Below are 72,089 nucleotides of genomic sequence, written 5' to 3'. Positions count from 1 at the left end.
TTTATTAAGTACTTCTGTTTATCTACCTTAGCTGTGACTCTTGTTGGACATGTAGAAATTACAAACTCCTCATGATCACTCCTGGCATTTAATTTGTATGTCTCAAACGTCTCCACACACACAGAGATTAATTCCAAAGCGGCTTCCTTGCAGAAACTGTTTTACAAGTTAAACATGATTGACAGCTGCTGCGCTGTGATGTCCGCTTCTTTGGCAAGATCAAAGATACCAGCATCGTTAACTTTAATAAGCAAGTGCTGCAGTGACTGTGAGGTTCAAAGAGCGTGTGAGGCCGTGCGCAGAGCAGAAAGCAGGGCGTTGTGGATTACAAAAAAAACAAAAAACTATGGCACGTCCTTGCGATGGGACTATCGCGCACGCACACATCGCGATGGCGATGTTTAAACGATATATGGTTCAGGCTTAATCTCTAGTCAATTTTTCTTTTCAGTCCACATTGAGGGAGGTTAGCCACAGTGCCATGGGCTTTACACTTATTGATGACACTGCGCACGGTAGACACAGGAACATTCAGTTCTTTGGAGATGGACTTGTAGCCTTGAGTTTGCCCATGCTTCCCAAGTCCTCAGACAGTTCTTTGGTCTTCTTTCTTTTCTCCATGCTCAATGTGGTACACACAAGGACACAGGACAGAGGCTGAGTCAACTTAAATCCAGTTTAAATGGCTGCAAGTGTGATTTAGTTATTGCCACCACGAGTTATGTGCCACAGGTAAGTAACAGGTGCTGTTAATTACACAAATTAGAGAAACATCACATGATTTTTCAAAGGGTGCCAATACTTTAGTCTGGCACATTTTTGGAGTTTTGTGTAAAGTTATCATGATTTTATTTTTTCCCCATTCTCTTTTGTGTTTTTTCATTGCAAGAAAAGTACATGAAGATATTACTACCAAAGCATTTGTAATTGCAATCATCTGGGAGAAATTAAGCATTATCTGACAGAATTGCAGGGCTGCCAATACGTTTGGCCAGCAGTGTATGTGTGTCACTGCAGAATTGTACAGATGGGTGACCCTGGGAGCAGGTGCAGGTGATCTTCAGCAGCTTCCCTAAATCGGTCCTTGGCCTCAAATCATCGCCAGATAACAACTCAACTACACAAGTTGGTGAGGCCAGCTTTCAGCTAACGAAGAATCTTGTAATCCTTATACTGAGCTTTTTTGTCCCCACCCCCCAGATCCTGTACTGCTTGCCTGTCCGTTCACCTGTTCTATCACTAGATTGCCCACCGGATTCTTCAGACGCTATCTGCCACTCCCTCTCATCGTCAATCAACTCTTGTTATCACTGCCAGTTTGCCTCAGTTTGACTCGTTACTTCTGAACCTTAAAGTGGAAGTACAGAATTTTTGACAGTAGACTTAATCTTCGAGTAAGTGGGGGTTTAATTAATTGGTGGAGTTGATTTCAACAAATCACGTGCAGTTTGTAAGTTATTTGTTAGTTTCAGGGCTCCGGAGTGGCTAAGCTAGCGCGAGTCAATGGTCCCTTCCTAGCATGCCAATAAAAAAAAGATACAGATCTACGAACAGGTTCACCATAGTGAAATAAATTCAAAATGCTTGAAAATTGTTCCAAAACAGCCATGCGGCCAAATCAATTATCACACCAAACTGCCGTAATTCATTTCATTCTTCAGGACTTTTTTTTTTTTTAATGCTCTTTCACTCCTAGCCATTTTGACCAGAGCAAGGCCCTTCGCTCCCGGCCGTTTTTTCTGGATTTTGACTGATTTTGCAAGGCCCACAGAAAATTATGTTCTATTGCTATATAAACTTGGAACCCACCAAAAGAAAGATTAGACTCTCTTCTTTCAGCACAAAAAAAGTAAGTTCGTATCTTTTTCCATTCTTTAGAAATCAGCATTAGAAAATAGCTTAGTTTGAGCAATTTTCCAATTTCTGATGAAAAAAACAGAGAAAATTAGCTTTTTGTAAACGCATACATTTCAAACATAACTTTGACTTTAACAAAGCTATTTTTTGCATTAGTTACATTTCAAACATCTGAATAATGTTTTCCTTTTACAAAATACCATGAACAACCAGACAAATAGAGCTTTAGATAGCAAAGTAACAATTTATTCACACACGACTACTGAGAGATTACGGTTTGTCGCCGAGATGACACCGTTGTCACCACGTCAGCTGTGTAAACTTTTTCCCTCGTCGTTGTCTGTCTCACAAAGATGGATTATTTTTGCATTTCTGCGGGGTCTGCTTGGCGAGCCGCTCCACGGGGGGGTTTCTCTCGTTTTGCACGGTCATCCAGCGCCTGGCGTCCCAGGCGTCCTCACGTTGTTTTGTCCGGTCGGAGCGCCGCCTGGGATCATGCCGCCAGCGCTCTGACAATGCTGCCCGGCTTCCACTGCTGTTGAATTGGGTTGCGTGGTATTTCAAAATGCGCAACTGCCCTCCAGTGGCCAGTTTTATTGCTTTAAAATAGGTCTGGAGCGTTGTTCTTTGTTTGTCAGATACAGCGGAAGCTATATATGCTTCTTATTTTAAAAAAATGCAAAAGACGTATAAATACGTTTGTGGGACAGTTGAGCATTTAAAAATAGAACGTATTTATACGTTTCCGGGAGCAAATGAGTTAATACGACCACAATAAAACTGAAAATATAAGTGAAAAAAAACGATGTGATATCACTCCGCTCTGCTCCTCTGCAGAGCTGCTGGTTTAAATATGTTGCTGTTCACACTGCAATTATTGACATATAAAGGTAAGTTTTAATAACTTTATCCGGAAAACATAGCCAACACTATTGATTGAATGGGTCATCGATGATTTTCAAGTGTGCATATGTTGTTTTTTAATAGCTTGCTAAGTTAGCCCAATTGAATCACACTAGCTTAGCCATTCCAGAACACTGAAACTAACAAATAACTAACAAACTACACGGAATTGGTTGAAATAAACTCCACTGACTAATTAAACCCTAGCTAACTCCAAGATTAAGCCTGATGTCACAAATTCTGAACTTCCCCTTCAACAAATACAATCTGTTGTTTACGGTCTAAAAATGGGTCATCTTTAATGTGGAGTTGCTCATTCCAATTTGTAAAAACAATGTTGTAATGTTATGGTACATTAATATGTTAGCATTACTAAATAGCATGAAAAAGAAGTGTTGTCATTATTCCTTTTAATAGACAATGTTAATTTGCCATATAAATACATTACAGTATGATACATTGAACAAAATGGACCTCACATTTAATATTGAAAACGGTTTTGATACAAATCTGGCCCTGTGCTGGTCCAGATTGGGTAACATTTGTGACACATCCGGGCCATGCATTAACATTGAGTGCAGTTGAGTGGAAAAAGAGATGCCAGGATGATGGGCTCTGCAGGGACTGCCAGCGCTGGAGGGTCTGGACTGCAAGTCCATGTATGAAGCTAAAAATTTGGAAGAAATCTGAAGAACCCTTCGCCTCTCGGTACATTTTCAACACAGGTTAAACAAAACTCGCATTGATGTGCACTAAGAGCTCGGAGGTTAATTTTTATTGTCTTTCTTGACTCCATTATGACTTGTGCTGCTCCACTTCACCATGCAATGGCGTTTAGCAGAAATCCCCAAACTTTCGAACATAGTAACCTTTTTTGGGGGGAAAATGTAACGGTAATGTGATTCAATATTTTTATTTTATAATTTTGCAATATCTTTAAATAAAAATTTCAATGCATATTTTATGAATAAGTACATATTTACATTCATTAAATATTAAAACAAACAAAATTCGCTAGAAAATGCAATCCCAGCGAAATTGGAGAGATGCTCTGCTGGCAAATAAACTTCAAGTTGATTTGGGGGCATTAGCAGGTCATTTTTTGTTGGTTTTAGTTCACTTCCTAATAAATTTGTGGCATTTACAGGTCACATCCTGTTTATTCACTTCCTTTTAAATTTGGTGCCTTTACGGTCCACTTCCTGTTGATTTTGTGCATTTCTGACACGCTTCCTGCTGAGTTTTGGGCTGTCCTGCTATATTGATGGTGAAGCTAGAGTAGTACCATAAACCGGCCACAAGATGTCCATATCTTCACTCAATAGTTAAACAGTTGACACCCCTGCCAACCAAACATGCATTCAAGGCAAATGAAAATAGCAACACATAATCCACAACAAAGACAACCCTATGCATTCCGATATGAATCATAATTTATTATTAATGATATTATGAAGCGGCATGGTGGCGGATTGGTTAACACATCCGCCTCACAGTTCTGAGATCTGGCCGGGCCTTCCTGTGTGGAGTTTGCATGTTCTCCCTTTGCCCGGTTACTGCGGTTTCCTCCAACATCCCAAAAACATGCAAGGCAGCATGAACACTCTAAATTGTTCTTAGGTATGAGTGTGTGCGTGAATGGTAATCCGTCTCCTTGGCTGGCAACCAATTCAGGTTGTATCCCATCTACTACCTATAGTGAGCTCAGATAGGCTCTCGCACTTCATGAGGATTAGTGGCAAGATAAATGACTGAACGAATGATACCATCTTAACTTATTATGAAGCAGTCTTAGAAGTCAAATCCACTTGTCAAAAGTACAGTTGACCCTCATGATGATAGCACCTCACCTTACGAGCGTTTCACAATACGAGCGTGATCACGAGAGAAAATGAATCTAATTATGCAAGCAGATTTTCACGATAGCGACGGGCGAAATCCAGAAAAGCCCATATCTCGCCTTGCATGTCCGAGTGCCTTGGCATCACACTGGGTGGCGTACGAGCATCTCACAACAGAACCCCCCCATCCGCCTACCTGCCACTCATCCTCATTGTCTCCGGTGATAGAATTTGTGCATTCAATTTGTTCTTACAAGTGAACATGAACTAGTTTACGTACACGCAAAATGGGGCAGCACCCCATCCCTCCTCCTGCGGCCCAGCAAAGGAGCCATTGTCCTCCTGTATATGTTTTCGGCAGCTAACCAGTGTTGTTAATCTTACTTTTAAAAAGTCATTAGTTACAGTTCCAAATTACTTCTCCCAAAAAATAATTGAGTTAGTAACTCAGTTACCTGAATGTAAGAGTAATTACTCAGTAATAGTTATTCAGTAAAGCACACGTCTTTACCTTTGTTGCTTTGTGGTCAAAATTTATATCTCAGCTCTACAATAACGCTGCTACTTAGCTGGTGCCTGCCAGTTATGCTGAAATCAATTGTGAAGGTCTTAGTAGTGTTAAGTGTGCACTCTTGTTACCACTATCTCTGGGGTGACTTCCTTCTGGAGCATCAGCTGTGTTTCTCACTTTACGCAGATGAGAAGAAGAGCTGAGCTCATTCACATTACTGGTGTTCCCACCCTTGGATGACACTTTGCAAATATTGCAAGTAGCTCTTTCATTTTCACCTTCTTTCCTGTGAAGTGTAGCCAAACTTTGGAGCCAGTGGTTCTTTAGAGCAAGTGGGTCTTGGCGCTATGCTAGTTTGATGTGTCGGGACAACAAGACACGTCACGTCACGTGACACGTTCCTAAAGACGCGTTTTAATGACGCAATATGCGTCTTTAGGAATCGTTTAAGGCAGTACTTCTCAAATAGTGGGGCGCGCCCCCCCAGGGGGGCGCAGAGCGATGCCAGGGGTGGCGCATGTGACCTCGGGGAACATGCTTTTTTTTTTTCTTTTTTTGCCATACTAGAATAAAGTGTACTTGCGCATCCACTCAGTGGGTGGCAGTGGCGCTCTCATTTTCAAAGTGGGCGCAGTATTTTTGAAGTAAGCAAGAGCACACAGACGAGAGATATGAAGAGCTGTGCGCAGTTTTTGAAAGCCGTTTTCCGGCCGGACTCACGCAGCGACCCACTGTCTTCTCCGGTTCTCACGTGTCCGCCCGAGACGTGCCATTTTCGGCTTGGGATCGTCACGACGACCGCCGTCACCTACGGTTCTCCATCGGCCGCCGAGAATGCGCTTTTTTCGGGCCGTTTGCCTTTCGGCTTTGACATTTAATACAGTGGTAGGTGAGGAAAGACCACTGTTTACTGTGTCTAAAAATGATTATAGCGGACAGCCGGAAGCCAAATCAATTAAGACGCCACTTTAAGACATTAGACCCCAATCTCATTGATAAGCCGCTTGGTTGTTTTTCAGCGAAAATGTGCCGAATATTGCCAATAATCATCCCGCTTTGTCAGTGCTATATAAGTAAACCAGTGAGCACTGTTAGCATGCTCAGTGGAAAATACTATTGCAAACTGGACGTGATACTGTGAGCACCGAAAATAAAAACTGCCCCCCACCCCTTCTATTCAGTTTTGTTTTTTCGGTTAAATTTTTTTGGCATATTGTCCTCATGAGTTAATGTTTCTAATAAATTTGAATTTGTTATTATTTACTGATTTTATTTTTCAGTAACAAATGTTAAAAATGTACCTTGAGTGTATTTTTACAGTTTGGATGTGACTTTTTTTTTTTTTTTTAATTCAGGCAAATTGATGCGCGTTAAGTCTTTTCAGTTACAAACAAAACAATGTTGATAAAGTTATACTTTATAAGTTGATCTCTGTTATTTTCTGTAATAGAAAAAAATGACAATGTGAGGCAGAGGCGTACTTATAATAGCAATATTATAGACGAATGATACTATTTACAGTGGCGGAAGAGTTTGGGGGGGGCGCGAAACATTTACGTCTTCCTTGGCGGGGCGTAACAGAAAATAATTGAGAAGCACTGGTTTAAGGGATCATTAAGGGTTTTTCATTGTGATGTCGAGGCCTCAAAACACTCGGAACCGGTTCGGAATTGGAATCGGATTTTGATTCCCATCCCTACCTCTGTGTCTAGTTAAGTTTAGGGTTAAGAATTGGGCTACGACCAATTGACCCAAAAACCCTTTAAACTTGGGTTTGACACATCCGGTAAGCTAGACATTTCTGGTATTTTTGACACATCCGGTAAGCTAGACATTTCTGGTATAATTACACTGCTAGCATCATCACAATCAACAGACAGTTCTGGAGTAGTGTCTGGTGTTCCCAACAATTGATCCACATGGCGACGCCAAACACCATTAGCTGTCTGAACTGTGTAGGAAACAGGCCCAGTTTGAGCAATGATGGTGGCAGTGGCCCACTTTTCCTTACTCTGGTAACTCCGGGCCACAACAGAGTCACCAGGTGCAAAAACTCGGTTCTTGGAATGCAGGTCTCTGTACTTGAGTTGCTTCCGTTGATCCATTTGAACAATCTCGCTCAGAGTTGGTGGTTTCAGAAGATCCATGCCAGTTCGTATCTCTCGAGAAAACATGAGGCTCGCTGGCGATACTTTGGTAGTTGCGTGCACAGATGTTCGGTATTTGAGGAGAAATTCGTGTAGTCTCTGATGGAGTGTACTTTGCCCTTGTGATGCTTTGAGAGCATGTTTGAGGGTCTGCACAAACCTCTCTGCCAAGCCGTTGGTTGCCAGTTGATAGGGAGCCGACTTAATGTGTTGAACCCCATTGGCTTGCAGGAATTCAACCATTTCTTTTGACACAAATTGGGGCCCATTGTCTGAGACGAGTTGTACAGGGGCTCCGAAACGACTAAACATCTCCCCTAACTTCTCAATTGCCTTTTCCGATGTGGTTGATTTCATGATAGCTACCTCTGGCCACTTACTATGGGCATCAATAGCAACCAGAAACATTCTCTTTTGTTATGTACTTCCTTAATCTAAGTACATGTAAGGCCGAGACTTGAATGGAACAACACTTCTTTATTCAGTGTGCTTCTCAGCATAAATGTCACAGAGACATATTACAGAGATTCCCTTTTATACTGTAATACCACACCCACAGGAAGTGCACACTACGGCAACAGCAGTGTGACATAAATATGTCACAAGTGTGACTTATGTTTTGAAAATTATCACCAGTTACTTTGCCAAGTAACCAGTGGCGGTCCTGGCTACTTTCGCGCCCTGTGCGAACCATCCCATCAGCCCGCCCCCTCTCCCTCCCCCTCCTTGCTCTCTCTCTGAGAGAGATTGAGACTCGTCCTGCTCACTCATTCTGCAGTTGCGAGCAGCTGATCCCCCTCCCGTCTTCCCCTGCCTTTTCCTCTGACCCACACGGCTCTCAGCAGCAGTTGACATGATAATAAAGTGCGCCCTAGCGCCTACTCTACTAACTTGACGTGGATATGAGCGGTATTACTCTAGAAAACTAGCTTTTTTTTTTTCTTTTTCTCGAGGGCACTTGTGCGCCCCCAAATAGATTGCGCCCTGGGCGGTCGCCCACATTGCCCATAGCAAAAACCGCCTGTGCAAGTAACTAATAATGGGGCCAGATTAGTCTCATAAGGAACTAACACACATGCGCGATGCACACATTCATTTAACATGAAACAAACACGTATTGTGGGATTTGTAAACACATAGGACACGAAACACACACATATTGTGGGATTCGTCAACACATACAGTAGGACACGAAACACACACATTGTGGGATTCGTAAACACATAACACGCAAAACACACACATTCGTCAAAAGTGTGTGTGAATTGTTTTACACGCATTTATAACATGCTTCCAATTTCAAATTCCCACTTACGAGTGTGTTGATCGTTTTGACACTCCGTTCCCGCAGCCGGGAAGAACACATGCATTTTTTCTAAATAGAGCCTTTCTGCAGCCAATCAGACATCTCCTTCTAAAACAGCCAATCACACGGGCTGACGCAGTCATCCTGTCAATCACACCCTCGTCCTGTGGAATGTGGGAAGATGGCTGACCTGTCAATCACACCCTCATCCTGTGGCTGACTCCATCTCGTTGGTACGAGTAGGGGTGCTTGGTGCGGGCAACCCCAGACTTGCCTTAGCGGTAGATCATCATCACAGAACTTTTAACTTGTCCTCTTTGATCACAACCACGACATCGATGCAGGGTAGTTTTATTCCCACAGTTCAAAATTGTTTAAATTTGTTGGTAACCCCTTATGCTTCTTCTGCAGACTTTATGCCTTTTCGAATATGGCAATCTTTTCCACAAAATCTAGTTCCCCACCGAGTGGGTCAGGCAATTCCAGGACAAAGACCTAAAGGGACATTTTGTGGCTGGTTTATGGTACTACTCTAGCTTTACCATCAATGTAGGAGGTCAGCCCAAAACTCAACAGGAGGCATGTCAGAAATGCACAAAATCAACAGGAAGTGGACCGTGAAGGCGCCAAAATTAAAAGGAAGTGAATAAATAGGATGTGACCTGTAAATGCCACAAATTTAATAGGAAGTGACCTAAAACCAACAAAAAATGACCTGCTCATGCCCCAAAATCAACTTGTAGTGACCCGGAAGTGTATTTGCCAGCAGAGCATCTCTCCAATTTCCCTGGGATTGCATTTTCTAGCTAATTTTGTTTGTTTTAATATTTCATGAATGTAAATATGTACTTATTCATAAAATATGTATTGAAAATGTTATTTAAAGATATTGCAAAATTAGACAATAAAAATATTGAATCACATCATAGTTACATTTTTCCCCAAAAAGGGTCATTATGTTCAAAAGTTTGGGGATTTCTTTTAAATGCAATTGCATGGTGAAGTGGAGCAGTCATAATGTCATAATGGAGTCAAGAAAGATAATAAGAATTAACCTCCAAGCTCTTAGTGCACATCAATGCGAGTTTTGTTTAACCTGTGTTGAAAATGTACCGAGAGGCGAAGGGTTCTTGAGATTTCTTCCAAATTTTTGGCTTCATTCACATACAGTGATACCTCAGCTCACGAACGCTTAAGCTCACGAACTTTTCGCCTCAAGAACATTAAATTCGCGAGCATATAGTCTCTGCTGACGAACTAGTTTTCGGCGGACGAACCAATTCACGCGGTCGAAAAGCGCCACGAGAAGCTGACGCACGCTCACGGCGTCCCAGTTCGTCCCCTCACTTTCGTTGAGTGCGGACGTGGTTTGTGTTTGATAGACATTTTGGACCATATTGAGTGTACTTTTGCTATTATGGGACCGAAAAAGAGTTACCTACAGTCCTTATGGAAGGTGACTCGTGTTACCAATTCGCCCTCGACTGGTAATTGGCGGTGCTTTCAGCTTCCCACCGTAGTGAGAAGTGGACCGGCGAGTCACGTTGGCTCGTTGTCGTCGGTTGTCTTCGGTTCGCCCGATTTCCTCTCCAGAAAGGTGGCGGCGTGCATACAAACACCCAGAGGCGTCGGATGGCTTTTTGTGGGCACTTTTATTAACAACCAAAAGCATGTGGGGGGCACAGCAGTGGAGTCTACGCTAACTGCGCACTTTGCCGGTAACACTCTCCTTCCAAACAGTAACTCCCTCCCTCCCTCCTCCTCCCACTCCATTCCATCAAGCCATCAACTACCATCACAAAGGTAAATAAAACGACTTTATTATACAGTACAGTTTATTTCTTTAATTATAATACAATAGCACATTTATTATACATAAAATAAGGTATATTTTTGCGTAGTTTTAAGGCTTATTTAGTAGAAAATTATGTTTTATGGGGACCTGGGAACGGATTATTCTCATTTTAACACTAGAAGTCCCGGAGAATTCTGCTACTCCTAACAGTCCCAAGCAATGGCCAATTCGGCCTCTCCTCCGAAAAAACCCAGAGGTGGCCTAAATGACCCAAGTGCTTTTGAATTAGCAAGTCGTTGTCCGACAGACAACAGCCGTTCATATGGAAATGCAACCACTTGTGTTGGTATGCGGCCCAAATGGAGGGGAACACACAACAGTAGTACCATTCATGTAATATTATGTGTCAGTTCAAGTCAAGCTACATTTATGGGGTTTTGCACATTTTAATAATGTGTTGTGGTGACCCTTTGTTGGACATAATTCACCCACCGTACTTGTCTGTTTGGCCGAGCGCGTTACCGGCTGCGTCACAGTCACGTGACGGACCTTATAAAGAGCCGCGCGCGTTCCGGCTCATTAGAGAGAGAGAGTGTACGAGAGTTCAGAGCGAGCAATAAAGACTCTTAACAAGCAACCCGCTTCAGTGTATTGTTTTACGATTTTACTGTGAAAAATGATCCCTAACAGTGTATTTGTGGGGCCTTTATATGCTAGCAATATTTGTTATAACAGTATATTTGTGATACCTGCAGAAAATAGAACATTGAATCAGTATCAAATGTAAAACTGAAATAAGAGTCTGACGAAGTTAATTTTTGTCTTTTCTTCCTGGTATTTATTGATGCACAGGATTCAAACGAGTAATCACAGCAGATCAAAACTATCAAGTCAAAACGATGAAATACTATAGAAAACACACATAAATGTACCTCTAATACACCCTCTATCCTCTATACTGGACTTTTTGAAAGGTTATCAAGAATTTTTTGTTTTCCTGGGACTACTTGGTATACAATGAGGAGCAATTATTTGCACTCCTTGTGATTTTGCAAGTTCACCCACTTTGAAAAGAGGTGGAGGTCTGAAATTTCCATCATAGATGCATTTCCACTCACAGAGACAATCTAAAAAAATCCAGAAATCACATTGTATGATTTTAAAAATGTATTTGCAATATATTTTTATGTACTGGGGTTCAGTTCAAGTATTTGTGCACCTGAGAATCAGCAATAATTATGACACTCAAAGAGTTGTCATTCTACCTTAAAAAAAAGTCCTTTACCCCACCTGTTTGAGCTCATCATTGTCACCTGTGCACCCCACAGTCAGTTATAATCCACCCGCTACCATGGGCAATACCAGAGAGATTTCGAATGGCACCAGATAAAAAAAATTGATTAGCTCCCCAAAGCTGGAAAAGGCTACGGGACAATTGGAAAGCAGCTTGTTGAGAATATACGTAACCAAAAGCAACGACAAAGTGCACTGAAAAACAAAACAAACCTTACAAATGAAGAAACACAATGAACAATGAACTAACATTACAATTAGTGGTGTCGATTTTTTATGTATTATACCCCTAATTAGTGCAATTTTATCGTGATTAATCTTTTTTTAACTATTACTTTTCTGACTGAAGAAAACTCATTGAGAGTAGATGATACTGGTCATCAGCTGTTAGAATATTGTTTGGATGTATCAACCTTGTTTCATTTAATTTAAGCAAAGCAAACAAAACAAACCCTTGTAACTAACGGAAGGGGCCACAACACATGCACATAGATGTGGAGCACTAAATTAGTTTAATTTAATTTGGTTTCAAATTCAATGTAATATTTACACCATTGTATGAAACCTGAATGATAGCTTGTTTCTGAACCATGAGTGGTATTTACTAATCTTGCATATTTTTTTCCCAGCAACTTCATGTGTTGTGCTCTTCGTTTCACCACTGTGTCTTGGTGTCCTTAGTTGTACGTAGTATTTCTAAATATCTATGCATATAAATGTACAGTATATCCACAGCAAATTGTTCATTGATCTTTTTAAAAATGTTTTTTTTTAACATGTAGAGGGTATTCAAACAAATACATCCGAATGAATTAGAATTATTAAAATACTGTTATTAAAATATTCTCAGAAGTTTAGCAGTTTAGTGTCAAGTAAGAAATATGTGTCTGAAAGTAGCCTGACAAGTAGTCAGGGTACTTTAGCTGAGGAGCGGGTTGGGCGAAAAAGGCTCAAGTCAGGCTACTTTAGCTGAGGAGGGGGTTGGGCGAAACCTTGCTGAGTGAGGCTGCTTTCTCTTTCGCCCAACCCCCTCCTCAGCTAAAGTACCCTGACTACTTGTCAGGCTACTTTCAGACACATATTTCTTACTTGCCTACTGCAGGTTGATAAATTTGTAGGTAGATTTGTGTATGTCTTAGTCAATCAAAAAAAAGATTCCTTCAATCAAAGTATATCTTTTCAATCGAAAACAAAAGTCACTTGAATGAAAGCAAAATGTGTTTGAATGCAAAAATTGCCTCCAAAAAAAGACAGACAAAATTTTATGAGAATCAATCACAGTTTTAAGAGCCTACTGTAGGTTGATAGATTTGTAGCTAGATTTGTTTTGTTTCTTGGTCAAGCCAAAAAAAGTTATTTCAATAAAAATGTTTTCAATCGAGAAAAAAAAGTCACTTGAATGAAAGCAAAATGTGTTTGAATGCAAACGTAAACAAGTCAGGCTGCTGTTTCTTTACTTGCAACCAGCCATTAGCTGTGGAAGGGGGTTGGGCGTCAGGCTACTTTCAGACACTTTTTACTTGACAATAAACTGCTAAACTTTTGAGGATATTTTGACAGTATTTTAATAATTCAGATTTATTCGGATGTATTTGTTTGAATACCCTCTACATGTTAAAACATTTTTGAAAAGATCAGTTAACAATTTGCTGTCGATATAGATTGATATACATAGATATTCAAAAACACTGCAACTAAGCACACCAAGCAACAGTGGTAACAAGAAAAGCACCTCACATGAAATGGCTGGAAAAAAAATATGCAAAACTAGTAAATACCACTCTTGGTTCAGATACAAGCGATCATTCAGGCAACCTTTGCATTCTAACACATGCTTTCATTCAAGTGACTTTTGTTTTCGATTGAAAATATATACTTTGATTGAAGGAACCTTTTTTTGGATTGACTAAGACATACACAAATCTACCTACAAATTTATCAACCTACAGTAGGCAAGTAAGAAATAAGTATCTGAAGTTGAATTATCAGTCCTACTTATGAAGATGGTATGTCCTGTATCGGAATTTAAACAAATACATATAAAAACAAATTTCCCATTTATTTTCAATGGCAAGTAATCAAGGTCCCTGTGATTTTATTCTTATTTATTTTATTTCATATTAGATAGAAAAATCGCATTAAATCACAAATAGAATTAAAAAAAAAAAAAAAGATAGTTGAATTCAGAAATTGAAATAAAGCAGAAAAGGAATAGTATGCAAATAGCTTGAAATTTGAAATATATAGGGCGGAAAACACTCAGGTGACTTGAAGTTCCACTCTGAGACCCCCAATTTGGACAAATTTCAAAATTGTCCAATATGCATGTGTGATACATCATTGGAAAGCTTAAAATCTCAATTTTCTGGGGGAAGAAAAATTTTGGACAGGAGGGAATTTCTTGAAAAAAAAAAAAAAGTTTTTTCAACCGCAAAACCCTATCTGGCGGTGAGAGCACGAGAGAGCAGAATTCAAGACACCATGACTTTAACGAGATATTATCGCGTACTTACCTTGTTTCGATCCAAAAACTCCATGTCGCATGTATCACTGAGTGTCAAGACACAGTTCTGAATGGCCACACCTGGATTTTGGGGGGATTTTTTAGGTGAAACATGGTAATATAACAAGGGTCGCGATCTAGAATTCGCAGACATCAAGGAGTGGTCGATATGTTCTTTTTCATATATTTACCCTTTTAACACTAGAAGTCCCGGAGAATTCTGCCACTCCTAATGGTCCCAAGCAATGGCCAATTTGGCCTCTCCTCCGAAAAAACCCAGAGGTGGCCTAAATGACCCAAGTGCTTTTGAATTAGCAAGTCGTTGTCCGACAGACAACAGCCGTTCATATGGAAATGCAACCACTTGTGTTGGTATGCGGCCCAAATGGAGGGGAACACACAACAGTAGTACTATTCATGTCATATTATGTGTCAGTTCAAGTCAAGCTACATTTATGGGGTTTTGCACATTTTAATAATGTGTATTGTTTTACGATTTTACTGTCAGAAAAAAATATCCCTGACAGTGTATTTGTGGGGCCTTCAGAAAATAGAACATTGAATCAGTATCAAATGTAAAACTGAAATAAGAGTCTGACGAAGTTAATTTTTGTCTTTTCTTCCTGGTATTTATTGATGCACAGGATTCAAACAAGAGTAATCACAGCACATCAAAACTATCAAGTCAAAACGTTGAAATACTATAGAAAACACACATAAATGTACCTCTAATACACTCTCTATCCTCTATACTGGACTTGTTGAAAGGTTATCAAGAATTTTTTGTTTTCCTGGGACTACTTGGTATACAATGAGGAGCAATTATTTGCACTCCTTGTGATTTTGCAAGTCCACCCACTTTGAAAAGAGGTGGAGGTCTGAAATTTCAATCATAGATGCATTTCCACTCATAGAGACAATCTAAAAAAATCCAGAAATCACATTTTATGATTTTTAAAAATTATTTGTTATATATTTTTATCTACTGGGATTCAGTTCAAGTATTTGTGCACCTGAGAATCAGCAATAATTATGTCACTCAAAGAGTGAGGCTGCTTTCTCTTTCGCCCAACCCCCTCCTCAGCTAAAGTAGCCTGACTTGAGCCTTTTTCGCCCAATCCCCTCCTCAGCTAACACTTATTTATTACTTGCCTACTGCAGGTTGATAAATTTGTAGGTAGATTTGTGTATGTCTTAGTCAGTCCCATAAAAAAAAGGTTCCTTCAATCAAAGTATATCTTTTCAATCAAAAACAAAAGTCACTTGAATGAAAGCAAAATGTGTTTGAATGCAAAAATTTCCTCCAAATAAAGACAGACAAAATTTAATGAGAATCAATCACAGCTTTGAGAGCCTAATGTAGGTTGATAGATTTGTAGCTAGATTTGTTTATTTCTTGGTCAAGCCAAAAAAAGTTCTTTCAATAAAAATATATATTTTCAATCGAGAAAAAAAAGTCACTTGAATGAAAGCAAAATGTGTTTGAATGCAAACGTAAACAAGTCAGGCTGCTGTTTCTTTACTTGCAACCAGCCATTAGCTGTGGAAGGGGGTTGGGCGTCAGGCTACTTTCAGACACTTTTTACTTGACAATAAACTGCTAAACTTTTGAGGATATTTTGACAGTATTTTAATAATTCAGATTTATTCGGATGTATTTGTTTGAATACCCTCTACATGTTAAAACATTTTTGAAAAGATCAGTTAACAATTTGCTGTCGATATAGATTGATATACATAGATATTCAAAAACACTGCAACTAAGCACACCAAGCAACAGTGGTAACAAGAAAAGCACCTCACATGAAATGGCTGGAAAAAAAATATGCAAAACTAGTAAATACCACTCTTGGTTCAGATACAAGCGATCATTCAGGCAACCTTTGCATTCTAACACATGCTTTCATTCAAGTGACTTTTGTTTTCGATTGAAAATATATACTTTGATTGAAGGAACCTTTTTTTGGATTGACTAAGACATACACAAATCTACCTACAAATTTATCAACCTACAGTAGGCAAGTAAGAAATAAGTATCTGAAGTTGAATTATCAGTCCTACTTATGAAGATGGTATGTCCTGTATCGGAATTTAAACAAATACATATAAAAACAAATTTCCCATTTATTTTCAATGGCAAGTAATCAAGGTCCCTGTGATTTTTTTTTACCATTTATCATGACAGCCCAATGAGATTGTATACCGCTAACTCTCATTTAGATGAATTTAAAAAAAAAATGTAAAAAATCTGACCTACGTTTTTGGGGGGAGGAATGAAAAAATCAATTCAATCAGTTATCATAAACATGTGATGTGAAATGTGAAATGTTTTATATTGTATATTTGTAATAACGTGTAGAACATGAAAAGTAACATGAGTTACTTTGCTGAGTAACAAATTACTATTACAATGAGGTAACTGAGTTACTTCTCCCAAAAAGTAATTTAGTTAGTAACTTGTAACTAATTACTTTTTGAAGTAAGATTGACAACACTGTGCATTACATATTCCCTTCATAATAATTAGGACTATTAGGACATTCAATCATTGTTTCAGTGTGTTCAAAGAAATCATTCAGGGCCGCTCCCTTCCACCTTCTCTTGACACAAATTCTGTTTCTGTTTTTCTCAAAGGTTTTCACACATTTTCTCGTACTAACGTCAGACAAAATGGCCACAATTCATGCTCCATTAGATCCAGTCATTCTAAACTATATACATGATCTTGCTTTAAACTCAAATTGCAGGCATAAAACTTTTTTTTTGTTTTTTTTTGCAAAAACAATGTACACATTTGGGCCATTTTTTTCTGTTTTTCTGTGTGGAGTATTGGAGAAGTAAGTTAAAAGTTTGTAAAAAGCATAAAACTCCATAAATTAATGTAAATTAATAAATGTAGCTTGACTTGAACTGACTAAAACTATCACATGAAGTGTGCAACCGTGGTGTGTTCCTCTCCGTTTGGGCCGCATTCTAACACAATGTATGTCTAGTGGTTGCATTTACATATGAATGGTTGCTGTCTGTCGGACAATGACTTGCTAATTCAAAAGCACTTGGGTCATTTGGGCCACCTCTGGGTTTTTTAGGAAGAGAGGCCAAATCGGCCATTGCTTGGGAATATTAGGAATATTTGTCTTGGGGAAGGGCCGAGTCGGCCTCTGCTGGGTTTTCTAGTGTTAATGGTTTCTTATGGGAAATAAATGTTCGGAAGACGAACTTTTCGCCTTACACACACTTTCTGGGAACCAATTATGTTCGTGAGCTGAGGTATCACTGTACTTGCAGTCCAGACCCTCCAGCGCTGGCAGTCCCTGACGACCCCATCATCCTGGCATCTCTTCTTCCACTCAACTGCAGTCATTGTTCGGCAAAAAGTGAATGCAGTATTTCGTCGAGGAAGTTCTTTGAGACTTTTTTGCCATTTTAGTGCACACCCACAGGCGGTTTTTGCTATGGGCAATGTGGGCGACCGCCCAGGGCGCAATCTATTTGGGGGCGCATAAGCGCCCTCGAGAAAAAGAAAAAAAAAAGCTAGTTTTCTAGAGTAATACCGCTCATTTCCACGTCAAGTTAGTAGAGTAGGCGCTAGGGCGCACTTTATTATCAGAATAGTGTCAGCAATATAACCCCATAGTGAAAAGTTGTACATTGACAAGCTGTACACGGGGGCCCAGCCCGCCCCCTCGCCCTCCCCCTCCTTGCTCTCTCTCTGAGAGTGTTTGAGACTCGTCCTGCTCACTCATTCTGCAGTTGCGAGCAGCTGATCCCCCTCCCGTCTTCCCCTGCCTTTTCCTCTGACCCACACGGCTCTCAGCAGCAGTTGACATGATAATAAAGTGCGCCCTAGCACCTACTCTACTAACTTGACGTGGAAATGAGCGGTATTACTCTAGAAAACTAGCTTTTTTTTTTCTTTTTCTCGAGGGCGCTTATGCGCCCCCAAATAGATTGCGCCCTGGGCGGTCGCCCACATTGCCCATAGCAAAAACCGCCTGTGGGTGTGCACTAAAATGGCAAAAAAGTCTCAAAGAACTATGGGGTTATATTGCTGACACTATTCTGAGCGAGCAATAATGGATATTGAGCACATTAAACTAGATTTCGAGCACAAAAAAATATTTTGCGCGAGCAGTTAAAGATTTTAAGCGAGCAATCGTAGATTTTGAGCACAGAAAATAATATTGGGCAAAAAAAAATCTACTCTGTGCCGCTCAATTCCCCCGTCCTGCTCTCGCTCCGTATTTCGACTGAGTCCAGTGCTCGTCGGTTTGTTTTTTCTGCGCGCTCGCCGCGCTGAGTTGAGCACACGAGTTACTAACATGTCACGAAGCCAACCAATCAGAGAGCTGGCGGAAGTACACTGGCCCTACAATTAGATCACTTGTTACATTCGCCCGGAAAAAGCAAAGGTGACTTCAACGGGAGAACGGCGACTTCGTTGAAACAACGTACGGCACTATTTGTTATCATTACTGTCTCGTGTGCTTTAGTGATGTAATATTAGGCCTGCCTTATCAGGGTTTCCTCATATTTTATGACAGTAGCATCCTGCTGTGACTGACGAAGACTTAATCCTTTCTGTTCTGGGCAACGTTAAGGGAAATAATGTCAGGCGAACAACAACGACAACAACAACCGCCACATCAACAATCGCCACATGTAAGTAACGTTACTTTGTGCTGCCTTTTTTTTTTAACCAAACAGTGTGTTATAAATATTTGTAAAGTTCAGTTTTTACGTTAGTTTTTAACCATTGTTGCAAACTAGCCGTTAGCTACCTCTCTAGTTAAAGTAATGTCAAGTAGTAACGAATAATTCTTGCCTAGATAGTTTGACATCTTAATTAGGCAAGTATTCATTCTATTTCCACAAATAACGGTTGAGGAGGGTACTTTCGTGTTGTCGGACATTTCCCTCCGCCAGTAAACAAATAAACAAAATTAAGGAAAACAGTCTTGATTATCTTCATGTAAGATTTAAATATTCTAGTGTTGCAGTCAAATATGATTAGTAGGTATGCATCTCTTAAGTCATAATCATCTCTGAATAGTTTGGCATTTATTGAACTCTAAGAAAAAGGTTTTCAAGCACTTGCTGCAAGACATCAATGATGCTAGAAGGGGTAAATGTAACGTTACAAGCTTCCATTTGCCATGTCTGATGTTACAGAGGTGGACAAAGTAAATAGTAATAAAAATGTGGCAAAGTAGTCCTGTCATGCTTTGATACACTTGTGAACTGAAAACAAATGATTTCAGTGATTACCTTACCACACTTTGCTGATGAGTGCAGATTACATTTTTACTGTTTCCACCAGCATATCTACATGACTGCATAATCATGTTCCTTCATTACCTGAGTTCTTTCTGTTCAACAGAACTTGTTGAGACAGCAGTTGATGGAAGGACTTCTTACCAAACTGCAATCTGCCATCCACCAGCAACCACTTAACTTGGATTATTTAGAGTTCTTGACTCACCATCACCTCATTCTTTTTGAATCATTCTCTGAACAGACAGGCGGTTTATCAGACATTACAGAAGTTCTACAGAACCTCCATCATGCTGTTCAGTGGGAAACGAATGTCAGCTCTGCACCCGTTGTGGAACAGCAACTGCAAGTTGGTCCAGGTCCTGGTCACCCAAAAATTGTAATAGAGAGAGAAAAACTAAAAAGTCTGCTGGACACACATCTACCTGTCTCCTGCATTGCAAAATGCCTTGGTGTTTCGAGTAGGACTGTTTACAGAAGAATGCAGTCATTTGGATTATCTATAAAAGGATCATACAGCACAGTGACAGACACAGAGCTTGATGGCATTATTTCAGGTATTAAAGGTCAGATGCCAAATGCTGGTTATCGAATGGTTCAAGGCCATTTGGTTTCAATGGGGAACCGCATCCAGTGGTGGAGAATGATGGCCTCCATGCATCCTGTTGATGCAGCAGGGATCTTCTCACGGTTCTTAAAACTAGGGTGTGTTGTGAGAAGAAGTTATGCTGTTCGAGGCCCTCTCTCTCTGGTTCACATCGACACAAATCACAAACTCATAAGGTAGAGTAAAATAGCCTGTTAATGGAAATAGCTACATACTGAATGTTTGAAGTATGTGACATATCAGAAAGTCGTAGTTACATTGTCTTTTTCCCTACTTCAACAGGTACAATATTGTGGTCTTTGGTGGAGTGGATGGTTATTCAAGGAAGGTAATTCATTTGTTCTTGCTCCCTGAGACACATGCTTGAGTTTAACTGTGCAGAATGATGTATGTGAAACAGTAGGCTACTGCCTTTTTTTTTTACCCGAAATGAAATATTTGCATTTTTATAGATTCTAGAATATTTGAGGGAACAGGTGTGGGTGTAATTTTAAGAAGACAATTTAACTGTGTGGAATAAAGATATCAGATGTATTATTATTTAATGAGAAGTTCCATCTTACTATATATGTCTGCTGCTCATTATTTTGAGATATAAAATAATGCAAACATTCTAGGTGAACAGTAACATCTTTGTAAGGCTTGCAGCAAAGCTATTTACGGGAAAAATTGCAGTTGCCAGTAGAAATCTGTATTATAAAGTGCAAGGCATCTTAGGTGAGCAATTAACAAATGCCTTAAATATCTAAGCAAACTAATCAATAAAGATTAGTGATGTTCCCTACTGTGCCGAGGCGCCGATGCGTGTGCCGAGTAAACCGGAAAAAAAATCTGCAAAGCGCACATCGAGGCATGTGTTGATTACGCTTGTGGCCACGCCCAAAGCCTCGGAAGGCACGTTGCTACGTCTGAAGCCTCACGAGACGGGCTTCCTACGTCATCGCCAACACATAGTTTCGCCGATGATTCGAAATGAAATGGCGCACCGAGACGACAATGAGCTGACAGGTGACACTGACACACCCAACTCGCATCTTCAAACCTAAATTCAATCGGATTCGTTTTGCAATGGACGCACTGTCCAACATCGAAAAAGAAGAGAACATCCCCTGTCTGGGATCATTTTGAGCAGTTCTCTCCTAAAAAGGTACAAATTATAATAACCAGTGTGAATATATATTGTAAATTATTGTGACAACACAGCGTATCCCTCGTTTTAATGTCTTTCTTCTACTTGCTGATTTTTCAAAAGGTGAAGTGCAAACTTTGTTCTAAAGAACTTGGGTACCAAGAGAACACTTCATCTATGTTGAGGCATTGTACCCCGGCCTCATCCGTCCCTTGCGAAAGAATATTTTCAAAAGCAGGAGAAATCCTATCTAAAAAAAAAAAGAAACCGTTTAAAGCCAAAAACTTTGGAAATTAGGAAAGTTTTCCTCAATAAAAATGAATGAAAGGTGTCTTGTTCCTTGTTTATATGTCAATGTCTAAAATAAAGCAATCATTCTTTCAAGTAGAGCCTAGATCTTGAGCTCGGGTCGGGCCCAAAATGTCACTCATTTACGTTCGGGTCGGGTCGGGCCGGACTTCTTCTCTTGCTAACTTTTTTTTTTTTTTAGAATAAATGTATATTTGTATATGGATGTTAAACTAAGGAATACTTGTTATAAAATAAATAAATTGGATAAAACAGAGAAAGGGCGCTGTCATGAGCCGCAGGAGAGCCAGTGCATTGTTTGCGCACATGAACGCTCTGGGGCGCTACGCGAGTCTGCAACTCTGCATCCTGATATTTCCTTTTCGAATTTCGATATGGATATGATATTAGTCAAACATCTTTATTATCATTTGTTTCGAGGGCTGCACCTCTTCGTGCAAAGCAGGACTTCGTGGTGTTCTTTAAAATGTTATTTTGTTTCAGTGCTCCTTAAGGCAGGTTGTTCTTTTGTTTGTTCTGATGCGAGTCATTAAAATAAAGAATGTTATTTAAAGTATTTTAGTTTATTTTTGTATATGTTGCTTTTCCTCTCCTTGTCAGAGAGGTGCGTCCATGAGAGCACAATATCCCACATAAAAATATATTTAACAAACCTATCCAGCGTTATTTCGTTGTGTACATGCATTTATTATTATCATAAAAATATGTAGACTATTTAAACATTAAGAAAAATTGCGTTCTTTTCTGCCAACTTGAAGAAATTAAAATAAATGCTTGTTGCTGCATTTTGCCAAGGAAATGACGCATGAACTATCCACCTGATAGAACAGACACACAATTATGAAAGATATGTTTATTGAATATGCATTTTACAGTCTTGTTCAACTGGGAGAATTTGTTACAAAAGACAGGCTTTAATTTGTTATCATTATGCACATAGGCGTTGTCGCAAATGTGATCACACAAAATGCAACCATTTTCCAAGCAGTGCTCTGTCCAGGTCTGACTGATGCATTGCATTTCCTCCTTCTGGGTCCTCACAAATAAAAAATACAATTTCGGCTTTTTTTCGGGCTCGGGGATACAAATGAAAAAAATACAATTTCGGGTTTTTTCAGGCTCGGACCTGAAAGTTAATTGCTCGGGCCGGGTCGGGCTGGATTTCTTAGGCCCAATCTAGACTGTACTTTCAAGTAACACACGCACATTCATTCACATAACAACTCCCTGCCCCTTTGACCCCATCAAAGCCATGGTATTATTTTAATCACTCGGTCTGTCATGACATTTATTTTCCACATGAAGGCGCAATTGAACAAATGAAGCCTCATGATGCTTCGGCCCAGGAGCGAACCAGTTTGATGGAAAGCCTCATTGCTTCATGATGCTTCAGTTTGCCATCACTGATAAAGATGCTTTAAAAATATCCTACATACAGGGGTCGCGTTAACCGAATATTTTCCGTCGTTGACCGATTTTTTAAAACGGTGACGGAAAAAACTGATGTCCATCCGTCATTTTGACAGGTTGCAATTCACACCCCAGACCACAGGGTAGCAAGTGGGCATATTAATTAGCTATTGTCTCTCTTGATGCATGACGTCGTTGGCTTTACTCTGAAAAATGTCAAGGTAACTGAGTGTCCGAAGTTTCTTCAAAAAGCCCCAAAACGACGATGGTGTTGATAAAAGAGGTAAAAAAACAGGGACTGCACAAGCGGGCATGCAATTCAAGTCCATGCGCACCAGGAGGAAGACTGCGTTCAGGCCACAGCAGGTGAACTATTAATTTCATTGTTCCATACCGACCTGGGCCACAGTCAGCTGTTTTTGTCACTGCGGAGAAAAAGTTACATATTCTTCTGCTTGATGTGTGATGGCAGGGTGTGGATTCTCTGTTAAGCTTGTTCAGACAGAATATTAATTTGAATGAAAACTAAATACTCGTGATGGGACGAAATGGGCCGAGGTTCCGGAGCTTGTGTCGAGTAATGGGAGGAGTGTTTCCACGAAGCTTGTAGCGTGGCGCACGTCATTTCGGCAGAACCCGGAAATGATGTCGTGAGAAGCCTCGCCTGCCGGTTGAATCTAATGAACGCTTCGGAAGTGATCCGACGTTCGGCGCGCATTGCAAACACAGTGGGCTACAGACTACGGTATAAATTGGCGATCGCCTGTTATCTCACATTTTGTGCATTTCGGGCTCCTGTACTTGTTGCATGATCTGTGCGCAACAGTGCAACCAGTGCAATCTTTTTTCGAGCCTTGTCCTTTGCTTGCGATGGAAACTGCGCAGAAAAAGCGACCCTCCCCTGTATGGGAACATTTTCATTTGATTGCTTTCAATAAGGTAAGGGAGAAGAACTACATTAATATAAATGTGAGTGTGTGAACCCATCTGAACCAAACATCAACAGAATGAACAATCCATTAGTGTAGCCAGCCACTGTGGCAAAGCTATTATTTCTCAACAAAAATGAGTAACAAATTATCCTTAGCACTTGTTGTATTTTGTTCACATACTAAATTACTAACATAAGCACATTCATATCTTTGTCATAATCAAATAACCATTGAATTCTTAACAATGTTGACCACTTGGGCTTGTAGACCAGGGGTCTCCAACCCAGTCCTCAAGGCCCACTGTGGGTCCTGGTTTTTGTTCCAGCTGATCCAGCAGAGACAGTTGAACCAATGAGGCTTCTGCTAAAACAAGCCACACCTGACTGCAATCAACTGATTGCACTTGTAAAACACCAGATTGGGGAAAAAGTGTTGTCATCTTGTTCGGTAAGAATGAAATCCTGCACCCACAGTGGGCCTTAGTGGAATAAGTTGGGGACACCTGTTGTAGACCACTTGATGGCGCCATAGAGTAAATGAAGCACAATGAAGCTTTGCTACATGTGCAAACCGATTGGCTGCAAAGCTCCATTGCTTCATGAGGCTTCATTTGGCCATCACTACTAAATACTGTTGAAGCGGTATGCAATGTTAAGAGTCTTGTTAGCTCGAATTGCTGTGTCCAACCACTGAAGCTCTGCTGCTCTCTGTGAACTCTCTATTCACGCCGGAACGCGCGCGGCTCTTAAATGTCTCTGTCACGTGACTGTGTCGTAGCCGGTAACGCGCTCGGCCAAATGGACACACAAGTACGGAAGGTGAATTATGCCAAACAAAGGGTCACCACAATGTCATTAACATCATTTAAAAAATTTAAGTGACTGGTAAAAATAGATTATGACCGGATTTTTATGACCCTGTCAGTCAAAATGACAGACAACGAAAAAGTCTAGCACAACCTCTGCCTACATATTGCTTTGCAGAAAGCACACACCAAAAATATTTTTGTAGCTACACTTTCAAATTTGAGTTGCATGTGGTCCCTATTAGCTCTGCAAAATATTAGATCTTTAGCTGGCAAATCTTTCTTAATTAATGATTTTATCAGCAAACATAACCTTGACATGCTGTTCCTAACAGAAACTTGGTTAGATCAAGATAAGAGTTCGACAGTTCTGATTGAGGCAACCCCCACAAACTTCAATTTCTTTAGTGCGCCAAGAACCCATAAGAAAGGAGGTGGGGTTGCCAGTCTGATCAGGGACAGTTTTCAATGCACGAATATTTCATGTGGTCAGTTTGATTCCTTTGAGTATATTGTCATTCAGCTAAAAAGCCCTTACAGAGCTGCCTTGGTAACAATTTACAGACCACCGAAGTATAACACAATGTTTTTTGATGAGTTTACCAAAATACTGTCTTCCGTCTGCATGGACTTTGATTGTGTTGTTTTAGTGGGTGACTTTAACATTCATGTTGATAATCCTGAAGAAGGATGTGCTAGAGAGCTTTTAAATATTTTGGATACATTTGGTTTAACTCAGCATGTCACAGTTCCAACACATAACAGAGGGCACATACTGGACTTAATAATATCCAAAGGTCTTAACATCTCTGAGGTCACAGTGAATGATGTTGCTCTGTCTGATCACTACTGCATTATGTTTAAAATGACCACCCCTGTCCATCCTTTGAAAAGGGAAACAGAGGTGATTAGGAAGCGTTACATAAGTGATAACACATGTGCGTTATTCACACAGGCCTATGCCTCATCATTAACCCCTACAATAGCTCCAGTGGAAGAACTAAAATAGTTCTAAAAATAGAACTAAAAAGTAGTAAATAGTTTCAGTTCCAGTGTGATGACTGTAATGGACACTATTGCCCCGATTAAGACAAAAACTTTGTCAAGAAAGAAGAGGTCACCCTGGAGAAATGCCACACTAGCTATAAAAAAAAAAGCAAGTTTGTAGACGAGCAGAACGCAGATGGCGAAAAAACAAACTCCTAGTTTTTTATGATATCTACAAAGAGAGTCTTCGCAAATACAACCAGGAACTGAAAAATGCTAGACAATCATATTTTTCAGAGATCATTAGTAGAAACACCAACAATACTCGCACACTATTTTCTGTTGTTGACAAACTGACAAACCCACAAGCATCAATACCTCAGGAATTGGCATCTGAGGTGTCCTGTAATAATTTCGCAGCATTCTTTACACACAAAGTACTAAAGATTAGACAGACTGTGTGCAACTCCGGATTAACAAATGTTACACTAAATGCCTCCCAAAATGTCCCCCACGTCAATCTTAGACAGTTTAGCCTCTTGGACTATGCCACTTTAACAGAAATTGTGTCGAAATTAAAGCCCACAACATGCTGCCTTGACATCCTTCCTTCAAACTTTTTCAAAACTGTTTTTCATTGCGTAGCCCCAGACATACTTCAGATTATAAATACTTCCCTCCAAACAGGAGAGTTTCCTCAGATTTTAAAAACTGCAGTAATAAAACCTCTCCTAAAAAAAACCTAATCTGGATGCCTCAACCATTAGTAATTATAGGCCAATATCAAATCTGACATTCCTGGGGAAAATTATCGAAAGGGTTGTGTTTGAACAGATCCAGACTTTTATGATGCAAAACAATCTTTTTAACTCATTTCAGTCTGGATTTCGGCCACAACACAGCACAGAGACCGTGCTTATCAAAGTCCTAAATGATATTCGTCGGAATACCGATGCAGGCAAATCATCTGTTCTGCTACTATTGGATCTCAGCGCCGCATTTGACACGGTTGATCACAACATACTACTCAGCAGATTGGAACAGTGGGTAGGGCTTACTGACACTATTCTTCAGTGGTTCACATCCTATTTACATGATAGGGATTTCTTTGTGTCAATTGGAAACTATCAGTCAGAACGAACCAAATTCACGTGTGGAGTCCCTCAAGGGTCAATTCTTGGACCACTCTTATTTAACATCTATATGCTTCCGTTAGCTCAGATAATGGAACAGTATGACATCTCCTATCACGCTTATGCAGATGACACACAACTGTACATTTCTGTGTCCCCACATGATTATAGTCCCTTAGTCTCCCTGAGTAAATGCATTCATCAAATCAATGAATGGATGTGCCAGAATTTTCTCCAGTTAAATGTGGAGAAGACAGAGGTGATCATTTTTGGGCCAAAAAAGGAAAGGTCAAAGATAAGCAGCCAACTTAGCACAATGTCACTTACAGCTACAAATCAAGTCAGAAACCTTGGCATAATTATTGACTCAGACCTAAAATTTGCTAGCCATCTAAAGTCCGTCACTAAATCCGCTTATTACCACCTAAAAAATATAACCAGAATTAAGGGGCTTCTGACTCAACAAGACATGGAAAAACTTATGCATGCATTCATTTTCAGCAGATTGGACTACTGCAACGGTATATTTACAGGTCTTGATAAAAAATCAGTCAGGAAGCTGCAGCTAGTACAGAATGCTGCAGCCAGAGTCCTCACAAATACAAGGAAGCTGGACCACATTACACCGGTTTTGAAATCGCCACACTGGCTTCCAGTGAGTCAAAGGATAAAATACTACTGCTCGTCTACAAAACACTTAATGGCCTTGGACCAAAATACATGCTTGACTTGTTAGATTCCTATGAGACATCTAGACCCCTAAGGTCGTCTGGAACGGGTCTTCTGCATGTTCCAAGAACAAGAACCAAGCAGGGTGAGGCAGCATTTAGTTATTATGCTCCTCACCTCTGGAACAAGTTACCCGAACGTCTGAAGTATGCTCAAACTGTTAGCTCCTTTAAATCAGGGCTAAAAATGCTTTTGTTTAGCACTGCATATCCATAACTATCTATATATTTCAATCTACCTGCCTTCTATTCCTCTTGTGCTTATCTCCATTGCTGATTTCAATGATTATTAGTAGTAGTAGTTTTTGCTTTATTTTTATTTTTGTTTTATTTTTTTTAATTTATTTTTATTCTGTGATTAAAATGCGATCTTTTGTCTTGGTTTTTACGTTGTGTTGATTTAAATGTGATTTTTATGGTCTTCATGTGATATAAAGCACTTTGAATTGCCTTGTGTTGAATTGTGCTATATAAATAAATTTGCCTTGCCTTGCCTTGCCTTGCCTATTAACAAACACCTGCTTGCAAAGTTTAACAATTCATGCAGCTGTATGTATAGGTATTTCAGATCAAATTAGTTTGAGTGTACATCTTTGTGTAAAGATGTCTGATCTACCTGTATATCGTTTTATGATATAATACTACATGATGTAAACCATAAGTCTGATGGAACAGCTGAAAGATGCAAAGTTTTGTGTTTAAATTGCAGATCATGTACTTGAATGCTGCAACAAATAACAAAGCAGCAACAGCATTCGCATTCTTTATGAGATCAACCCAGGTTCATGGCTTACCATCCAGGTATTCTCCCAAAACACATAAATGGTTGTTTTAGATGTCATATTTTAAAAAATCATTTACTAGCAAAAAGAACCCTCATTTAATGTCTTAAGTTAACGTAACCGTTGTTGGATCGTTACATGTATTGTCGTTAAAATATGTTTTCATTTTAGGGTAAGAGGGGATCGAGGTGTTGAAAATGTGGACATTGCATACTAGGGTGCGTCAAGAAATAAAAAGTTGAGAAATGAGAGGGGGCCCTATGTTTTCAAGTTGTCTTATGATATACTTGATCATAATCAAAAGCAAAAAAATGGTTTTGACTTTATTTACCTGCCCCCTTTTTTGATTGAAAAAACAGCATTTTTTGGCCGTTTTTGCAGTTTTTCACCATTTCCGCCTAAACCCTGTTTTTTCTGATATGTAATTTTTTATGCAATATTTATCATCTCCATTTAAAACCAGATATTTACTACAGTTGAAAATGGTCCCTTTAAAAATTAAAAAATGGTCCTTTTAAAAATTAAACTTATTTAGTTTCCAATAAAACTTTTACTCTTCTAACATGCCAAGACATGCTGCCGGCCATCACAGATCATTAAGAGAACACTTTGTACCCGAACATATTTGAATTGAACTGTTGAACCTTTTTAGTGATAACTCCTATTGAGATAGGTCTCAAGACCAGGCATGAGGCTGGTACTAGTCTGGCTGATGTGACAGGTCCAGGAGAACCGATGATACAAACTGAGCTCCCTACCCTCCGGGGTGTCCTGAGGCATGGCATCTACCTGCAGGAAAAGAGGCTGTTGCAGGATGGGGTGGATAGGAGGAACTACAGCATCAACCAGCTGGTCAAGGATGTCAGGGTGGAGTTGGTGGGCTGTTGGCAGAGGGCAAATGCTCAATTCAGTCCCCCGGTCACCATAACAGACAAGTCCATAGAACGGAAAATCCAGGTGGCCTGGACTGCTCTGAAAAACTTCGCCTGGAACAGAGGGGGCATGAAGAGGGAGGAGGACAGGAAGAACTTCCTGGACAAATTGGACTTCCTGTTCAACATTGCCTCCTGCTGTCATGAAATCCTCCCCTGCTCAGAGTCCAGGTGTGAGGGATGTCAGGAGGGGGCACACCTGAAGGACTGTAACTGTAGGAGGGAGAAAAGGATTCCGAAGCTGGAACTGGCCTTCATGATGTCTATGAAGACCAGCCGGCCTCCTGGCCAGAGGGCTTCCATGATGATGGCAAGGTTTGATGTAAAGGAGACTAAGAGACAACAGAAAGCTGCTGAACGGAAAGAAAAGGGTGACAAGATAAAGAAGGCTACTGCAGAGAAGGAAAAGGAACGTCAGAAGGAGTTAGATGACAGGAGGGATGCTGAAGCAGAGCTCTTGCTACAGGAACAGACAAGTAAAGCAACAGCTGAGACGATGGCTGAGGAGATTGTGAAGAAGAGAAACACCCTCAAGATTCCAAATACCGCTCTAGCCACCATCAGGACTGAGGCGACGAACAGACAAGCTGCTGCCATCACCACGGGATTCATCCAGGACCTGATTGCAGCTGAAATACTGCCAGTTGGAAGTGAGCACCTGGCTGTTGATCCGAAGAAGATTCGCCGTGCTAGAGAGGAGGTGATGAGGAAGGTGCAGTCTACAGAGAAGAGGGAGATACTGGAAGGGAATGTGAAGACTATTCCAAGTAAAGGTTAACAACAGCTGGGTGGATGGTCCAAGGAATGTCCTGTTTGAGCTGTCCTGCCTCCGCACTCAGCCCAAGGTGGTGCAGTTGACTGTCATGCCGACTGTCCGGTCCTCTGCATGGTTTGCTCACTCTGAGGCAATCCTGGTGACCATGCTCTGCAGTTAGGTGGAGGAGGAGAGGAGGTTCGCAGTCCTAAAGATCACCTCCATCAGGGGGGAGCAGGAGCTGGGAGACACCTCACTCAGGCTGCGCAGTGCTGTTTTTTCAATCAAAAAAGGGGGTAGGTAAATAAAGTCAAAACCATTTTTTTGCTTTTGATTATGATCAAGTATATCATAAGACAACTTGAAAACATAGGGCCCCCTCTCATTTCTCAACTTTTTATTTCTTGACACACCCTATAATGCATACTACATGTTTTCTACAAGGGAAATAGGAAGAGCAAGCTTTATCTCTGGAAAGAGTGTACACAATCAGAGGTTGTTTTTTTTAAATAAATATTGCAGATTTTCAAAGCCTAATTATTGTAGTTGTTGCTGTATTATTGCTCAATAAAAGCATAAATTACAGTATAAATTGAATTTGACAAATTAAAATTTCTTTCTAGAATTGAGCGACTTTGGCGTGACGTCTGGGTTGCGGTCACCAGCAAGTACCATGATGTGCTACACTCTTTGGAGGAAGATGGCCAGCTTGACATTTCTGATGTGGTACACCTATTTGGTGTGCACTACATCTTTGTCCCTCGATTCCAGGCGGACCTTGACACCTTCGTCAGAGGGTGGAATAACCATTCTTTACGGACAGAAGGAGGTCTCACTCCAGAACAGCTGTGGTGTCTGGGACATCAACAACATCTAAATGAAGGGGAAAGACTTGAGGTACATCATTAAAATTATTTCACATAAGTGTGTGGCAAGGTGATAGTGTGTATGGTTATGTCTGACCTGGACATGATTTGTTTAGATGGCACAGACATATTAAGTATAAACAGACTAACGAAACAGGAATTTTTAAACAGAATACAAAAAACAGTGCAATATTTTTATAACAGTCTTTAGTCATTTGTCTTTCTGGATCTTGTAGGAAATTCAAGACCCAGACATTGACTGGGAAAGTGCCCTACTGCAACAGGACTCAAATGGAGCAGTTGTCGTTCCTGACATCGCATGCCCAATGGATGATGAAGTCATGGAGGAACTTCGGAGAACTCTTGATCCTCTGGAACATTCTCACTCAAATGGTCGTGACTTGTACATACAGTATTTACACAAGGTGTCTGACATTAGAACATGAACATTATTAGAAACATTAGCTGCTTATAGTAAACTTTTTGACTGACATTTCCAGCCAATAGAATTCAAAATTTTTGTGAACTGTGAAATGAACAAATAAATGAATAACAAAACTTTTTTTTTTTTTTTTTTAACGTGTATAGCTACAGCTGTTAAACTCTGTGGAATCCACCACCATATCGCAACGCTTCACTCATAATTCTTCTGAATTCCATGTATGTGCAAAGATGCTGTATCGGAAAAGTCACAGTCTGAGTGCATGCACTCACAATTGGGTAACACACCAAGTGGTCTCCAAACCTTTCCCCGCATTCATGGTCAAAGTTATATTTTATTTTAAAATGTCTCCTTTCATCAGGCAAGACAGGAATGTGGGATTGCCCTGTCATCCACTGTAGCACATGTGGCACTGTAAGATGTTCTGTGTCCGCAGCTGCACTGTCTGTCTGCCCATCTGTGATTAAAAGTATTAAAAATACAGTAATAACATGAATTTAGGAAACTGCTTAAACTCAGTTTGATAAAAGTCCAACATTTTTGCTTTTGGTACATAAAATGATGCTATGTGATACTAAACAGTACATCATACCTGGCATTTCAAGCTCTTCCAAGAAATCTTGGAGGAAGTTGATCACCTTCCTTTCAGCTCTTTCTTTGGATGTGCCCTTTTCACTGTAATGTGGCTGGCAATTCATCATCATGAAATCAGCATCAGGCTATAAAGAGTGAATGAAGATTTGACTAAATATATTTCAAGTGTACAAACTCAGGCTTATAATGACATACAAAATGGACGTTGCAATATAGAAAAATGTAGATTTTGTTATAACAAAAGTGGCAGTTAAAATTTTTAGTTAGCGATTTTTTTTATTATACTGTAGTTATTTGTAAACCAGTTATAAAATATAGTTATGATAATTTGAAAACCACAATAAGTGTTTTTACAAAATTTTTATAAAGTTTTACTTTGGTGATCTTCCCAGGAACAAATAAGGAATGACAAGTTGCAGGGTTTGATGTCATCTGATTCAGAAGGCCATACAGTTCCAAGCCCTTTCTCAGCTGCTGCAGCATTGGAATCACTCTTGTTGTAGAATGTAGAACAATTGCTCTTTGAAGAAAATCACAGAAAAAAAACCAATATTTTGATTTTTTTTTTTTTTTTAATGAAAAATATTTAAATTGATAAAATTGTCATTATATTTTTCAAAATAACTATCAATATGTATGTACATATATATATATATATATATATATATATATATATATATATATATATATATATATATATATAGTATAAATATTGTATAAATATTAGGGCTGTCAAACGATTAAAATTTTTAATCGAGTTAATCACAGCTTAAAAATTAATTAATCGTAATTAATCGCAATTCAAACCATCTAAAAAATATGCCATATTTTTCTGTAAATTATTGTTGGAATGGAAAGATAAGACAAGACGGATATATACATTCAATATACTGTACATAAGTACTGGATTTGTTTATCATAACAATAAATAAACAAGATGGTATTAACATTGTTAAAGCGATCCATGGATAGAGAGACTTGTCGTTCTTAAAAGATAAATGTTAGTACAAGTTATTGAAATTTTATATTAAAACCCCTCTTAATGTTTTCGTTTTAATAAAGTTTGTAAAATTTTCAATCAAAAAATAAACTAGTAGCTCGCCATTGTTGATGTCAATAATAATTATGGTGCTGAAGCCTGAAACCATAAAATCAGTTGCACCCAAGCGCCAGCAGAGGTCAGAAAAACACCAAAAAACACAAGTAACAAGTGGAAATGACACTTTGCTGTCATTTTAATCTGTTTAAGCGGGGCGTGGGCGTTAAATGTGTCAATTATTTTAACGTGATTTAATTTTAATTTTTAATTAACGCCCGTTAACGCGATAATTTTGACAGCCCTAATATAGATAGATAGATAGATAGATAGATAGATAGATAGATAGATAGATAGATAGATAGATAGATAGATAGATAGATAGATAGATAGATAGATAGATAGATAGATAGATAGATAGATAGATAGATAGATAGATAGATAGATAGATATCCTAGTGAGAAATGTAATAAGGTAATTTAATTAAAATTAAATGATGTTAATACCGTCTTAAAACACTTACCGAATGATCCTCTCTCTGCTATCCAGTTTGATCTGGCTGGTGTAGCCACAGTTGATTATTTCATCAGCATAAGTCATTAGAGACTGGACATCTGTGGAATCTTGGACCTGAAATGTGCAACGTAGATGTAGAGATGATGCAAATAATGCAATACGTATGTATATTAGAAAAAAAAAATATTATTGAACAATGCCTAAGAGCACTCACCCTGCTGATGAGTACACAGGACTCTGAATCAGCCACATCCTCCTTAGACAAAGAGTGAAAATCAATCTCTCCAAGGCAGAGGAAATTGTAGCACCACTCGTTCAAAAAAGCAGGAGGTGGGCCACCTTGAGCAAGACTGACTGCCATTATTTCACCAATAGTTCTGTGTGGAAGGTAGAAAAGTCTTAGTAAAAAAAAACCAAAAAAAAAAAAAAAAACGCCAATTGGTAAGAAGTGCTACCAACCTGAAATTCTCATTATCAAGGTCAGTTACAGAGTATTTGGGATTTTTTCCCTGGTTCTCAGCTCCTTCGAAAAATCTATTTTCAATACCTGAAATCATTTCTTAAGCAAAAGAGCATCACATGGATTTTGATGATCTATTGGTTATCTTTGTTTTTTACATGACCAACCTACCAGTCAGAAACTCTTTTCTGAGTGCTCCTGTATCAATACCGGCCTCTCCTATATAGACCACCTTCAGAGCACTGGTAGGAGATGCAGCTTTCTTCCTTTTCCATTAGATAATGGCCCTGTCCAGAAGGTCTTCTCGGTCCACGCACAGTTTAAATTCTGTTGTGGTGTCGATTTGTTGTGTAAGAAAGAGCAGCACATCCTCCACACTTAAGAGGACAATAGAGGAAATATTATTACACTTCCAAATACTCCAACAAAGTTTGTATACAATAAAATAGTTTGAAAGTACAGGGTGACCCAAAAAGATGCGTACCCATGAAAATTTCAATTGTGACTTTGATTAAAAAGCTATTTATTTCAAATTACAACCACACATTATTCAGTTTATGGAAGACCATTCACCAGAGTTTCAGCTATTTCTGTCAATTTTTAGTCAATTTATGGCTTTCCCAAGATGTGTTCCAAATGTCCACCATTCCGTTGCAAGCAAACCTGTACTCGTCTGACAAAGTTGTCAATGACTTTTACACACTCCTCTTTCGGGATGGCTCTTATTTTTGCTGTGATGGCAGTTTTCAGTTCCTCAATTGTTTGTGGATTTCCCTGGTATACATTGTCTTTGAAGAGCCATCCCGAAAGAGGAGTGTGTAAAAGTGATTGACAACTTTGTCAGACGAGTACAGGTTTGCTTGCAAAAGAATGGTGGACATTTGGAACACATCTTGGGAAAGCCATAAATTGACTAAAAATTGACAGAAATAGCTGAAACTCTGGTGAATGGTCTTCCATAAACTGAATAATGTGTGGTTGTAATTTGAAATAAATAGCTTTTTAATCAAAGTCACAATTGAAATTTTCATGGGTACGCATCTTTTTGGGTCACCCTGTATGTGATGGCTAGCTGTTGTGCAGGTGAAAACATGTTTACTAAAAATAAACACATGCAAAGGACATCTTAATACATCATACCTTTTTGGTTTGGACTCTGGAGTGTGAGCACTTGTACTTGGACACTTGTCATTTGGTGCAGAAGACAGCGTGCATTCAAACCTGCACATGAAACACTCTCAAACACTGGACACTGTACATACAGTATTCAGACGTTCTTAAGGTCATTTAGACTACATATATACAGACCTTAGTCTATGGAAATGGTAATTATACAACCAGCCGGACAAAGCCGATTACCTCTCTCCACATACACTAGCATGGACTGTGATCTCGTCATCTGGGAATTCTTTCGTGCAGATTGGACAAACCACCTGAAATTTAAAAAGTAAAAAAAAAAACTTGTTTAATGTTAAAGAAAAAAACAGCTGGTGTAAAGCAAACCAAAGATATCTAGGATTTTAATGATATGCTATAGTTACCTTACACTTGCTGTCCACAACACACATGTTATCAGAGAACTGCAAAATAACAGAACGGTAAATTAAATTGAATTGCAATTTATTTTAAAGAAGAAAAAAAACCAAGCAATTTGCACTCACCTCATCATCATTCTCATCATCCTCAGACATTTTCCCCATGCATGTCTTAATGTGCACTGCAAGCATCTGCAAAGGCATCAATTTATTGCACTGGTAACATTCCATCTTTGGCATTTTGGAGAAATGAGGTGAGTCGGGAGGAAGAGAAGATGTGTCCAATGTCTCCTGAAGTGGTACAATGTAAAAAGTGGTTTTGCCGCCTGCCGAAATGGCTCGCAGAGCTTTGGTGTTCTATCCCTCTGCCTCTGGTGGAATGACTATCAGTTTCCGTCGACCACTCCCACCTTAATTGAAAAAAAGAGAAATAAAACAGGTTTAAAAAAAACTTTTGTTTTGCTGAAAAAAAATTAAAACATTTAGTCAGACATTTTTTAATGCTTACAGCAAGTAAGCATGCATCAATGCATCATAAGGGTTTACAGCCCACAAAAATGGGAATGTGGGATGTAATAATGAGTTGCTATGAAATCTTTAAACAAAATTTTTCTTACAAACCTGCAGCTTTATGCAAAAGCCACCCTCCACACAGACTCTCCATTTTTGGAAATGTGTCAGCCAGAAGCCTGGAAATCTTTGTTAATAATAAAGAAGAGAGGGATTGGGTCAGACAGTGTGCACAATTTAAGATTAAGTACAATAACTAACTTTAATGTTAAATGAAAAGACTGACAGCTGTACCTCTGTGTGGTTACCATCTTGAGGAAGGCTCACCATTTGCCCCCCCAAGCCAGCCTGAAGGAGTTCAAGCTCCTCAGAAGGCAATGGTGTGCAAGATGTATTTTCTGGCAGCAGATAAAATTTTAGAGCAGCTACCTTACTGTTAGTCTTAATAACATGGTTGCTGGCAGTCAAACACCTTTTTTTTTTTACCACGATTTAAGTTTGACCTGAAATATCCCGGAAACGATCTGTGGAATAAAATATAAAGAAGAATTTAATAAGTGTTGAATTCAATTTATAACTCATATGTATATCGTTTTTCCAATGTAACCACAAACAAAACATCTGAGTGTGATTCAAAATGCACATTCACAAATGCAAATTTACACATCTTAGCAGGAGCGTGGATGTAACAAGAAAACTTTTCCCCAGTGCAAATGAGAATGACGTCGTGTGGGTTGAATAACAAACCTTGTCATTTCTTGCTGCACAGTTACGTTCCTAGGTGCTGGAGATTGCTGCTCTGTCTCCTGCCTTGTGGGGCTGGTTGAGCTGTTTGCGGCCAAGGTGCCAAGAAGCATGGACACAAGGTTTCTGGCTGCTGACTCAACTGCACCTTGATCCTAAATAATTCAGGATGGACCGTTAATATGTTCCCTTCTCATAGTTATTAAACATTAGACTGCCGACTGGCCCAAAAATCACGTCCTGACTAATGGTAAATGTTGTTATATGGTTATTTGCCGCCAATTTAGCTAGCTTTTTACCAGCTAACAAAATTTCTTCTGTAACTGTCAGATCATAACGGCTCGTTCACAACAATGGTTACAAACTAATGTAAAAACCGAACTTCAAATGTTTATAACACAGTTTGTTTAAAAAAATAAATAAATAAAATAAAATAAAAAACGGTAGCAAGAAGTAACGTTACTTACATGTGGTGATTGTTGTTGTCGTTGTTGTTCGCTTGACATTATTTCCCTTAACGTTGCCCAGAAAAGAAAGGATTAAGTCTTCGTCAGTCACAGCAGGATGCTACTGTCATAAAATATGAGGAAACCCTGATAAGGCAGGCCTAATATTACATCACTAAAGTACACGAGACAGTAATTATGATAACAAATAGTGCCGTACGTTGTTTCAACGAAGTCGCCGTTCTCCCGTTGAAGTCACCTTTGCTTTTTCCGGGCGAATGTAACACGTGATCTAATTGGAGGGCCAGTGTACTTCCGCCATCTCTCTGATTGGTTGGCTCCGTGATATATTAGTAACTCGTGTGCTCAACTCAGCGCGGCGAGCGCGCAGAAAAAACAAACCGACGAGCACTGGACTCAGTCGAAATACGGAGCGAGAGCAGGACGGGGGACTTGAGCGGCACAGAGTAGATTTTTTTTTTGCTCAATATTATTTTCTGTGCTCAAAATCTGCGATTGCTCGCTTAACATCTTTAACTGCTCGCGCAAAATATTTTTTTGTGCTTGAAATCTAGTTTAATGTGCTCAATATCCATTATTGCTTGCTCAGAATAGTGTCAACAATATAACCCCATATTTCACAGGCCATCTCATTATTCCTGTGACTATTTAAAGAAATGGTGATTTTTTTTCCAAGAACGTCCATTAATGGGTCTATCATATTCCTCGTTCAATACTCTATAAGAAAAATATAACATATATGCATCTAAAATAATCCTAAACGATTTTATTAGCAATTTTAATACTCCTTTTAGCAAGGTTACTTGGGTATGCGGTATGCCGCTGCGTACGTTCCCATAGCAACCAGTCCTGTTATTGTCCTACGTCAAAAGCGCTGCATATTCTGAGAACGAGAATAGGCGTAAGCGTAAGGTGCGCATTTTGAGCAGAGTGGTTGATCCCACTCGTTCTCGCTGCGTCGAAGAGAGCGTTCTTTACTTTATATTCGCATTGCACATTTGCTTTAAGAGGGAAGGTGTTAGTTTAGCATCTTAAAATGCTGTTGTACATCCATATGAGTGTAAAGTGCTTAGTTTTCGCCACTTTTATGGCCAAGATGACCGCACGCAGCACGCACTCGAACCCCCTGCCTCCACCTTCGTGTTCATTTTACTGCACGAATATGTGTGTGTGTCACGTGACTCAGAGTGAGTGGGCAGCGTTCGGGCCCTTTTTTAATTGGCAAAATGAAAAGTTATCCGTCTGGAAATAAAAAAAGAAAGAAAAAAAAGCAGAAGAGGAGAAAAGGAAGCAAGACAGCGGTGAGTGCACTATGTTACTGTAGTTTTATGTCCTAATGTATTCGAAGCACTGCAGACTAGTATTAGTAAACCAATTAACTGCCTGAACTTGTTGTAACTAGCTTGTTAGGCTTTGCTAACAGCATTGCAGCATGCTGGTGTTTCTTCATACATAAAGATGTTACCTAGAAAATTAAATCAGTGTTTAGAATCACCATACACACTAATCAGCCAGACTGATAAGATGTTACATGATTCACTTCTGTGCCAGAATGTTATCCTTGTTAAGTAAAAGCAATATAACTTACCAACTAGTCAGTAGAATACGGTATGTGTACTAAGCACAATAATAATAATAATCTGAAGTACATTTTGTTTATTAAGGCAAATGTGTGTAAATAATTAAGGATAGTGTGAAGTGAATGAATAATGCAATGGGGGGGGGGGGGGGGGCACTTTGAGTGTCCAAAAAAGCGCTCTATGAGAGCGAGGCTTTATTAGACTTTTATTAAATATGCTATTGCTACAAGTCCAACTGTCCCCCTTACTTGCACATGCGCAAAGGGCCCCATGTTGCCTGTTGCCTAGGGCCCCCGGGGGCCCTTGCTACACCTCTGGGCGGGGGATAGACTATTTTAATAAAATAACGTAAAAAACGTAACACATTCTTGTGTTTGGTGTCGGCGGAGGGGTTGGGTAGTTTGGATGTCGGTGGGGGGGGGGGGGGGGGGGCGCTGATGGGGTGGTTCGCCCAGGGCGCGAAAGTAGCCAGGACCGCCACTGTGCACACCATACCCAATGTTGCAATGCTTTTTGCAAGATGTCTGTCTGCCTGGGCTCTTAAACGCACATTCACTTTTAAATTTCTGCTTAAGTCTTGTCTTAAAGCTGACAACACGGTGGAACTTATTTCAAGGACATTGAAGTTTAATTAAGGTAACTTATTGATTTGAATAATAGGGGCTTTTCAAAGCCGTTATGGATGATGAAAAATGACAGGTATTATTTTCACCTTGCTAGTTGTTTACATTTTACATTACTTGTATAATACTGTAGTGCCACACCTAGCCATATATTGGATACAGGCATATGCCTGTAGATAAGTGTTTTGAAATCCATTCTATTCTACTGACTGTTATAATTTATTTAAAATTGGCACTTAAATTGACGTGACATATTCATCTTTCATATTTAAATGTTATTTGGGTTTGTTTTAAACTTAAAGGGGAGTTCAGAATTTTTGACATCAGGCTTAAAGAGCATACGACAGGAGGAAAAAAAGTCTTAAATAGCATTATTATGTGAATTAGAATAATATTTTAGAACGATTCGACTATATACAACATATTAGCAAAGCGCAGATGACGAGAAATTAGTCTTTTAATCTGCCGCTTAGCCACGCCTACCATTATAGGGCTTTCACGTCCTCAACAGGTGGATGACGTCAGCGGTAGACTGGGATCATCGGTTTTACTATTCAGCCCATTGAGGGGGAAGTATTCAGAACGAGGAAAACGCGACGAAGAGAGCCGCAAAATGTCATTGTTTCAGTCTCTCTACTCCAATATTTTTACAGGATATTCTTTTTATCCAAGTATTTTTCCCCAATAGCTATATAAATGGCTTGAGAAGGACCAGTCAGCCCATCGAGGGGGAACTATTCACAACGAGGAAAACGCGACGAAGAGAGCTGCAAAATGTCATTGTTTCTGTCTCTTTACTTCAATATTTTTACAGGATATTCTTTTTATCCAAGTATTTTCCCCAATTGCTAAATAAATGGCATGGTCATGACAAATAACAGTCTTGTGCTAAATGGAATATGAAATAATAAAAATGCATTTATTCAGGACGATATGGCAAAATTACTCCATAATGGTCAAAACTGTCGACTTCACCTTTACTGTCGCACCTCCTGAACGATATTTTATGACACCTAAATCGGAATATGTAATTTCCCTTCCCCGGCTTCGGAGAATGTAAACAAACCAAAAGGCGTGACAACTAGCCGACATGCTAACCCGAACCGAGTGATGTTTCAAAGTCTTCGAAGCGGAAAATCACACATAACTAGCCTGGATTATTTGACATGACGACTGGGTTGTTGATTGTCTTTGCGGATCGGCAAACCCGCCGTTCCCCGGAGGAGGGTGGCTGCAGTTGTTGTGCCGCTAATGTGCATGAGGAGAGCTTTTTACATGCCTATCAATGATCAAATGTAAGTAGTCCCTTATTTAAAGAAAGTTTGTAGTGTTTACTTTGTAATAGCTGTATTAATATGTGACATAATACTAAACAAGATGTTTACTCACTTCCTCTTAAGTCCAATGGTCCCACAGTAGTCGTCGGGCTTGTTTTGGCCAATATCCACGGTGAATGGGAACCTTTTGAAACTCCAAAAAGGCGCACACGCCTCTCCCTCATACAGCAAGATTTTTCTGCAGCCGTTTGGTCTGTCTCGCGCTAGCCATGTTGAATAAACTCCGCTCTCTTCGTAAGTAAATTTGATAAGAGATATGTACACGATAAGAAAGGTAGAGTGCAATTGTAATGGGACAAATGTTGACAGATTTCAATTTGGTCCATGACGTATGAGTAAGCCTACCATCAGCGTTCCTCTGTTGCTGGCGCCCGACATTTTCATTGTGGTCCATAAGAAAAGTGCTATATAAGTATAACACCAACCAACAGACATCAGTGTCCTTGCCTTCATGGAGTTATAGACAAAGTGGAGCCTCTTTTGGGGTTACTTCAGCATCGCACTGTGGTATACCTCCAGGTCACCTACAGATCACAATAAAAAGTAGCTTGTTAGATATGTCATGATAATATGCCAGTGTTATAGACACAACTGCAACAAGGAATAAGGCAAACCCTACTATCAGAAAAAAAAATAATGCAGTATTTTCATGTTTAGCCAAAAAATACAGGAGACCAAAAAGATTTAATCTATCTGGTGTCCTGATGAGGCAACAACTTAGTCAAAAATTTGCTCCTGTCGATCATCATTGTGTACTTTTGTTTTAAACAAAACTAAAATTGCATTTATATTATGTATGTGTAATGGACTATGGATGTCAATGGCAGAGGATAACATTTTGTACTGCATTAACATAAATGTTGGAAAATTGCTTCTAATTCAATCAGAAATCAAGTGAGCTATTAGTGTTGTAAGTAGTGTAGTAGTGTGTAAAAGGTCTAGTCCTTCAGTGTTTCGGAATATCAATCTATCTCTCATAGTTGAAGAGGCTAAACAAGCAGGATGCATGTCGTCTAGAGGTGTGACAATATATAGAAAAGGTGATATATAGCGATAGTCTGTAGCCCAAAAGGTTATCGATATACTCCCACCAAAAAGTGATATATATTTAAAAGACTAGAAGTGCAGGGGGATTGTGTTTTTGGCTATAAAGAAAGACCAGAAAGTCATTAGATGACCCCTATACCAAACTCAGGTGGATTGGTACAATTAGCATCTCAATGTTTGCAAATACAGGACTTCCTTGGCTTTGTCAAACAATAGACCACTCAAACAAGCAATCAAGCAGAGGGGTCCCTGCCTGAGTGTGACGGGGGGGACTCTTTATAGTTGCAAATAGCATTTGAATATTTGCAAATGCAGGATTCCCTTAGGTGTAGTTTCCTACTTACGTACGTCAGTGCCCTGAGGAATTCTGTGGCCAAGAGCTGGTGGAAATGATCCTGAACGAAGTCCACCCATGTGACTGAGATGGAGAGGAGCTCAACCTTCAGCTGAGTTGGGACTCTGAGCTGTTTTTTCCTATCTTCAAAACGCGCACAATTCGATCACATTAGACAACCATACTGAGCAGTTAACAAACACTAAAACATAATGATCAGGACATAAAGCTATAGAGATTTATAGTGTAAAATAGCGGAAGTAAGTAAGTAGAGAGTAAATGAGAGGTGGTGTCGTAACCTTCCACCTCAATTCACATACAGGAATATGTAAAAATGTCGTCTGCTTGATTTTCTGACAAAGCCAACGTAGCCCTGCATTTGCAAATATTTAAGATGCTTGCTAGTGTGAATGCGAATGCCAAATGAGGACCTCAATGCTCAAAAAAATATTCTGATTAGAGTTAGATGACCCTTCTCTGGAAACAACAGTGATTTGTATCAACCGATCCACCCTTGCCCTGGCCAGTGTTCAAAAGGTGTCACTGTTTAAAAATATAAAATAAAGAAAATCTTTGATTAGATGAGTGTCTATGTGTCAGACTTTAAAAACTGCAGTAATAAAACCTCTCCTAAAAAAACCTAATCTGGATGCCTCAACCATTAGTAATTACAGGCCAATATCAAATCTGACATTCCTGGGGAAAATTATCGAAAGGGTTGTGTTCGAACAGATCCAGAATTATATGATGCAAAACAATCTTTTTAACTCATTTCAGTCTGGATTTCGACCACAACACAGCACCGAGACTGTGCTTATCAAAGTCCTAAATGATATTCGTCGGAATACCGATGCAGGCAAATCATCTGTTCTGCTACTATTGGATCTCAGCGCCGCATTTGACACGGTTGATCACAACATACTACTCAGCAGATTGGAACAGTGGGTAGGGCTTACTGACACTATTCTTCAGTGGTTCACATCCTATCTACATGATAGGGATTTCTTTGTGTCAATCGGAAACCATCAGTCAGAACGAACCAAATTCACGTGTGGAGTCCCTCAAGGGTCAATTCTTGGACCACTCTTATTTAACATCTATATGCTTCCGTTAGCTCAGATAATGGAACAGTATGACATCTCCTATCACGCCTATGCAGATGACACACAACTGTACATTTCTGTGTCCCCACATGATTATAGTCCCTTAGTCACCCTGAGCAAATGCATTCATCAAATCAATGAATGGATGTGCCAGAATTTTCTCCAGTTAAATGTGCAGAAGACAGAGGTGATCATTTTTGGGCCAAAAAAGGAAAGGTCAAAGATAAGCAGCCAACTTAGCACAATGTCACTTACAGCTACAAATCAAGTCAGAAACCTTGGCGTAATTATTGACTCAGACCTAAAATTTGATAGCCATTTAAAGTCCGTCACTAAATCCGCTTATTACCACCTAAAAAATATAACCAGAATTAAGGGGCTTCTGACTCAACAAGACATGGAAAAACTTATGCATGCATTCATTTTCAGCAGATTGGACTATTGCAACGGTATATTTACAGGTCTTGATAAAAAATCAGTCAGGAAGTTGCAGCTGGTACAGAATGCTGCAGCCAGAGTCCTCACAAATACAAGGAAGCTGGACCACATTACACCAGTTTTGAAATCGCTACACTGGCTTCCAGTAAGTCAAAGGATAGACTATAAAATACTACTGCTCGTCTACAAAACACTTAATGGCCTTGGACCAAAATACATGCTTGACTTGTTAGAGTCCTATGAGACATCTAGACCCCTAAGGTCGTCTGGAACCGGTCTTCTGCATGTTCCAAGAACAAGAACCAAGCAGGGTGAGGCAGCATTTAGTTATTATGCTCCTCACCTCTGGAACAAGTTACCCGAACGTCTGAAGTATGCTCAAACTGTTAGCTCTTTTAAATCAGGGCTAAAAACGCTTTTGTTTAGCACTGCATATCTATAACTGTCTATATATTTCAATCTACCTGCTTTCTATTCCTCTTGTTTTTATCTCCATTGCTGATTTCAATTATTATTATTTGTAGTAGTTTTTGTTTTATTTTTATTTTATTTATTTTTATTCTGTGATTAAATGCGATCTTTTGTCTTCGTTTCTACGTTGTGTTGATTTAAATGTGATTTTTATGATCTTCATGTGATGTAAAGCACTTTGAATTGCCTTGTGTTGAATTGTGCTATATAAATAAATTTGCCTTGCCTTGCCTTGCCTATGTTCGCTCAATGGCTGCCATTGACGGCGCTAGACATGCAATTCATTTTGAGTGGACTGGACATCTAGCACCGTCAATGGCACTGAAACCAGAGCATGTCATTTACAGGTCATTTCTTGTTCTTTAAAGGCATTTTACAGGTTACTTCCTGTTGCATTGGAGTTGCTTCCTAACTGTTTGGGGACATTCTTGAGTGGTCAGTAAGCCTAAATCAACAGGAAGTGACCCGTAAAAAGGAAGTGATCGAAAAATAAACTGGAAATGATGTGAAATGCCCCAAATCAAGCTCAATGACAAATTTGACAGCCATATACGTCCAATCCATTTGAAGTGGAAAGGTGGCTGGCAGCGAATAACCATCCACTGCCATCCCTCCCTCTTCGATCTTATTGGATCTCTAGTAGAGGTTCAATCAGTTTTTCTGTTTATTTTTTGTTGTTGTTGAATATCCTAGAAGCATTTCCTGACCGATGTATCGATAATTGTTGTATCACCATTTTGTGAGATCTTTATCGTGAGTCTTGTATTGCAAATCGTATCGTGTCGTGAGGCACCCAGAGGTTCCCAACCCTAATATCGTGTGGCAATTATTACTAGATGATCACTTACTCGTGATGGTTGTTGAATTGTCCTCGGCTGGCCTGATGTTGATGTGGTATCCTTCACTGGCGTAGTGTGTGGTACAGCAGATCTTACCTATATTTCATGATCACAAAAGACAAAGTATGAACAAATGCTTGGCTTAGTAAGGCAATCATACAAAAGAGAGAGCTGATCGCTTTAGTTTTTTTCATGTCATTTCAGACATTGACATTAATATTTACAAATACAGTTCTGCTTTTACACAAATGACAAAATTTTAAATAAATGCCTGAATGGGAGTGGGACGAAGAAAAGAAAACTACTTACTATAGGTTGAGTGACAATATTTTAATTTCCAAAAAAGGGGAAACTCGACCCGGCCTCGAGTTACTTAAATTATAATATATATACACTAATTATACTATAATATAGGATGATTTAAAAAGAAAGTGCCAAAATCATCATGTGATAGAGCGCAAGTATATAAGTTACAGAACTCTAGCTTGGACACATTTTCAATTCACCCAAGGAAAATGAAACACTGGACTATAAGCAGCAGGATTTAAAATGAGGGAAAAACATAGCGGATTATAGTCCGCAAATTACGCAACTTCAAGTTTTTAAATCAAGTGTTCAAGGGGGCCACTTGTAATTCATGAAATAATACTTGAAGTTATTTTCAACACATTTGCGTATGCCCGAGTTTTATAAAGAGAAAGTAGAACGCAGATAGAAAAAGCAGCAGCATAAACATGAATTTAGAAAACCACTCGGGACGCGCGAGGACATGACAGGGCAAAAGATTACCCTACGAAGTTACGAACGCCACAACATAAACAACGAACCATTTGTAAACCGAACCCAACCCAAATTGGAATAATTTACTGCATTTGGGATGGTTATATGAAAGTTGATCGTTGTTTCCTATTTAAAAACACGAACCATAAATATACCCGATGTTCGTTACAAGTAGCTAGCTTTTGGCGTGCATGTACAGTTTGTACACCAACACCTAGTAGAAGTGTATATGCGATATATTTCCATACATGATTTTTTTTTTTTTTTTTACCTGCTTATCAGACGATCTTGAAGCTGTTTGGGCAGTCGAAGACACAGCATTTGGTATCAGGAGAGAATAGCCACAAAATGTTTTCATGATATCGGTTGTTGCGAAATGCTTGCTGCAAATTCACCATTTCAGTCTTTTTTCCACCGGTGTGTGAATGTCATATCCAGCAGAGAGTAACCAAAGTTTATATAGTTCCTCATTCTTCACAGGGAAGCGGTGGACACTTTCTTTTTTCCATTTCTTCTGTAAGTTTCCACAACTTCTAAAAGCTCATTTCAACATGCTGACGTCCTTTCGTCAACCTTTAGAAGAGCAGACTGACGTGAAGACAAGTGGCCGTAGCAGTGCTCTCTAGTGGAGTGTCATTACGCATATGAAACAATAGTCCCGCAGAATTAAATGAATTACGGCAGTTTGGAGCGACATTTTTTTGGCTGCATGGGATTTTTGTACATTGAGCTGCGTTTTCAATTTATTTGACTGTGTTAGATATGTGAATATCGCTTTTTATTAGCATGCTAATTTGCCATATTGACTTGCACTAGCATCATCACTCAGGAGCCCTGAAAAATAATAAAAGACTAACAAACGCTACGTAATATTTTGAAATCTACTCCACTGACTAATTAACCCCCTCAACTCGAAGATTAAGCCTGATGTCAAAAAATCAGAACTTCCCCTTTAAATGAATTACGGCAGTTTGGTGAGACATTGTTTTGGCTGCAGGGGGGTTTTGAACATTGGGCTGCGTTTTTAATTTATTTGACTATGTTAGATCTGTGAATATCGGTTTTTATTTGCATGCTAACTGGCCATATTGACTTGCATTAGCATAATCACTGTGGAGCCCTGAAAATAATAAAAGACTAACAAACGATACAAAATTTTTCTCAATCAACTCCACTGACGAATTAACCCCACCCCCAAACTCAAAGACTAAGCCTGATGTCAAAAATTCTGAACTTCCGCTTTAACTATTGAGTGAAGATAGGGACATCTTGTGGCCGGTTTGTGGTACAACTCTAGCTTCACCATCAGTGTAGCAGATCAGCTCAAAACTCAACAGGAAGCGTGCCAGAAATTAGGGATGGGCGATACCAGGGATTTTGGATTCGATCCGATATCAAGTAATACCAAGGCCAAATATCGCGATCTCGATCCGATATCGATACCGGAAGTTGATATTTATTTATATATATATATATTATATATATTAGGGCTGTCAAACGATTACAATTTTTAATCGAGTTAATTACAGCTTAAAAATTAATTAATCGGTAATTAATCGCAATTCAAACCATCTATAAAATATGCCATATTTTTCTGTAAATTATTGTTGGAATGGATAGATAAGGCACAAGATGGATATATACATTCAACATACTGTACATAAGGACTGTATTTGTTTATTATAACAATAAATCAACAAGATGGCATTAACATTATTAACATTCTGTTAAAGCGATCCATGGATTGAAAGACTTGTAGTTCTTAAAAGATAAATGTTAGTACAAGTTATAGACATTTTATATTAAAACCCCTCTTAATGTTTTCGCGTTAATAAAATTTGTAAAAATTTCAATAAAAAAATACACTAGTAGCCTGCCATTGTTGATGTCAATAATTACTTACACAATGCTCATGGGTGCTGAAGCCTATAAAATCAGTCACACCCAAGCGCCAGCAAAGGGCGGCAAAACTCCATAAAACACAATTAACATGTGGGCATTTCACTGTAGTGTCATTTAAATCTGTCTGAGCGGGGCATGTGCGTTAATTGCGTCAAATATTTTAACGTGATTAATTAAAAATTTTTAAAAATTGATTGAAATGATTACAAAAATTAATTACCGCCCGTTAACGTGATAAATTTGACAGACCTAATATATATATATATATATATATTATTTACAACCCTGCAGTTCTCAGCCATTCTGATGATATCTAATGTACAACTACAGCAAGCACTGAAAAACTATTAAAAGTCTCTGTGTCAAATATGCATTGCAATGGAAAAACTGCTGCTTTTAATAACGAGCAAAGCAGTGTCCCTACAAACTCACAAACCAATCCATCAACAACAAAATCTTATTAGTCAGTCTCACTCTAACCATGACCCTTAAATTCATATGCACAAACTATTTTCCTGCTACATGTTGTATTTCATCAAATTTTCATCTACCTAAGTTAATTTTTTTGATCTAATTAAAGAACAAATTAATCGTAGCATGTTACCGCCCTCTAACGGTAGATCATTAAAAACAAATCCAATAAACAATAGCACTTTCCGTTTTTGAATTTTATTTTACTAACACAATTTTGAAATAATTGAAACTACGGTGGCCCTGAAGTGCAAAACACAATGGCAAATCAAAAAACACAACGGCAAATCAAAAAAACACAACGGCAAATTAAAAAACAAAACGCCAAATTAAAAAACACAACTGCAAATCACATAACAAAATAACAAATTAAAAAACAAAACGCCAAATCACATAACAAAATAACAAATTAAAAAACAAAACGCCAAATCACATAACAAAAAAACACAAATTAAAAAACACAACGCCAAATTAAAAAACACAATTGCAAATCACATAATAAAAAAACATTAAGAAAAACACAACTGCAAATCACATAACAAAATAACAAATTGAAAAACACAACGCCAAATAAAAAAGCACAACTGCAAATCACATAACAAAAAAACAAATTGAAAAACACAACGCCAAATTAAAAAACACAATTGCAAATCACAAAACAAAAAAACAAATTAAAAAACACAACGACAAATCACATAACAAAATAACATTAAGAAAAACACAACGACAAATCCGAAATGACATTACAATTCGGCCCGAAATGACATTACATTTGGCCAACCGGAAAAGGTAGGGACCAGTCAAAAAGTTAACTCATCGCTGATTGGACGAATCCACCGGAAACAGTACGCTCAAGACGGAAGACTCGACTGCAAGACGGCGCCGACCAGCAGAGATAGTTACTGCTCGCTTTTGGTTCAACATTTGGCCAAAAATACGTAAAACACAACTGAATTCTTGAAGTATAATGTATTGCCAGACCTGTGGAAAGCAGTTGGTGGAATCTTCACCTAATTTTTGCAGCGGCTGTGACAAGAGGCTTCGAGAAGTTTCTAATGTCAATGACGCAGAGCGTCCTTCGAGTAAGTAAAACGAGTAAGTAAAACAGTGCAGTATGACTTTCTTTACCTCTGTAAAACGATACATACGTTTACCGGAGAAAGCTAACATTATTCATTCGGATACCAGGCCTTAATAAGATTTCCTTGACATGTCCTAATTATATATTTTTATTTTGGGAATGAAAGCATTGCGTAATGCATGCCAATCAAATGATCTACTGCACTGTTGCCATTCTTATTTCAGAGAAAGTTGCAGCCGTTTCCCTGGAAGAAGTTCTGATGTTCACTACAGGGTTAGCAGCATTTCCACCAGCCCTTCCACGCATCGAGTTCTTGACACTCACGTTCCACTCGCCAACACTTGTGCCAATACATTGTCAGCTTTATTTTAAGACATATATGGTGTCTTCAAGCAAAACATGGACTTTGGAATCCAGAATTCACCTGGATTTGGGTATTTTTAATGTACTGTATTTACAAGGTTTTTTGTATGACGTTTTGAGAAACATCCTATGAAATTTTTAAAGTAACAATTAACTCAATGCCATTGACAACGCTAGACCACGTGGCTCTTTTCAAACTTCAGCTGTGAATTTAAATATCACCAGCAGACATATAATCCATTTAAAATAGGTGGGGTGACAGAATGAACATCCATTCCTTTGCTAACCCTCCCATTTCAATAGATTTGACATCTAGCGTCGTCAATGGCATTGAGTTAATTAAATCTATTGAAATGGGAGGGTTAGCAAAGGAATGGATGTTCATTCTGTCACCCCACCTATTTTAAATGGATTATATGTCTGCTGGTGATATTTAAATTCACAGCAGAAGTATGAAAAGAGCCACGTGGTTATACGTCTATCATTGTCAATGGCACTAAGAGTTTAGGATTTGTCTTTTTGCACTACTGCATGTTAGGCAAGTAGTAACCCCCTGCACCTTAAGAGTTCTGAGGTTGTGGACTCAAATGTGGCCTTGTCCGTTTAGTATATGTTATTCTGTTTATTAATATGCCAGTTCTCACCAGGCACTGTTGACCGGTGTTCGGCGATTCCTTACTACGCGGCGAAACGTCCTACACAATGCTCAGCGCGCTTGCGCAAGCATTGGCACGTATGCGCACATCGGTTAGAAGTGGCGAGTAAACACTATTTTTGTTTTTTAGTACCTTTTTATTGCCTCAAAAATACTTTTTGCATGTATTACCCTTTCATACTTTTTACCATCGTGTTTTTCTGTGTCAGCTTTGAAGCAGTTGACCACATTAGTCACGTAGCGTATTTAAACTGTCCTTATTACTACATTTAAGTTTTCTTAAGGCATTTTTTTTAGTATGTTCTGCCTGTATGCATCTAAACAAAAGTTGAAAGCGCAAAGTAGTACTTTGGGTGTCAAATTCGACTCGTAGAACATTTCGCCGATGTAGGAAATTTTGGCAGAAACTGGTACTTAAGTTCTGAGAAGCACCTAGCTTTATTTTTTTCTCATGATTTTTAAATCATTAATAAAGTTTTCATTGAGAGTGCCAGACTTAATTTTTAACTCATTTTTCTAGTATATATGTTTTTAAACATTCCATGTTGCTATGCATGTACTGGAAAATGGTATTCATTAACTGTACATTTTCAAGTCAGCCAATACATACAGAAATTAACTACTAAATGCACTGACCACAATCATATAAATACATTTGAATACATTTACTCGGAAGTGGCCTAAAATTCTTTGTGCTTAACTTTTTGGGTTTCATAATAAGTACCAGGTAAAATGTTACCATAGCCAGTTTATTGTGAGGAAAGAAAAGTCACACATTATGAGCGAGTTTCAAAAATACTACAACCCAGCTATTTCCTTCAGAGTAAAATACAATTCTGTGGGTGACTTCCAGTCCTGTGGCCGCTGTAGTCAATTTTGCTGAGCAGCGTGCTGTAGGTATTCTTCAATATTTGTGTCGTTGCACAAGCCTACGGTTTGCCTTGCCTCAAGAAACACATCCAGTTCCCTCCCAACAGGAAATTCACCGTCTCTGGAACCATATATGCAAAATGAGAAAATATGATTAAGGTTTCCTTACACAGATCAAATTAGATGTCCAATCTCAGACATCACTAGTAAATGAGTTTAAATTGACAGCATTTCCCCCATTTTGTTTGGAAAATCAGTTCTGATGGAATCATTTAACTGTACTTCGATATATTTCAGAGTCCCAAATAATTGCTTATCAGGTGATGGAATAGTAAACTAAAGGAGAGCACTTATTCTTAAATTGCTTTACCCATGTATACAATTCACACACTTTGATAGACTAATAATGTGTATATTTTATGACGTAAAATGTGATACAATTCAACATGAAACAATTACCTATGGGGCAAGAGATAGTTCATTTGATATCTCTACAGGACAAGATGCAAGACCGCTTGGACGAATCCTGTGCTTGTTCCAGTGGTCCTTGCGTTCATCCAGGTCTTTTTGTACACCACCACTGAAGCAAAATCCTAGCAGGCAGTTCGTGGCTTCCACTGAAACTTCCATGGTCTCTCCAAAACTGAGACCTGGGGATACATAAGATTTTATGTGGCCATTTATAAAGAAAAAAAAAAAAAAGATTATAATTTGAATGACTCGCTTTTGGTATACACAATTTTGTTTAAAATGCTGTCTTCTTCTCATATACACACTCACCTTCTGAACAACGACCACCAGGATTTAATCCGCTGATTGCCGATTGATGATCCATAAAGGTGGGTGGATGAGCCGGCATAAATGGCGTTGACGGAGGGCACACTGTATTGCTGCGATTGTCCCATTTTCCGTTCCGAGGTCTGTTCGCATTCTCATTGGGATGGCACAAAGACCCGTGACGCAATTAATATAATTGCACGCGATTACAGACGGATTGTTTGTTGCGCCACAAGCCAGCCACATTATTCTTCTCGAGGATCCATACACCCAGAGCCAGGCCAAAGGGTTTAAGTTTATCGTAGCCATCCACGTGCCTGTTGTAATTTGGCCTCATGAGGTGGTACGTGCGTCTCACAAACCTTTTGCGAGTATGTCCAATAGGACTTCATACGTATGCCCCGAAAAAAAATATTCTTTTATAGCGGCAGCCATGTTCGCATCTTCGGTAAGGCTCATTTTGAAATTCCACGCCAGAAGCGGACAAACTTTCTTGTTCATCAGTACTACGCTTTCCGGTGGATTCGTCCAATCAGCGATGAGTTAACATTTTGACTGGTCCCTACCTTTTCCAGTTGCATGAAATGTAATTTCATTTCGGATTTGTCGTTGTGTTTTTCTTAATGTTATTTTGTTATGTGATTTGTCGTTGTGTTTTTTAATTTGTTTTTTGTTTTGTGATTTGCAATTGTGTTTTTTAATTTGGCGTTGTGTTTTTTAATTTGTTTTTTTGTTTTGTGATTTGCAATTGTGTTTTTTAATTTGGCGTTGTGTTTTTGAATTTGTTTTTTTGTTATGTGATTTGAAGTTTTGTTTTTTAATTTGTTATTTTGTTTTGTGATTTGGCGTTTTGTTTTTTAATTTGTTATTTTGTTATGTGATTTGCAGTTGTGTTTTTTAATTTGGCGTTTTGTTTTTTAATTTGCCGTTGTGTTTTTTGATTTGCCGTTGTGTTTTGCACTTCAGGGCCACCGTAGGGATTTGTCCTCATTGCATCAAAAATAAATAAAATGGAGACTCTAATTTAGTTTACAGTAATAATTCACCGTTAAATATGTCACTATGGTCATTTTACCTTTTTTATATAATGCGATATGAACTTTGCTTTTCACAAATAAGATGTAGCTATAACTTTCCATTACAAAGCATATTCAATTGTGCTGCAAAGTTATTTTCATGAAAGATGACAAAAACTCCTTATTTATCGTTTCATATTTCACATCAGCCACTAATGCTTATATCGTCTCTGATTATCTATGAGCACCTCCATGACCTGGATAGTCCTGCCTTTCGCAAACCCCACTTCTAAAGTACACTTTGCTTTTGCTTCGGCGGCGTGGTCTTGTCTTTTCTCGTGTCCTCCTCGGCTTGAGTGGCAAGTTTTTCATTCATTTCGTCGTGTGCTTCGGGATGCACCTTTCTTTAGTGTTTCGTGAGGTTTGTGGTATTAGGCACAAACTGTGCACTTAGCTTCGTTGCTATTTATTAAAATGGAATATTTCCAAACCATGGTAGCCATGCTACCAGGCTGGTAGTACCAGCTTCCAAATGTTTGTTTGTTGTGACTGTGTTGGTGCCTCGTGAGAGGCAGTTGGAGCCTGGGACCGTGTGCTTTGGTCAGATGAGACCAAAATTGAGCTTTTTGGAACCAAACGCTGTAAGTGGGTCTGGCGTGCCACGAAAGATGCGCATGCTGAAAAGCACCTCATACCCACTGTGAAGTATGGGGGTGGGTCTGTGATGCTGTGTGGCTGTTTCACTTCCAAAGGCCCTGGGAACGTTGTTAGTGTGTATGGCATCATGAATGCTTTGAAATACCAAGACATTTTAAATCAAAATCTGTTGACCACTGCCCGAAATCTGAAGATGGGTCGTCACTGGGTCTTTCAGCAAGACAATGACCCTAAACATATGGCCAAATCTACACAGAAATGGTTCACCAGACGCAAAATCAAGCTCCTCCCATGGCCATCTCAGTCCCCAGACCTTGTTTTCTTGGCAAAGTGGGTTTGTACAAAGTATTAACACCACGGGTGCTGATAATTGTGTCACACATGATTTGATGTCAAATAATTATTTCTTTATGTGGGATTTTTCCCCCACTGAATAAATGCACTTGTATTGAAGGTTGGATTTTTCTCTTTATTTTTCCATTAAGGTTCCATATTATTTGAATAAAAAAAGAATTATTAGAAGCTAAAAAACACATCTTAACCAGGGGTGCCAATAATTATGGAGGGCACTGTACCTACACCGATAAAGCTTTCAAATTTAATTTTTTAACATATATATAGATTTTTTTTTTTTAATCTGAATTTTCTGTACATTATTTCTGGGGTTAGACATTATAGCATGGAAGATGTTCTGAACCTCCCCATCAGAGCAAATAAAATAAGCCTCTTCAACTCTTAAAGATCTGATCAATTTTCCATTGCGTTGCCCTTTTTTTTTTTTTTTAAAAATTCAACAAGCTTGTTCTTTTGCTATCCCAAAAACATATGCACTTGAACCAATCAGAGCTAAATATCCATGCTGATTACATGTCAGTATGTCAGCCGATTTAACGGACAACTGGAGTCCAGGGAGGGTGGTTTGCTGCGCGTGTGCGCAAATTGATATGAGTCGACTGTCTCGTTGTACTCAGATCCACACTCTGGAAGAACTCTGTGGAACTCCGTGGAATAAATACTGTATCTAATACATATAAGTGGAAACGAATTACTCTACACAAGCGCTTATTTAGGCTAAATGTAAATCTGTTGATTGTTTTCTTCTTGGAGATGCGTGTGAGGCAGCCTGGCAGTTTTTATTTTTTTTTAACATGGAGGTTTGACAGCTGGCGTCATTATTTTGGGGTTCCAAGCACCGTTCCTCCCCCGAATTCTATACCGGAACAGCGTACCGGACCGTTCCGGCACACTTTCACCCCTGGTTACAAGTGTCGCACTAATACCTATTCAGACAACCGGCTGAGTGATATCGGCCGTACTGTACCAATACCACGTTATTTATTTTTTTAAATTCTTTTAATACTAAACTGCAAACGCTGCTTAACTCATTGTCTGCCATTTATGGCGCTAGATTCCAATCCATTTGAAGTGCGAGGGATGGCGGCGAATGAGCGTTCATTTGCTGCCATCCCTCCCACTTCAAATGGATTGGACGTCTTCTATCGATAAATTAATTGGTGGGAGGATGCATCTTGACCAGAGGAAGAACAATTTTATTTTTGAACTCATTGGCTGCCATTGAAAACGTTCAACCCATTTGAAGTGGGGGTTCTGACAGAATGTTCATTCACTTCCACCCTCCCACTTTAAACGGATTGACGTCTACTGGTGATAGATTCACGGCAGAAGGATGAGTAGACGCCAAACAAATGGATGTCATCTTGGGATATCTTTTTTCACCATGGTGTGCGTAGCTGGCGGCCATCTTGCGTAGGACAACCTACGGTTGGAAACTAGATCCTGGAAAGTACATATTGCACAGTGTCAGTGTTACACTGGTTTTTAGACTTTCTTTTGTAGCGCTATTTTAGCCTAGCAGGTGGGGCACGTAAAGCCTGGCGGTCCACCAGGCTTAATTAAAAGTGGGGAAAACCCTGTAATTATTCCTATCCCTCCCTTTTGAGGTATTCAGAAAATATATTTTTTGTGAATAATCAAGTTTTGAAGTGTTTTCATAGACTTTTTATGTGTGTTATTTTTTCTAACTCTTAGGAAAATTCAACCGCGGTGTAAGAACAGACTTGAAAAAGCGCACATAGGCTGAAATTGCAGCCCGGGTCAACGAGATCGGCGAGTGCCATCGAGAGGTCATTGAGGTCGTTAAGAAATGGTCGGACCTGAAGTGTGACACCAAGCGGAAAGTTGCTGCCATGCGGTCGGGCAAAGTGCCAAATCGGGGCATGAACTCCCGTCTTTCTAAAGACATTACTCAAACAGAGAAAGGAGTGCTTCAGATTCTGGAGATGGACCAAGAAGACCAGATTAGCAGTGACTTAGGCCCCCTTTGTGACGATGATGATGAAGAACTGGAGGGGGACGACATGGTAGGAATGCAAAGTTCACCCAATGGTGCTGACGAGTTGTCTATGCCTCCTTCAACGTCGTACACTTTAAGTGGATTTGCACAATCAGGTAGTAAAGAGGATCCATCTCTTCAAACGACCTTTTTTGGAATGCTGTTCACATTTTGGCTAAATGTACACACGTGGACAAAAGTTTTACTAATCATTTTTAGATAAAATGTATAGGTGCAGATTTACTGTTACAATTACTTTTTGAGAAAAATGTACTCCTAAGAGTAGTTTTGCCCCAGCCATACTTTTTACTTGAGTAGATTTGTGAAGAAGAAACACTACTCTTACTCCGCTACTTTGGGCAACACTAGTATCGTTACATTTTCCCTCTTTAGTCTACATATTACATTTGGCTTTGTTTTGCCAGCACAGTGGCTCTACCAGTTTCACTAATAATGATATTTCGCAACAATAATGACATGACTCCATTGTTTGCTTTGAGCTTTGAGTCCGAAGTCCTATGATTAAGCCGGCCTGTTCAATGACGTGGTGTCATCATAGCACCGCCGTAAAGAATAACATGTTTCACATAGGTCACTGCTGTTACCATTATTTAAAAGCGCAGGTCTCAAATATTCTCCCAGTTTTTATTTGGCGCCGATAGACCACGTTATACCGGCTATATGATGGTTTTAATTTCATGGTAGGAAATATGTTTTCGCCACTAAAGGTCACTCATGATCTTTGAACCATTGATGTTGCATTTCTGTAGATTTTTCTAGTCGGAATTCGATGTTTTAAAAAAATAAATAAATTAAAAAATATTGCCAAATATGGTTATGTAATAGTACTGTATAATATTAACAGTTCATATAGATGACGTGCTGAGAAGAAAAAACCCTTTTTTTTTTTTTTTGAGAAAAAAAAACAAAAAACATTGTAAGCAGTTCTATTTCATCCCTACTGACCGCCAGAGGCAGTGCTGAAAGCACTGAATGATCCCTTCGCGCATGCGCAGTGCGAGTATTAATACCAACAATGTCACCTGTGACCCCAGGTTGACCCCCTGCAAAGGTATAACTTCCGGTGTCAACCTAGATGCAGTCCCTTTTTTCTTCTCGCGTGGCAGTTGCTACCTTGTTGTTTGTGTCGCGTAAAGCCTTCTTGACTGTGTGTCGGAGCTGCGAGTTGGATTCGCCCTCCTTAGGCTGCGTCACTTTGTTAGCGATCCGGCCATGTGGAGTCTATGTTCTTCCTCGTTGGAGCGAATGACTGCCTGTGCCGCTGCCAGCCCGTGCCGGTGATGGCTTCGTTTGCGATCCCCCTCCCGGCTGAGGGCGTTGGGTGAGTGATCCCGGCTGGCTCACCTCTGCGTGGCCGCCGGCTGCGTTCGCCTGTTTGTTTTTCCCCGCCGGCGCGTGTTCCGGGGCCGGCGCTGTCGACCACTTGCTGGCTCACCGCTTGCGTGGCCGCCGGCCGGCAGCCCGTGCCGGGGCCGGCTTCGTTTGCGATCCCCCTCCCGGCTGAGGGCGTTGGGTGGGTGATCCTGGCTGGCTCACCTCTGCGTGGCCGCCGGCTGCGTTCGTCTGTTTGTTTTTTCGCTGCCGGCGTGTGTGCCGGGGGCGGGGCGGTCGTCCGCCTCACTGGTTACTGTGGCCACTTGCTTGGCCTTTTGGCTGTGCGCGGGCTTTCACGGCGTTACCTCGATTCCCGTTGCGTCTGGCGGTTGGTGTCGTAGGTTCACGATCTCGCTAGACTGGCTGCGCTTGCTGTGCAGGTGGCGTTCACGCCGCCTTCCCTCAGCTGGCTTTCGCGGTGTTTCGTTGTGTCCCGTCGCTTCTTGCGATCGGCGTCGTGGGCTGGCTATCTTGCTAGCTTGGCCGCGCTTGCTGTGCACGTCGCGTTTGCGCCGCCTTCCCTCAGCTGGCTTTCGCGGTGTTTCGTCGAGTCCCGTCGCTTCTTGGGATCGGCGTCGTGGGTTGGCTATCTCGCTAGCCTGGCTGCGCTTGCTGTGCAGGTGGCGTTCGCGCCCCGTTCCCTCAGCTGTCGTCAACGCCCCGTGGAGGGCTCTCCCTTTGTGTGCATGAGGCTCCCTCCTCGGGTCGAGTGACGCCCCGGACCGGTGCTCGGCTTGCCGTGACCTGTCTGACGTTTCTTGCGTGGGGTTTGCAGCTGTGGGCTTGCTCCGGTGTGGCTTCCTCCCTATCCGTCGCCCATTGTCCAGGGGCGGTACTGGCTTCCGCACTGGCGGGGGCCTGGGCCCCCTTCAATGTCGCGTCTACCTATGACAGGCATTCCCCTGGCCCCGGCGGTAACTGTGGGGGTTGGGGTGGGCTGACCCCCCCCCCCCCGTTTGTGCTCAGGGGCGCGTTCTCTTATGCGTTGCTGCCCCTTGTCGTTTGTGGGCGCCTAGGGCGCTGTGGTACGTCGGCTCCTGCGTCCACCCGGAATCTGGTGGGGCGGGGGGCGACCGGCTGCTTGCCTCTGGTGTCGGGCAACCTTTTGCGGCCTGGACAGCATGACGGGTGTTGGCCTTGCCATTGCGTCCCTCATTGTACCCTGGAGGGTGTTTTCGTCCTGTCGTGCGATGCCATCAGCCCGGCTGCGTGCGGCGGTGCTTGCTTGGCTCGCCTTATTCTGGCACCTCGGCGCCCTGGCCGAGGGTGGTGTTGATGCCCCGGCGGTGGGCGTCGGCGGTGCGGCCTTGCGCGTGTCCGCCCCCTGCCTCGTTCTGGCTCGGAGCCGGGTTTGCCGTGCTCGTTCCCCCCTAGCTGGGGCTGTCCGGGGACGCTTCGTGGCGTTCCGGATGTGCCCGGCCGTATTTTCGGCTCTGCCGTAGTTTCCCCTTGGGGTCGGCCTTTTGCGGCCCGTGCGTCCAGGCATCGGCTGTCGTGCCTGCGTCGGGGCGCCATTCCTGCGGGTGACCCTGTGGGTCCCTCTGCTGCGTTTTGTCATTGTCGTTCGGCGCGCTTTTCCCCTGTTGGGGGCTGGGGTCCCCAGCGGCCTCCTGTCGTTCGGCTGATTCCTTTTGTACCCCTGCCCGCTTGCCTCCGTCGGGCGCGGGCGGTTTTGGCCCGCCGGCCCCCATGGCCTCTTCACGGCCGGGGGCGGGACTGAGGCCGGTCGGCTGGCCATCGGTTTTCCCGCCGGCAGCTCGGTTACTGGGCTGATCGCGTTTAGATCACCTGGGTGATAGCCGCCTTGTCTCACGGGTCCGTGCCACTGTTCCTTGCTAGCCCCCTGTGGCCCACCGGGTCAGAGTGGCTACAGTCGTGGCCGGGTGATGGCTCTAGGTCTGGGCATCGAGCCTGTGGCTCCTCGGGCTTGCCCGTTCCGCATGTTTACCTCTGCGGGTGGCCGCCCGGGGGAGTGGTTCTCTTCTGTGGGCCCGTGGGACGCCGGCTTTGTGTGGCCATTGCTCCTCGCCGCGGGCGGTTTCTCGGCCTTGCTTTCGTGATCCGCCTCTGGCGGTTCGGGTGTGTCTGTCTCCCCTCCGGCCGGCGGGCGTGTAGATTCTACCATGCCTCGACGGCTGGCTGGTGTGTGCGCCATTGCGCGCTTGGGCGTGCCCCGATTGGGCCGTTGCTCTTGCCCACGTGGCTCGCTGGGGCATCTAGGCCGATTTGGGGCTGTTTTGCTTGTTCCCCTCTCGGCGGGTGGCCTTCCTTGGGGTTTCTATGGACGTGGTGGCCATGTTGGCTCCTCCGTTGTCCCGTGGGGGCGGACGCTCTGCGCCTCCCCTTGTGTTTTTGGGTTGCTCGGGTGTGCCAGTGTGTGGCCTTCCTTCCCGCGGCTCATGGGCTTGTTGGCATCCTTGTCCGCAGTTGTACCCCTGGGTCTTTTTTTATTGCCCCACCTGCTACGGTGGCTGACTGGCTTTCGCCTGGTTGCCGTACGGCCCCTCACCGGTGGCTCAGTGTCTCCCGCCGGTGCGATGTTGCCTTGGCGGAACGGTGTCTGCTTGTGGTAGTGGGTATGGCCCCTGTCCGGCACGATTTGGTCACTGCGGTGCCGGTCGCTCGAGATGGGATGCTGTTGGCAGCGCTGGGCTGTACTGGGCCGCGCCTTTCACAGCGATGTGCTGGGGCTGCTTGCGGCTCCCCTTGCTCTTGGGCATTTTTTGCCCGTGCCTGCGGGCGTGGTTTGTGCTGTGCGGACAGTCGATGCCGCCTTGGTGTACTGTGCCGTTTGCCGGGGGCACGGGGTCTGTTAGTCTCTCGTGTGGCTGGCCCCTCCCCTTGCGGGGCTGCTGGCCTCGTTTCTTCCCGGACTCGTGTTCTGTTTGCCGGTGCCCTATCCCGCCATAGTCTGCCACCGGGGGTCTGGAACCGCCGTCCCGGTGTGGTGCGCACGTTGGTGTGTGTTCGGCGGGTTGGGGTCGTTCTCTTGGTCTCCCGGGAGTGGGACCGCTGCCCTCTCCGGTTTTCTATGGGGTGCGCTCCAGCCCGCTTTGTCGGGACGCGCTGGGTGCTCTCCCAGCTGCCTCTCCCTCTGGTCCGGCTGCCGCTTCAGAGGGTCCTGGTGTAGGGGCACTTGTTGCGCCCTTTGGCCCCTTTTTTGGCCGTCTGTCGGCGATTTTTATGGCCTCCCCTGCTGTCCCAGTTGGGGGCCTGGTTTCACGTCCCGATCCTCGCCGTCTCCGCCGGCGTGTCTGGCCGCTGGTAGTGACCGGCTCGCTGGTTGGCGGCTGCTCGGTTCCCGTCTGGTGGACGCCTGGGCGCCCTCCGCCCGGCTTCAGTATACTGGTCAGTGGTGGTTGTTTATGGCGTGGCGTGCGGGCCATGGGGATGTGTGCATTTTTGTCGCCATTGTCCTAGTCTTGAGTCTTTCCTTGATTGGGTCGTTCTACATCCCCCCTCAAGGTCTGAGCTGCTGCGATCTCTGCTCCTCTCGCCAGGGTCTCTGGTGGCTCTGTTGGGAGCCACAGCCTGGTTTCTGCCTTCCTCACGGGGGCCCTGCGGCTCTGCCCCGCAGGTGTCCTCGTGCCCCAGTTTGGGGTCTGCGGTCGATGCTCGGCTGTTGTGCCGCCCCCCCTTCTAGCCTCTGGCTGAGACCGGCCCTCTGTGGGTCGCCCACTAGGCGCTGTTCCCGCAGACCATTGCCTCTGCTTGGCGTGTCTGCGGGTTGCTCGCGCACTCGGTTGGCCGTCATGCATGTTTTTGCACTCTGGGGGCTCGGGTGGCGCGCTGTGGCCTGGCGTTACCTTGGCGTTGCCCTAAGTGTTGGCTGACTCGTACGGCGATCGGCCTTTTCACCTTGCTTATTTTTGGTGGGCGGTGTCGGGCCGGGGCTGTTATGCCCGACCGGGACCCTGAGGTTTTGTGGGGACTCTGTGACGGGTTTTCATAGGTCGTCACGCCTTTTTCGCCTGCTGTGGGGTTCGTGGCAGGGGATCTGCCCTCTCCTGGCAGCGCCTCCCTCGTTGGGTCGTGGATCCAATTGTCGCCCTTGTCAGACGCCCCCTGCCATCTGGGGCGTGCTGTAATTTTGCCTGGGGCATTGCTGCTTCCTGGGCTGCCTCGAGGGAGTGGCCATGGTGGTCGTCCGTGCCGCTGCCTCATGGTCAGGGCCTGGCTCCTTCTTTGGGTTTTACTATTTTTTTATGTCACCTCCCCCCGCCCACTGTGCGTGGTCTTCGGGTCACTGTGAGGTTTGTTTTGGGGATTCTTCGTGACCCCGCTGGTATTGGTCATTCAGTGCTTTCAGCACCGCCTCTGGCGGTCAGCAGGGATGAAATAGAACGAAAGTTACGTATGTAACTACGGTTCTATGAATCCCGAATGACCGCCAGAGCATTCGGTCACTCAGAATCCTCGTGACCACGCGAGAAGGTTCTGTAGGGACTGCATCTAGGTTGACACCGGAAGTTATACCTTTGCAGGGGGTCAATCTGGGGTCACAGGTGACATTGTTGGTATTAATACTCGCACTGCGCATGCGCGAAGGGATCATTCAGTGCTTTCAGCACCGCCGCTGGCGGTCATTCGGGATTCATAGAACCGTAGTTACATACGTAACTTTCGTTACTTGAATTTTTTTTTTTTTTCAACTACTTTACCTACCCACTTCTGACCAAATGACCTTCATGTGAAAGGATTGTTGCCAAAAGGATTCAAGAATGGAAATTGCAGATTTCTTAGACCTCTGATAATAACGAAAATAATGTTTAAAGGGTATTACAACACCTGGGAAAATGCTAATATTCCATAATTTATCCATAAATGCACGCCTTTTGGATTCATTTCATGCCACTTTGTGTAATTACACACATCGCAACACCAAGAAAATGATAGAAATTTGGATCGACTGTCAAGCTAAAACGACCGGCGCCTGAGATCCCGGAAATCTAGCATATCGGGTGCGTGACGTCACAACAAGGAAACACCCGGCTCAGTGCTTAGTACTGAATGGTGGCGATGATGGCGGACAATTTTGTTTCTAGTTGGAGCGACGAATCCAACATAACGAATGTTCTTCTAATGGTGACGAGGAGAGTTATGAACCTTTCTTTGGTGTTTTGAGTTATCAATTTGAGCGCAAATGAAAGCCAATGCAGCCTAATGAAAGGATCGTTGAGGGGAGCAATCACACTGATGAAACACCGGCAACAGTTTGTGTGGGAAACACCGAATGGTTTGTTTTGCATTTTTTTTCTGAAGCTGATACACCGTGACCGCAAAATAAAATAACGGATAGAATAATTATCATTTATTGTGCTATCATAGGTTTTCGCTCTGCCAACCGACACAAATATGAATGGGATTAGAGGATTTGTTCTATATATTTTACGAGCGATAATTTATACATGTTTCCAGTCCTATATCCAATGCATGATATGTTTTTTATGTATTTAAGAGTACTCACTCTGGCCATTTCCGTCCTTTGCTTTGCCTGGGGTGGTGGGGTGGTCTCATCAGAGTCAGTCATTTCCTCTTTCTTGATATCTCGGGACATTTAGGTGGCTGCGCGTGTAGGTGGGCACCGCATCTGCTCTCAGCAGCAATTTCTTAGCAAAACCTGATTTTATTTGTCCATAGTTCAAATAGCTTTCAGGTGTAAAATGTGCACCACACAAAACAGTGCCGGACGCTGGGTCTGCAAAATTAGCCCTCTTAGCACTGACGAACTTTACTCATTGTCCGCGTAGTCCAGCTCTTTTTCTCGCGTTCGGAAACTCATGGGTACTACATTGCGACAAATGGCTATTTGTACACCACATAGCATGACAGGTTTGAACCATTTTAGCGATTTTTTTGATAAAACACGATGGTCAATAAACAACGATGACACCTGCCTTGACCTTTTGTTTCCTTGTTGTGACGTCTCCGCCCTATTTGGCTGTTTCCGGAATACTTTCAGAAATGTTCGTAATTTTCGATCTATTTTCGATAATTGCTCATGAATGTGATTTATGTTTTTTGTTAACTTTATTAATATTTGTTATCTTGCCACATAACGGTTCTTTTGATATCTCACAGCCCCTTAGTATTATAATACACTTTAAACATATATAAAAATGACACCACTGACAAGCAAAGCCCTTTATCAATGTCAGGTATACCCACGCACATACAGACTAATAGTCTCCAGCAAATGTGCATGTGTTAATTAGTATTCATGATGTCACAAGGAAGGGTGGACAATCGTGGATACTCGCTTTTGATTGGCTAAAATAGTACCACATTGCTTAAATATATGGGTGGCCATTTTCTGTAAATTCAGGTTCCTATTTGTGTTTTTACATTCACTTTATATTCAATGCCATGTCCACATAACTGTATTATAAGTAATTTAAATGTTTTATTTTTGTTATTCATACTTCTATTTAAAACAATCCATTGCAAAAGTTCCATACTTTTTATTGTTTGTAGGGGACTCATCGCAGACAGCCTTTGATATGCAGTTTGAAATACCTGCTTCAGAAGGTGAGCTGTCATCAATGGCATACAGTTTCAAGGAAACCGATTTAAATCCAGTATTTCACTTAGTGATGGACAAAATGAAGCTTCTTGAAGCAATGCTGCCAATTGGTTTGCACATGGTTCAAAGCTTCGTGGTGGTTCATTTTATATATGGCGCCTTCAAGTGGTCCTGAAACCCAAAAGGCCAACAGTGTTGAGATTCTTTGGTGATTTGTTTCATAAAATCATAGGCGGAGTTTGACTTTTGGGGCAGGGGGGGCACAACATGTTGATAACCCCGAAACGCAATGTCACCAATAAAATTTACTTACAAGAATATTTATAATAAGTTGAAAATGTGCGTTTTTGGCTTCCCGTCACTCTTGAGGGGAATTCCAAATCAGGCTTCTTTGGCTATACTTTTTTCTAAGATCGTCATCCATTGAATATTGTTCGCCTACCGGTGTCGTGCCAATGCACAGTGTATCACAAAAGTGAGTACACCCCTCATGTTTCTGCAGATAATTAAGTATATCTTTTCATGGGACAACACTGACAAAATGACACATGAAAAGTAGTCTTGTGTGCAGTTTATATAATAGAGTTCATTTATTTTCCCCTCAAAATAACTCAAAATATAGCCATTAATATCTAAACCCCTGGCAACAAAAGTGAGTACACCCCTTTGAAAAAATGTACATCCCTAAATGTCCAAATTGAGTACTGCTTGTCATTTCCCCTCCAAAATGTCATGTGACCTGTTACAGGAGTGTTAAGCATTGCTGCAGAGAATGAAGAGTTGGGGGTTCAGCCTGCTAATGTCATTATATGTTATGATATCATATAACGTATAAGTCCCTCGTTTCGATCCAAAAACTCCATGTAGCATGTATCACCGATTGTCAAGACACAGATGTGAATGGCCACAGATGGATTTTTGGGGGGGATTTTATGGGTGAAACATGGTAATATAACAAGGGTCGCAATGCAGAAATCGCAGACATCAAGGAGTGGTCGAGATGTTCTTTTACATAAATGTACCCTTTTAAAGGTTTTTTTTTTCAATTTTTCTTTCTTGGATCGATTATTTATCATATAAAATATCAGGCAAAATGTGACAGTAACAAAAAATAAATAAAACCAAGCCATTGTTATGAGGTAGATATCCATGACTTATTTACAGACCATTTTTTTCATTGTGACGTAATTTGTTTAAAAGTTTAAAAGATATGAGTGAATATTTTTTAAAGTCGTTTTTTTTTTTTTTTTTAACTAAATAGTAGGCATCAATGAATGATTCTAAGCTAAAAATGACAGACATTTTGAATAATAAATATTAGATCAATCGGGTCCGATCACGTCATTTTCAAAGTATCGGAATTGGCAAAAAAATATCGGCCATGCCTTTTTTAAATTTTTTTTTTTTTTTAATTAAATCGTTTTCTAATTGTTTTTAACATTACAGACATAATATGTTACACTCATCCAGAGTCTTTAGTTTAGGCTTAAGGTAGGGTTATCAAATTTATCCCGATAATGGTGGTGGTTAATTTTTTAAAATTTATCACGTTAAATATTTAATGCAATTAATGCATGCGTTGCACGACCCACTCACGCATTGTCGCACTCAGTCTGTAATGGCGCCCTTTTACCCATTTAGAGAGATAAAAGGCAGCGTAAAATGAGTAGAGTAAATTTTGGCAGCCTTTGGAGCCATTTTTAATAGGCTAAAGCCTTACAATCCCTCTCCCTGCGATTAGAAATATCATGGGAAGCAATATGGGGAAGCAAGGTAGCAATTGATCTTTTTCTTAACACCTAATGTTATTTCCTAACGCAGAGAAGATATGTCAATTGGTAGCACTACGCACAGTCATGGTTCCACTTCCCATCATGCATTTGGGTTGAATGGCTGCAATATCATTTACTGATAGCTCAACAAATACACGAGATGGCAATATTTAGTCACAATATACAAAGTCACAAGTCTTTCTATCCGTGGATCCCTCTCACAGAAAGAATGTTAATAATGTAAATGCCATCTTGAGGATTTATTGTCATAATAAACAAATATAGTACATATGTACTGTATGTTGAATGTATATATTCGTCCGAGTTTTATTCATTTTTTTCTGCATGCATTGCCAAAATGTATATGATCGGGAAAAATTATCGGGAATGATTGGAATTGAATCGGGAGCAAAAAAAAAGCAATCGGATCGGGAAATATCGGGATCGGCAGATACTCAAACTAAAACGATCGGGATCGGATCGGGAGCAAAAAAAATGATAGGAACAACCATAATAAATATAATTGTTTACCTTTTTATGGCTGGTTGGTTTTATGGCTAATGCAGTTGCGCGACATCTGTAAACGGGGGTTTCCAGGGTAAAACAGACAAATTAAAAATAGTTCAGGGGCTTAATGGCTTAATGCGCCATGAATCTGCTAGGGCAGCATATAGACATATTCTATCAAACACAACAGTTGTTTTGGCTTAAAATACAGCAGTTTCTTTTAAAGAGGGGTGCAAGAGCAGAAACTGCTTTTTCAGTATTGTCTGTGTTTTTGCCCTATACATTTCATAAAGAGAGATGGGGGAAATGTAAATTCAACGAAGCGTTGTTGAGTAAATGATCCTTTTGCCTTTGGCTCAAACCAGTCAATAGCAGTGTTTTTGAGGCAAAAATGCAACAAAAAAAAAAAAAAAATCAGCTGGGTACAATTGGCATGAAGGCGCTAGGGTCCCATGCTAAATCGTCCAAGCACATAACCTCCATGAGAGGAAAGAACCAAATTCCCTCCATTGGCAGCGTTTTTCGATCTGCCTCTTCAGGCTAGCCAGCTGCTCACGAGCCTGAAGAGACAGAAGCTAAAGCCAGCCAGCAAGCTGCTAATGTAAGCGAAGCGATAGCAGCTAACACTAGCCAGCTAGCTGCTAGTGCTGCAGCCCTCTGCATCCCAGCACAGCTGTGATTGTTAGTGGATTTGTGAAAGTGGATCTACATGGGTCCACAGCAACCATGAAAGCAGAGGTGTTGTGGACTCTGTACACCATTGCAAACCACAATTCCTACGATAGCAATGAAGGCATTACGATTATCGATACATTGGTCAGGAAATCAACATAAGATGGTCTACAAAACAACTAATAGACGGAAAAACAAGCTTCTGTTGTGAATTGGAATGAGCTTACCACTATTAGACATCCAAACCACTATTAGACATCCAATTCATTTGAACTGGGAGGGTGGCAGCGAATGAACATTCATTCATTTGCTGCCATCCCTCCCACTTCAAACGGATTGAACGTCTATGGCCATCAGTGGCAGCCAACGCTACGCAACGAGGTAATTTTGGGGCAATTCAGATCATTACCTTATTGATTTTCAGTCTCTTCCTGTTGATTTTGGGGCATTTTCTGAGTCACTTCCTGTTGATTTTGGGTTACAGAAAAAAAAGTGGCCTGGGAATCTCCCAAATGAATAAGGAGTGACCAGTAAATGCACTAAAATGAACAGAAATTGACCCGTAAATGACCTGAAAATCAGAAATAGTGACTGTGAATGCTCTGGTTTCGAATGAATGAAAGTTCGTTGGACCCTCCGATTCTAAATGGATTGGGCGTCGAGCGCCATAGAGTTAACTAAGACAAGATTTTGATAGCAACTTATTGGTTCCTTTTTTTTTTTTTTTTTTAACATTGACACCTTTTTAAAATGATATCTCGATTCTTGGCAGGAGTATATCGATAACCTTTTGGGATACAAAGTATCACGATATATCACCATTTCGATATTTTGTCACACCCCCAATTTCTTTCCTTGCCAGATTGGGATGAGGACCGTCAAGAGGACGCGCTGCCGTCAAGTCGGTCTACTAAACTCCGAGGGAGTTACCAAGGAAACAACGGCCTCCTGAAACAAGAGTAACCTCATACTTCTTATGGCGCTTCAACCTCAGCCACACTTCCAATCACCGGTCAGCCCAGCGACGTGAGAGAAAGCATGCTCCACAATGCGTCACTCAGCCTGCACGAACAGCACGCCACCAACGTCCTGCTTGAAACGGTTTCCCGCTCCCTGGAGCTTTTGCCTGAGTCGGTGCAGCAGCTAGCAGAGACTCAGCAGGAGTTTGTGCGAGAGTCCCTTCAGCTCCAACGAGAAACGGTCCAGGTTCTGAGAGACTTTTCGGGCGGCGCCATCACTAAACTGTGTAAAACTTTGGGGCGTTTTTTTTTTTTTTTTTTACCAACATCACTTATAATTCATTTATTTATTTGTATGTCTATTTTTTTTGTAATTTGGATGACGATTTATGAGACCAGTGAGTGCTTTCAACAGATAACCTCTGTTTTCTTCTACAAGTAGCATACATACTAAAGATAATAAGGGGGGAGGGTATTTAAAAAAAAAAAAAAAAAATCCTTGTTTGCGGCAGCAAGTGTTCACTTTGTCTGAAATCATATCTGATCACTCATAATTTGACTACATTCAGGTTTCATATGGAGGTGGATTTGTGTCTTTATTATTCAATCAAAAAAAGTCACTTCAATAAAAAAATGTTTGAATGCAAAAATAAATTTGAAACTCAAAAAAAATGCATTTGAAAACTATTTTTCTTTGAATTTTTTTTATTTTGATTGAAGTTTCCGCTTTTTTTTTTTTTTTTTTTAAAGTGGCAAAAATAAACATTTCAAATAAACTTTTTTTTTTTTTTTATATTTGGCGGAAAACACAGACAAGACTGAAAAAGCAGTTTCTGCTCTTGCACTCCTCTTTAAAATAAACTGCTTTATTTTAAGCCAAAAGAACTGTTGTGTTTGCTAGAACAATGTGTCTGTATGCTGCCATAGCAGATTTATGGCGCATTAGGCCCCCAAACTATTTTAATTGGTCTGTTTTACCCCGGAAAGCTCCGTTTACAGACGTCGCGCAACCGCTTTTGTTTCAACCCAGCCATAAAACGAAGGTAATTAATTATATTTATTATTCAAAATACTGTTATTTTTAGGCCATTAATTGATGTTTAATATTTTGTTTAAAAACAAAAAACGACTTTAAAAAATTATTCACTCGCATATTTTAAACTTTTAAAGAAATTACGTCACAATGAAAAAAAATGCTGTCTGTAAAAAAGTCACGGATATGTAACTCAAAACTATCGCTTAATTGTTTTCTTTGTTACTGTCGCATTTTCTCCGATATGTTAGATGATAAATAATCAAACCACACAAAGAAAAGAAAAAAACGTTTAAAAGGGTAAATATATGAAAAGGAAATCTCACCCACTCCTTGATGTCTGCATTTTCTGCATCGCGACCCTTGTTAAATTACTTTAAATTACGTTAAATTATTGCTACATATATATGACTGAGTGTTTTCCGCCAAAATATATGCTACATATATATGGCGGAAAACACTCAGGTGACTTGAAGTTCCGCTGTGAGACCCCCAAATTGGCCAAATTTCACAATTTTCCAATATGCACCTGTGATCATTGGAAAGCTTGAAATTTCAATTTTGTAAGGGAAGAAAATGTTTGAACAGGAAGACATTTGAAAAAAAAAAAAATTTAAAAACTTAAACAGTGGAACCCTAACTGGAGGTGAGAGCACGCGAGAGCATGATTAAAGACGCCATGATTTTAACGAGATATTATCGCGTACTTACCTCGTTTCGATCCAAAAACTATGTAGCTTGTATCATCGAGTGTCAAGACAGACACAGATGTCAATGGCCACAGCCGGATTTTGGGGCGATTTTTTGGGGTGAAACATGGTCATATAACAAGGGTTGCAGAAATCGCAGACATCAAGGAGTGGTCGAGATGTTCTTTTTCATATATTTACCCTTTTAAACATTTTTGTGTTGTTTTTCAATTTTTCTTTGTTTGGATGGATTATTTATCATCTAACATATCGGGGAAAATCCGACAGTAACAAAAAAATAGTTATAGCCATAGTTATGAGGTAGATATCAGTGACTTATTTACAGACATCATTTTTTTCATTGTGATGTAATTTGTTTAAAAATTTTAAATATGCGAGTCAATAATTTTTTAGAAGTTTGTTTTAAATGAAATATTAGACAACACTTCATGATTCTAAGCTAAAAATGACAGACATTTTGAATAATATAATTACCTCCCTTCTTTTTATGGCTGGGTTGAAACAAAAGCGGTTGCGCGACCTCTGTATACGGGGGTTTCCAGGGTAAAGCGGACAAATTAAAAATAGTTCGCCGGCTTAATGCGCCATGAATCTGCTATTGCAGCATATAGACATATTGTTCTATTAAACACAACAGTTGTTTTGGCTTAAAATACAGCAGTTTATTTTTTAAGAGGGGTGCAAGAGCAGAAACTGCTTTTTCAGTCTTGTCTATGTTGTCCGCCATATATTTGATTTGATTGAAGCAATTTTTTCTGGGACTGAATTATTTAGACATAAATGTCCTACTCATAATATGGCCCAAACGCAAAAAGTATTGCTTCAGTCAAAGAGAACAGTTTCGGTGAAAAATTAAGTGCTCAAATGCAAATTTCTGAGTGTCAAATATTTTTTCTCATTCAAAACCTTTTTTCTATATACAATTTTTTTTATTTTGGACTGAAGTGATTTTTCTTTTGAAAATTTTTTTTTTCGTTTGAAGCAACTTATTGTTTGATTGAATAATAAAGACACAAATGTCCTAGCCAAAATGTGGCCCAAACGCAAACTACATTACGTCTACGGCTGCAGCTATCGATTATTTAAATGGTCAATTAATCGATGAACTACTTGGTTCGAATAATCGAGTAATCAGAAAAGAAACATGAAAAATTAAAATACCTGAGCTGAGCCTCAAACGGTATTAAAAATAAATAAATGAGGATCTATGTACAACAAAAGAACAACTGGCTAACTTACATGGCAAACGTCCGCTAGCTTAAATGCTATAAAATGCTAATGTTTTTTTTCCCCAATGCTCTTAACAAATGGTTCAGACTCATTTTCCCACAAAAAAAAAAACGGCTAAATATACATATAAACTAAGTTACGAATGAATTAAAAAAAAATAGCCCAAAGAAAAACTTAGCTTACATTGGTCTTAACAGGGAGCAGTTGGATTCAGCCATGTGAAATGAGGCAGACCAGAGGGCAATGTATCCACTCTTATCAATAAACTAAATGTAAACACTTTCAAAATAAAACATTACAACGCCACTTTAATTAAACGAATACTCAAGGCAACAAAATTTAATTCGAATATTTTTTTCTAATTGAATACTCGAGTTAATCGATTAATCGTTGCAGCATTAATTAGGTCAATCAAAAAAGTTGTTTTAATCGAAAAAAACGACTTCAATCAAGAAAATTAGTTTTCAAATGCATTTTTTTGAGTTTCAAAAAATTTTTTTTGCATTCAAACAGTTTTTTTTTTGATCGAAGTGCCTTTTTTTTAATTGAAAATATATATTTTGATTGAAGTGCCTTTTTTTGGGGGGGCTGAATAATAAAGACACAAATCTACCTCCATAGTCTCAAAATTAGTCCATTTCCAACACACCAAGCAGGAGGATAATTTGACAATTTGTGGCGTTAAGTGAGGGAATAAAATCACATTGTCCGACTAAAAATTACTCCGCACAACAATACAATCTTGTACATCATAGCTTACATTAGTATCGTATTATTAAAATTATTCTAAAGTAAGTTATCGTGTCATGAACAATATATGTATGAAATACCATATTAATAATGTTTTGTCAAAGCTATTACACTTGCAAAGTGCGGTGGCACAAAACAACATTTATGGCTTTGATTGTTTAAGAATTTCACGGGTTCTATTATTCTCTTAATGAACAGATGACGATACACAATTGAGGAACAAAAAAGTAAGCAAAAATCACCTAAGATACGTTTATTAAGGAAAAAATAAATACAAGCTGGCCGGCCAGGACAAATGTTCCCGAAAGCACTCTTCCAGCTGCCTTTGAAAACATGGACGTCGCCAGACATCTTTCACTGGGGCCCCAGTATTGATCTGCACTTCAGCTGTGCCCCAGTATAAATTTCACTGGAAAAAAATCAAATAAAAATAAAATACTTGGAGTTTTAGGTCTACAAAGCATAATCGACAGAATGCGCATATTTAATATGGTCATACTACTCTATTCACTCCATATACACAATCTGCACATGGCTCCTTAATATGGTCATTTATGAACGTAACTTCGGCTGTGATAGGAATATGAGTTGACACTTCTCCGAAGCACCTTCGGTAGATACAGTGGGGCAAATAAGTATTTAGTCAACCACTAATTGGGCAAGTTCTCCCACTTGAAAATATTAAACAGGCCTGTAATTGTAAACAGGGGTAAATCTCAACCATGAGAGACAC

General features: G+C 40.5%; 1 protein-coding gene and 1 pseudogene across 1 annotated transcript; one reads left to right on the top strand and one right to left on the bottom strand.

The window, feature by feature from the left end:
- Positions 1 to 31,091: 31,091 nt before the first annotated feature.
- Positions 31,092 to 33,753, bottom strand: LOC130906825 (uncharacterized). The gene is made up of 6 exons (XM_057821478.1): positions 33,607 to 33,753; positions 33,400 to 33,506; positions 32,216 to 32,360; positions 31,839 to 31,965; positions 31,519 to 31,703; positions 31,092 to 31,175 (listed from the first exon to the last, which is right to left on the bottom strand). Exons 1-6 carry the CDS (start codon positions 33,751 to 33,753, stop codon positions 31,092 to 31,094), a joined length of 795 nt encoding a protein of 264 aa, XP_057677461.1.
- A 21,744-nt stretch (positions 33,754 to 55,497) lies between these two features.
- Positions 55,498 to 68,257, top strand: LOC130906824 (nuclear apoptosis-inducing factor 1-like; annotated as a pseudogene).
- Positions 68,258 to 72,089: the final 3,832 nt, after the last annotated feature.

Source organism: Corythoichthys intestinalis, chromosome 18 (assembly GCF_030265065.1).
Source record: "Corythoichthys intestinalis isolate RoL2023-P3 chromosome 18, ASM3026506v1, whole genome shotgun sequence".
NCBI lineage: Eukaryota > Metazoa > Chordata > Actinopteri > Syngnathiformes > Syngnathidae > Corythoichthys > Corythoichthys intestinalis.
The sequence above is the reverse complement of the archived record's forward strand: the minus strand, read 5'-3'. Positions and strand labels throughout refer to the sequence as shown.

Bases quoted from the DNA above. Each gene is read 5' to 3' on its own strand.
- LOC130906825 (XM_057821478.1), bottom strand. From the start codon at position 33,753: ATGGCAGTCAGTCTTGCTCAAGGTGGCCCACCTCCTGCTTTTTTGAAC. The intron at 32,361-33,399 runs GTAAGTGTTTTA...TTTTCTTCAAAG, and splicing joins AGCAGAGAGAGGATCATTCG to AGCAATTGTTCTACATTCTA. The intron at 31,966-32,215 runs GTAAAACTTTAT...CACTCTTTATAG, and splicing joins TTCCTGGGAAGATCACCAAA to CCTGATGCTGATTTCATGAT.